Source organism: Bombus impatiens, unplaced genomic scaffold (genome assembly GCF_000188095.3).
Source record: "Bombus impatiens unplaced genomic scaffold, BIMP_2.2 scf_0565, whole genome shotgun sequence".
NCBI lineage: Eukaryota > Metazoa > Arthropoda > Insecta > Hymenoptera > Apidae > Bombus > Bombus impatiens.
Window position 1 is genome coordinate 346,957 of NT_176984.1, and position 72,089 is coordinate 419,045.

Consider the following 72,089-nt stretch of genomic DNA (forward strand, 5'->3'; position numbering starts at 1 on the left):
TTGATTAATTGTAAATACGTATGATTGCATCCTATGTGTTTCATGCAAACATATTTGATTAAATATTACCTAACACACTTGTTGCATATGTTTCTCTGTCTTTAGAGGCGCACAAGTTTCTGATTGTGGAAAATGGTTAATTGTTACACCTGTGAAAGATTGTAGAGATAATTTAGTTTACTTTACGGAATTGAAACCAGAGAAGAAAATAGCAGAAAAGTTACAATTAATCCAAGTAGTTGACAAACTTGAAGCTGATTATGAAGTTAGTGATAATAGTAGCATGAATATTTATTCTTTTAGTTTTAATATTTTTTTTACTACTTAACCTTTTCTTTCCTAATTAGTATGTAACAAATGATGATACCAAGGCAATATTTCGGACAAATAAAAACGCGCCGAATTACAAATTAATAGCTATAGATTTATTGGATTATAAGCAAGAAAAATGGGTTGATCTTTTACCAGAACATCCTGATAATGTATTAGATTGGGCATGTGCAGTTGACGGTGATAAATTTGTAGCTTGTTATATTGCAGATGTTAAGGTAACCATGAATTAATATTACTCAAAACAAATACAAAAAATTGTAACATTGTGATGGAAAAATTTAGTATTAAACAAAGTAAAAATGAAGTTATGATGTCATTAATCTTGTTTGTTTTTTGTAGAATATTTTACAATTACACAGTTTAACAAGTGGTGAAAAACTTAGAATATTTCCGCTTGATGTTGGTACAATAGTTAATTTTGCGGGACAAAAAAAATATTCCGAAATATTTTATCAATTCAAATCATTTCTAGTTCCTGGTATTATATACAGAGTTGATTTGAAAAATGAAGAAGAACCACAAGTTAGTATTAACTTCACAAATAATAATGATATTACTAGGAACGTAACTTTAAAGAAAATTAAAAAGAATTGTATGTGTATATATATAAATGTATTTATAGGTACTACGCGAAATTAAAGTAAAAAATTTTGATCCAAGTTTGTACAAGACTAGTCAAATATTTTATACAAGCAAAGATGGTACAAAGATTCCAATGTTTATAGTAATGAAACATGTAAGTATTGTTTAAATTCATTAAATTTATACTAAACAAAGTACAATAATGGATCTTTTATTTAGGATGCAGTTTTGGATGGTTCCATGCCAGCTTTATTATATGGCTACGGAGGCTTTAATGTTAGCATTCAACCGACGTTTAGCGTTACAAAGCTGGTGTTTGTTCAGCATTTAAATGGAGTACTTGCCGTGGCAAATATTCGTGGTGGCGGGTAAGTTGAGTAAGCAACGACGTTAGTCGAATGTGTTTCTGATATATAATATTTTATTATGTATTTTAGTGAATATGGAGAAAAATGGCATAATGGGGGACGATTTTTTAACAAACAAAATGTATTTGATGATTTCCAAGCCGCTGCTGAATATTTGGTTGAAAAAGGATATACCACTTCTTCGAAACTAAGTATTTTAGGTGCCAGTAATGGAGGTTTATTAGTTGCTGCATGCGTAAATCAAAGACCTGATCTGTTTGGTGCTGCAATTGCTCAAGTTGGGTAAGTCGATATGCTAATTTTATTAAAAAATGTTGATCTTCTATTTTATCTTATATTTTATGTTTTACATTTATCGTACAGGGTAATGGATATGTTACGTTTCCATAAATTTACCATTGGTGTTGCCTGGGTATCTGATTACGGTAGTTCGGATGACCCAAAACATTTTGAAAATCTTTTAAAATATTCCCCGTTGCATAATGTGAGAATCCCGGAGAATGGACAGTATCCCGCAACATTATTATTAACTGCCGATCACGATGATCGAGTAGTACCATTACACAGTCTAAAACTTATCGCCACTCTGCAGTGTACATTGGGAAAATTACCACAACAAACAAATCCTTTACTAATTAAAATAGAGACTAAAGCCGGACATGGTGGTGGAAAACCGACTATGAAAGTGGTTAGTATTAACATATAATAATTAACTGATCATGCATGCATAATTAACATTGTATTTTTCATTTCAGATCGAAGAGAGTACAGACATTTTAGCATTTATTGTGAAGTCATTGAACTTAGAATTTAAATTGTAACATATATCGAGAATATTAACATTCTTATATTTGATACTAAGTACAGGTCTTTTAACACAATTCTGTCTATGGATCAAATCCTTTGTATTTTATCCTTCTTTGATTGCTGTGTTACTAATGTGGATATAATATGTTAGTAGGGAGAAAAAAAAATGAAAAACTTACTTTCTTCCTAACAGTTAATTGGACAGAATTAATTTTAATACATTCGAAAACATTATTGCTATACAATGGGAAGTGTTTTTACATTATGAACGTTCATATTACGAAATAATATTTCGAAATATTCTAGAATGCTTTCAGCAAATTATTTTATAGTAAAAATCTTTTTTGTATCAAATAAAAAATTTATGTAATTTACTATAGCCTACCTCTCCCATTTAATGTAACAAAATACATTTTCTAATTCACGTTACTAACTTCTAGGATTAAGTGATAATATTGATCAAATTCTATATAATGTGATTTTTTATTTTTATTAAATATTGAATAACAAGAAAAGATTTTATTGATAAAATATATTATTGAACTTTTACGTTTTACGTACATTTAACATTAAAAAATTAGGAAAAATAATATAGGATATCTTATTTTTTTTACAATATTTGTTTATAAAGTTTATAACAGAAACTATATATAAAATTTAACAACATACATTAACAATATGTTTGTTTCTAACTGCTATAATAGTATCACAATTCATAATATGTAGTCCTTAAATGTGGATTTATGCGTTTTTAATATTATTAAATTTATTAATCAAATTTCAACATTAGCTCTTGGAAATAGAGTGTTAATATAACGAATATGTTTGTTTGTACTTTCCAGATTAATTTGTTCAGGAACTTTTATTTATTATAATCTTGTGCGAAATATTTATAATGAACGAAATAAATTATTGAATGATACATTACAAAACTATTTCAAACGACTTAAATTGTTTATATTCTTTAATTTGAAGCAAATTTGCCCGAATACAAAGCAAATATATAAAACTAAAGTGTCATTTATTTTGAAAATAAGATATGCATAACAAAAGTTCATATTAAACACTTAGTATATTAAAAATAAATATAACATTACTAGCAAAAACGAATATGTGCATTTTATTTTTATACATTGTTCTATGTGCTTGTAAAAAATTATATCTATATATATTATGTTATTAACTAATATTTCGTAGGTCGTTCATGAAAATCTTTTTAGTATAAAAGCGGAGGAAAGTCAATAGTTCTTAGTACTATTTACATCGCATGTGCAATACCCTGAATATGATTAATTATGGCACGTGATAGATTTAACGCAATGCCTGAACGCAAATATTAATGTTTAGATTTGAATGCATTGATATATAATTTGTAAGTTCATTTAATTTCCATATCACATTTGACAATCGAAACCAGTAGTGAACAGAGCGGTGAAGAATTGTGAAAACAGTTTACCCATGTATTGTTCTTCTTTTACTGGCCACATACCCTCCATGAAACCAATGTGACCGCCGCGGGATGTTACAACAACAGCTACATTTTTAGTTTCTGATATTTCTTTTACTGGTATGGCTAAACGAAAAAAAGATATTAAAAAAGGTTATTATCATAAATAAATTATCTTAAATAAATAATATAAAAAATAAGCACGACTAATGTAATCATTTGGTGACTTAAAATAATAATTTACCTTGAAATGGTTGAAATGGGTCGTCTGCAGCGCTGAGACACAATAACGGCACGTCAATCAAATGTAATTTGTCATGTATGGTTGCATTGGAATAGTATTCCTCTACATTTTTGTAACCGAATTGTTTCACCGTAAAATGTGAATCAAACTCTCTCAATGTTTGACTCTGATCACATAAAGAAAGAAAACACAGTTTAAAAATAATAACATTAATTTTAAATGAATTTTAAAAGTAAATATTTTATAGTAATTCCAGTAGACAAGCTTACTTTAAGAATAGTGTCAATGTCAACGTCGAACATTCCGGTTTCCGAAGAATAGTGTAAACGCCGTAAATTCTTACGAAGTGTGCTGGCCAAATACTTATTTAACATCAAATTAAAATAATTCTCTTCCGTACTTTTCGTTGCAGCGAATACGTTCCATGGCACGGATATCAAGAATCCCCCTTTTAGTTTTCCTTTTGCCATTACTCCTTGTCGTGCTAAATAATTACCTAAAATTAATCTGAAAAAATACATGCATAACAAAAGAAATTATTATTATATCGCTACTGATACTGTCATAATATATTAATTACATCTCTTATGTGCCTTCTATGTATAGATACGAGGACGATGAACAAACAAATGATTTACACACACACATATATATATGACACTTATACAACTGTTTTACATATAAGGAAAAGATTTTCTCATTACCCTCCCATCGAGATTCCTGTCGCTCCCAGGGGCACATGAGGGTGAATCTTCTTCACGTATTCGATAACCTCTGATAAATCGTCACTATTTGCAGCGCAATACATTCGTGGAGTCTGAAATTGTACAATTACTTGATTAAACTTCCATTCCAATTTCCAAGAAAGAAGGATAAGTAGACTGAACGTGTAGAATTGAAACAACTCGAGAACAATAAGATAAAATACCATTGACTTTGTTCTCAATGCATTTTCATTCATTCATCAATTTGATAGAGTTGTACATATACAGGGTGATCGGTAACTGGTGGTACAAGCGGAAAGGGGGTGATTCTACGCGAAAAAAGAAGTCGAAAATGTAGAATAAAAATTTTTCGTTTGAGGCTTTGTTTTCGAGAAAATCGACTTTGAATTTTCGCTCGGTACGCGTGCGGCACGTTACAACGGATCTCACTGTAGATCGTTGTCTCGATGGAAAATTAAAAAAAAAAGAAAAAAAAAAATTTTTATTCCATATTTTCGACTTCTTTTTTCGCGTAGATTCACCCCCTTTCCGCTTGCACCACCAGTTACCAACCACCCTGTATATATATATATAAATATATATATATATATATATATATTTAGTAATATGTACATGTATATAATAAATATTACTAAACATAAATTACTAAAACAGACACGTTAATAAAGGAATATGATAGAAAGATCGATACATATTTTTTATACAAAATTTATATATGTTCTTATACCTTTAATTCTACGCCTCCTAATCCCCTGTTGTTGAAGATTACGCATCGTATCCCAACTTTTTTTGCGGACGAGACAAGGCACTTGATATATTCTGCTTGACTTGCGCCGGTGAGTCCTGGCAGAATAATCACGATGGGCGAAGTAACGGAACATCCCTGTTCCGCCCAATCCAGAGCCACTTCACCCCCATCCGACAAGGTCAGAATCTCTCTGTGAGACAATTGATTAATTAGATCGAAAGCAAACGAGTCTGGTAATTAGCTTGTAATCGTGCACTTCAAGACAAGAGCGGTCATTAATCTTTGCTTGTACCATGCTACAATAAGTTCTTCTGACGTAAGAAAAAAAGTATACATTGCTTAGGATAATTAATATTCTGGTATAAAAATGCTAGTATTTGAATCAACAATTTAATACAAAGATAATTTGATTAACAATTAACATCTTTGATTTTTATATTTCAATTCCAGTCAGATAATTTTCCTTATTTTCAATTGTAAGCTTTCTTTATTGCACTATTTTTTTCTCTTCTCTTATGGGAATTAATTTTGTACAAAAATGGGAGTAACGTTAGACGTAAACCAACCTTTTATAGTGAATAGGTGGCAAGATTCGCGATCTAAGAAGGCTTGCTATAATGGTTTGTGCCCTGGATTCGAAACACCATAGGGTTGGCCAAAACTTGTTCCTCACTAGAGATACGTGCTCTTCTAGAAATGATCGGAATGGTCCATTCGCACATACCAGCATAGGCGTCTGAAAGTCATTTAAAAGGCTTGCTATTTTTTTCATCAACTTATTGGTCGCAATGAGCGGTCTGATCAACGAACATTAGAGCTGAGCAGCTGCAGGGGATTGAAGATAATTTATAGGTACCAAAGAAATTGAAAGAATATATTTATTCATGATAACTTTTTGTTGCTTGACTGCTGTAATCACCTTTCAATTATTATGTACTATTACGGGAAAATATTTTTTGATATATTAATTTAATAACGAATTACAAATTCTCTGTAGATATAAACTTAGGAAACATTCGATTATTATATGAAAATGGGGAGCCAAGTGTTGTAAATTATGAAGATAGAGAAACGATTCTATTTCTTGAAATTAAAATTTTAGATTTGCTAAATATAGAAATGGATAATGCGAGTGAAAGAGAAAGAGGGACTGAAGGTAGGGAACATTCGACAAATATTAAAGAGTCGCAACAAGCTGCAAACTTTAACTCAAAAAATTTTTATTTTTGATTTGTGGTTGATGAAACTTTTACCAACACATTTGTTACATGTTTCTGACTAAAATGACATCAGACACAATATAATTTAGCGTATATTTGCTTATTTAATAAACGATAACTAAATATATATCAGTAAGTAAATATGATTCAGATTATATCATGTTTGGTCTTATTTTCATCAGAAAGATTTCTTAAATACATTAGTAAAAGTTTCATTAAAAAAAAGTCAAAAATAAAAATGTTTTACTTTTGAATTAGTACCTAAATACATTGTCTCAACGATATCTGATACTGGATCATATAACATTACTCGATTGCGGCGGGCCATCGAGCCTCTGGCTAGGTTAGGGGGCTCAGGTCTCGCACCCCCCTCCCCCCATTTCTCCGCTCGTAGTAGGGATGACGACTGTGCAATTATGCACAGGGTCTGTTTGTACGATTATCGGATGTTTCCTGTAATTATTCATAAGTTTTTATGAACGAATAAAATGTTTATTTCACAAGTAGCGTTTCTTGCACTGTATGTACATGACTCATAAAAAAATTTAAAGAGAAGTAGATTAATTATCATCGGTATCATCATTCATAAAGAACTTTCTGTGATAGTGGATATAAAATAGATAAAGACTATAATTTGTATCAGTTTTTGGAAAAAAATATTTATATATTCTCAGATGATTTGATGTTACATATATGGTGATTTGATGTTACTTAAGCCATAAACATAATTTTCATTTCCATAAAAAGAAATCGATTAATATACATATATAACATAGACTTGAACTAGTACATAGTACATTTATGTAAGTTATTTAAATTCTATGTTTTGTTACATGTACAGGGTTATGCATTTAACTCGGAACCCGCGCTTGCAGTACATTGAGTATGTACTGTGAGAATGGCAACAGTGTAGCATGAGGCTTACTACTCCAATCAAATGTCGTGAACCAACTATGAGCTGTCGAATACTGATAATCTGTGATTTAAAGATACGTTCGTGTTCTTATTGTTCTAACATAAATAACTTTTGTCGTTCCCCGACTAGTTCGAACGCAGTTCACAACAATTGTGGCATTTGAATGCGATTTTGAATAAAAATTACATTGCAATTACATTTCAGATAAGCTAAATTCAAGATATCTGTTATTAAAAAATTGAGCTACATGTGCAAACAAAATCGCGTTCGCTTGCGTGTTTCGAAGTTTCGAGAGCTCGCAGGAACATGAAATCGTTGCTTATTCCTCTCCTTATTGCGATGTTAAATTGAAAGTCCTTCGGCGATAACCAAACTACTCTGTGTTCTCACTTAATTATACTTCTAATAACAGCTAATAAATGGCTTACGACATTTGATTGTAGTAGGAAGCGTATATGTTACATTGTGACCGCTTCAATATTCTCGCGAGCGCGGATCCTGAGTTAAATGAATAACCTACCCTGTACGTATAGAAAGTTTACGTTATTGAAGTACGATAACTTAAATTTACAAAAGTAAGATTTCTTCCATTGTTCTGTTTATATTGATACAAAATTGTACGTTAATGTATGGAAATACATTGTCCGTTTCCATTTACATTTTAACCACAAAAAAACCACATATGCTCCTTGCATGTGTTTGCAGCAAGTGTAACACAATCTCTCCACCAGGTTCTGTAAATACTTTAAGATCACTATATATTCCACGTCTTTAGATCGAATGAAAAAAGGAGAGAAAGGTAAAATCAACCAATATACTGTCCTGAGAAGATATTCTGCACATCGATTTTTTTCCCTGATGAACATTCTTTTTCATGATGAATAATTTTTTAAATTTCACTGTTTTTGTCTGCTTTCTTGCCACATTCAGATTTGTATTTTGTATTCTTTAGTTTTTGATCACGCTAGAAACTCACTACTAGATATATATTTACTGCTTTCAATAAATCGTAAAAACAGATTTAATGTTTATCTATGTATGTAGATAATAATTGAGCACGTGAATACAGAGATGTTTATGATTATCTAGTATTGTATTATTTTCAATTCGAGTAGTTGTTATTTAGCAAATACATACGATGTTACCTGTTCCGGTGTTGCGTGCGCTGCGCGCGCACACCGAATGCACATACAATATGTTCACTGCAAGTGCCTCGGAGTTTTTAAGGTCGAATTAATAGATGATACATCTCCTCGTGGCTCGTACGAACCATGAAGGGTGTGTGAGAGTTCGAAGTATTCGTAATCGAATCATATCGCGGAAGTCCTGATAATATATCGATATAAATTAATAAACTGATAAGAAAAAATTCTTTGACTTTGAAAATTTCTCGATAGATTAATCAAACGTGATTATCACGAAACTTTAATAACGTTGCAAAAAATCTATTTAGGTCGTACCATTAATAGATTAGACACGAAATATTAAATTAATATGAAATATATAGCAAATATCTTCTATTGTATATTGCAATTTTTAAGTAATTCATATCAAATAATATGATTTCTTCATCGTTATTTATAAACAAGTTGCTTATATATGATATTAGAGATATTAGACTTTCAGGGATGGATTATGTGTGGTTAAGGTTAATGTACTTTAAAATTATCAATGCGGTTATTGATGATTCAACTTTGTAGTTTTCCCTCATCATGAGCCACATCTCCGAGTAGCGATTATTTCTTCGTGAAAGTCTAAATAACTTTCGCTTACAATTAGCCTCAGAATGAATTTAATGTTTCAAGTTGTGTTGGCGAAGTTTATCTTTCTACAATAAATGGCGTTAATAGAATGAAGGCAGACACTATAGACGCGTGACTCTGGACTAAATGTGGTGCTGATTGAATTTAACGAAGGTTAAAAGTCTGCGGATAAATGCTATCCGCCGCGCCGTCGTGTATAATTCAATTGCAAATTTAGATTCAGTTCCAAAATATTCATACGTGGGAACCTGTTTATCTATTATTCAATTTTACTTTCAATCATGTACCAATTTCTGTATTATTCTTTTATATTATCGATATATATATCGATTTATATTAATAACATTAAAAGTTTATATTAAAGTTATTATTTTAAAATTTTCTGTTATCTATCTTCTTTTAGAAAAACGTTTAATTTATAAATATAGTATCTTCTCTATACTATCTTCTCTATAGTATCTTCTCCCATCATTTTTCTCTAAAATCCACAAGTACATTGGTATTACCGTCATAAAATCATATTAAGTGCCTGTACTCAATCGGTCAATTTATTAATGATTCATAATATGGTATACTTCATTTTTTTCCATTGTTCTATTCGCGCGATTCATAAATAATAATTAATTTCCGGAAAAAATAGTAACAAAATGAAACAGAAGGTGTATTTATCAAGTTACTCACTTTAACAACTTCAAAAAGATAATAAGCGCAGAATCCAACGCCCAGCAGCGCCCCGTAGTAGGTCGTCGGAATGTCGAGAAGTGGTCCGAATAAATTCAACATCGTGCACTTTATCGATATGTGCGACGTGCGACAGCTGCTGTCACTGGCGTGACGTGAACTCCAATGATTACCAAGACCGTTGACAATCTTTGCTCGCCGAATGCCGATAGCGAACAGCCGATTGCTAAGCATTAGGATGGACTCGGTTGACCACGCGCATGACGTTCGAATAATTGAACAGCCAACTACATATAGATGTATCTCACTAGACGACCAACCGGTACCGCTAGTCATACATCGACTATACAGAAACGTATACTCGAGATTCAGTCACGTGCACACCAGTGAATCTCACATTCATAGACTAACACTTATGTCATTCTATACGTATACGCATTCAGAGTATAGGAGTCGTGTGCAAGGTATACAATATACCTGCAACCGAGAATTATGTAATATGTACAATGATTTCAACTTTTATATTAGCACCGTCAATGCAACTATGCTTCGATCATTTTACACGTGTTGAACTGTATTTGATGAAGGTAAAATTGTTAGGTACAAGTTACTTATACACGAAGTACTCACATACGTGTGTCAGTGACATTGTATTGTTAACATATACAAAACATTGGTTTTCTTATTACATGGTATCGTGATATTATTTTAGTTCGTTACATATTTGTATGTAGATCTTTTTTAATGTATCTATGTCCGAGCAAATTATTGAATTTATGTTATGCTTTTGTACTGTTTTCACAATTTAGGTTATATTGTGGAGCTTCGTATACACGTAACGAACATGATTACGAGCCGACAAAATTTCGCTTACATAAGTGTTCATAAGTTCGTCCACATGTCGCTTAATGTGTGTCATACCGTTTATTTTCAATAAATCGCGCCTATTTTATACAGGGTTGTAATTTGGCGAAATCGTTCCCCTACTTAAACTTCAATTTCAGGCGGATACGGAAATGGTTTTATATATTAATACTTAATGTAAAAAATGGAATACACATTTTAAGCAAAATGGTTAGAATAGACAAACAGAAATATAGTTTACTATTTTCGTAGTGATAGGAGGAACTTTTTAATTTATTCAGTATAGTATTGCAAATTGTAAATATCACATTTCTGTTTCATACGACATGCATTCGCAGCATGCAAATGTTTGGATAAGATTGCGGATAGTGTCGATACAAATGTGGATTACGTGAATGAAATATAAATAACTGAAATATGAACTCAGTTCATAAGTTCGCGTTTTTATACATTTATTAAAAAATAACGCGTAAAAATAATTTTATCGGCAAATATGTGAATTGGAATAAATCTTAATATATATTTTTATAATTCTGACATAGCAAAATTACGTACTTATGGGATTATGAAGCTTATTATAACAAACAGACGTTAAGATAAAAAAGTATCGATAACCTTCAAATAATCTGTATTGTTACTTTGGGCGAATATCTATTATAATTATCAAATGCACAGAAGCACGTTTTTTATGAATCATGTTTTTTTATCTTCGGTAATAGCAGAAATAATTAAGTATTCAATATATACACTCTGTATATATAAATGTAATATCATAGCTGCCGAAAGCGAAACTTCCTTTCTGAAACATTATTCTTTTTTAAATTGCGCAATATTTCTCTCCCAATTATCATTACCCAGAAGGTTCTACGAAATTTACAGCAATAGCGAGTAATTTGTGAACATTAATATATGGTTATCTAATCGTTTGTCAACTTCAAATAAAATAATATTGTATATTATTTATTTATTTATTTATTATTGCTTAGTCCGTGCCTTTCAACTTTGTACGAACTTTCGGTTTTACATCTCTTATACTTATTTCGCTTTTCATATATCTACCTCCCCTTTTATCCACTCTATTATATTGCACTCTTTAATTATTCTATTTTTAAGAACTAAAACTAACAAAAACTAAAAACTAAAAACTAATGACTAAAAAACTATTGCAACTTTGGGCCTTTGTCTCCTTGTTGTGCTTTCTTCCTGTCGGTCCTCCCCGTCTTGTACTGCCCTTCTCTTCTCTATTATTGCTTTTAGTTCTGTTAGACCTTCTCCAGTTTCATTTAGTGTTTTTTCTATGTCCTTTTGTCCTCCCGTTACTTCACATTCTTCTATTACATGTCTCAGGTATTCTTTCCTTTTACATAGTCTGCATCTGTTTTCTCCCTCTTCTTTCCAGTATTCCCTTGCTTTGGTCTCGTTTTCACATCTGAATCTTGCTAATATTCTTCTGTCCTTCCAGTTCATCCTCCCTTCTACGTACTTTGGTAATTCTTCTTTGGCGATTAAAATAATATTATATAACTAATATAATAATATTTTATCTGTATAACTTGTCCCATAGTCTGTATTTATTCTAAGAAGCCGCTAATGATATTGAGCCACAAGGTAATAAAATTCTTATTACCATGAGTCGGTAAAAATTTGTCTTTTGAATCATCATAACGAAAACATTTCTGATAAAAGGTGACGAAGTTAGTTTCAAAATGTACAATATTATACCTACGGAACAGGATATGAAACTTTATAAAAGGAAAGGAAAAAAATGTTAAAATTAAAGAATATTTTTTTAATCTCTTATTATTAAATAAAATTGGCGAGAAAATCGATTTTGAAAATTCATCGAATATGTTAACACTTAACTCCGATATCGATAAACTAAAATCGATAGACAGATAAAATATTGAAAACGATAAAATATTCTATAATTTATCAGGATAAAAGGAAAGATACAACGCGTACCAAGAAAAATGACTCATTTATTAAATACAGTCTTATACATTTCATGAACATAGTGAAATCGTATCGGCACCTGAATTTACTCATGCTTGATTTAAGCGACAGCAAGATTGAAAACCTCGCTTACATACCTATTCTCTTATAGACCAATATACACATATATTTTATTCGATTTCGTACTAGGTATGCTAGCAATCTGCTTTTTCGACGAAATAGTCATTTTGGTATGTAAACTAGACTCAAATCGTCACTGTCTGATCTGAGGGAGAATGGCCCGGAAATGAGAGTACTCTAAGAGTATCTCATATTTGTTTATACATGGACACCGCCAGAGAATCAGAGAACACTGAGATTGTTGCACATTTTCATTGAAACGGGAAGATAGCGTTTGATTACGGAAAGCACAAGTATACATCCGTGCAAGCAAACATCAAAGTAATTTAACTTCAAAAGAAGCAAATGTCTCTTGGCGTGTGTCGTTAATCGGAAATTAGCAACAAGTGTGAAAAGTAACGTCACTTGCGACAATTATAGTCTAAAATAAATATGTTTAACGATTTAACTTAAATATACAAAGGATAACAAACGATAAATTTTATAACACCGATCGATCCTCGACTAGCAAAGCGAAGCAAAAATAATTTAGCATCATTAAACTGAAGCATGAATAATAAATTAACAATTGAAGAGACGCGGGAAAAAACGTAATAAGTTTATCTTTTTGAATAATTTCGTTGTCCATTGGTGGTAAAAGTAACAGAGGAGAAAGTAACATATTCAATTAAAAATCTCTTAAAAACAGATAATGTTTTGGTAACATGATATTGATTATTGAATTTTGAAATTACTGATTATGTTCTTTCTGTAGTCTCTAATTATAATTACCGAAGAGAATACGAACAGAAATAACAAAGTAAAAAATTGCTATAGATCTAATCTATGTTATATAGCTATAATTATTACAGATTGAACTCTGTTAACAATTCTCTGCGAACTGGATTGCACAAACTAATAAATGTCAAAAGAATACATAAAATCGCGTATAATCTCAACTGCACTGCGTTTCTAGTCGAGGGTCAATAATTCGAACAGTTAAGTTTGTTTCTAAACGGATCATATTACCTAGCGATGTCCACACTCGTACTTACGTAACACACGCTCGCGTATAATAATACGAAAACAACAGATATGTAAGAGTGTATGTACGAGCATGTAAGGGCCTGGTAATTGTTAACAATGACTTCACGTCGTTCATCAGCGTTTAAATAGAATCTATGTTCGGTTTCATATAGCTAAAAGCTCGGTTTCTTTGTAGAACTTTGTGATTTTATTATGGATACTTACTCTTGACTCAATCGATATTTTAGGTTCACGTTTCATTTGAATCTCTTGTTCTAGGCTCCGACACTTGTCAATTCAGTTCAACATTATTAACTTCTCGCAAGAAAAAGAGAGTAAAGGTTGGTTCGATCGTTGAGTGAGATTAATTAAAGACATGGCACCATTGTCATGGGAACAACGAACGGTCTTAGACTGGTTTTCGACCATTAATTCCCGGCATCAATGTGAAAAAAGTGTTGGTGAAACACAAAGGAGACTCGAGGCAAAAGGGTGATTGATAATTCGAGAACCTTCCGTTGTTCAGGCGATCGATAAATATTTCTTTTTTTACTTTATCACCCCTCGTTGCATTAATCATTCCAACTGACGCTAGACGGATTGCACCACTTTCCAATAAAATACGACTACCGTTTCAACGTATAAACATGTTTCCCTCGAACAGAGGAGGGTTGTTTGTCGGAGATGGTCATCGTTCCTACCTAAGAACGATCGATCACCATCTCCCGTATTATCGTGATTCCATGAAGATGGCGATGCCCATACAGGGTTGAATACAGATTCCATTTAAATGAAACGTACACGAGGTCATATTCTAAACTCCACGTAGAAAATTTTTCAACATCCTGACGTCTGGCACCCGCGTATTACTAACACTCCTTAATCCTATCTCGGCTGACGTTGTTAGCTTTCCTTGGAGTAAAATCTTGATAAATTACTTGACGATAGCACATCTTGTACATAGCTATACATATGTGCATGTGTATGTGCGTATACACCTCGCAGTTTCAAGATACGTTACAACTCGCTCTTCTGTTTGCCGTGTGTCTTGTCGTAATAGACATTCAGTATCGGATGTTGAAATTTGCTCGCTATATATCATGAACTACGACCGCAATTCGACTCGCGGACGTATTTCGCCCAGGTACGGGCGGGAGTTAGGTCACCCTTTCTAGGACGTCGCGGCTCGCTGCTGGTGCGCGCCTGTTCCATGATTTTGCGATAAGTCTCGTCGTCATAGGTACAAGATAAACTCTTTCTCAGTTTCACTCCACCAGTTTCGAAATTCGCCGGCTGACTGCCCACTAGCACGTGCAGATCGTTCTTCACCTGTACCGCCCAGTCCCACATCTCCGTGATGAAGCAATTGCACACGAATGGATTGCTCAGCAAATTGACCGACAACAGACGTGGATTCGACCTGAATATTCGTGGATAGATAGAGTTCAAACTGTTGTTGCTGAGATCTAGGTGTTCCAGCATTTCTAGCTTCTTCAGAGAAGCCAGATTCTCCGTGCCAGAAATACTGTTATTGGATAAGTTTAATTGGGTTAGACTTCTAGTTGTAGAAAAGAGGTTTTCATTCAAATGTTGTAAGCTGCAGTTACTTAAATCTAGCATTTCGAGATTGGATAATTGTGTTGGAAGCAGGGGACCATTCTGAGGTACTTCCAGAGCGTTTCCACTGAGCTTGAGTTCGATAATGTCGGTGCTGATTCGGTCGCCGAACACCTTGGGGTCGATGGGAGTCTTCAGGTCACAGTTGTTCAGTTCTAAACTCTCCAATCTCGTCAAGTTCGCGAACAATCCCTCTTCCAGGGTATGCAACTTGTTTCCGGATAATATTAATTTCTTTAGCGAAGTCATATGAGCGAATGTGTTATTTCCAAGATGACCAAGATTACAAAAAGACATATCTAAATATTCTAATGATTCCAGTGGATTTAATAAACTACCAAACGCATCTGACAAAGGATTATGCGAGATATCTAGTTCCTCCAGGTGTTCGAATACGTGAAACGTATTAGGCAGACGTTGCAGGCTACAATTACTTAACGAAAGCTTGTGAAGCTTTGGCAAATGACGCAACACGGCTGTCAATTCATTAGCGAACATTGGATTGTTGCTCAAGTTTAATACACGTAGTTTGCTAGCGTTTTTAAAAGCTTCTTCCGATAGACGATCTTGTAAATTGCAATTCGATAAATCTAACGATTGAAGGCTGTGGAGATTATGGCCCAGCGTGTTTCCAACATCCAAATGGCACAATTCGTTATTAGCAAGCACCAACTGCCTGAGGTACAAATTCTTTGCAAAAGCATCGCCTGGCAAATTGGTGATATTAGTCTTTTTGATGTTTAAGTATTCAAGACGAATCAGAGGTGCTAATACGTTTGTCCAGCTCAATGTATGTAGATCATTTTCCGCCATTTCGAGTTCTCGAAGGTTTTCCAAATGTGCAAACACATCTGGAGAGATGTGGGTTAAGTTGCAAGCGTTTAACTTCAGATATTCCAGATTAGTGAGGTGATCAAATGGGCCGGGCTTGATCTGTCCGAGTGAATTATGGGATAAGTCGAGTTTATTTAGGTTCGTAGTATTGTAAAAGAATTCCGTATTCAAGTGATGGATGCCACACGAGTTCAGATCGAGGTAGAGCAGAGTGCGACAATTTAAGAAGGGACCTTCCACCTCGCCCAAAGGATTGTTCTGAAGCTCCAGCGAAATTAGACCAGGACTGTCTCTGTAAAAATATTGAGTTTTTATTTATAATGTAATTAGAAGGGCTATGACATGAGCTTAGTTCTTGTAAGTACATAAAATAGCTATTTTTGTTAATTCTGCAAGGAAACTTTAAGGAACTGTAAGGAAAGGACTTGTAACTGAAAAAGCCAGAGCGTTCAAACGAAGCAGATTTTGAACGGCAAATTCGAATTAGTTTAGGAATAAAGTTTCATTACAGCGCTGAACATGAAAGAAAAAGCTATTTCAGAACCTTTAAACAAAGATGTAATGAAGCTAATGGAATAATAATTAATTGAAACATTAGATCGATATCTGTTTATTGAGTGAAAATGGCTTTTCTACTATATTACCGATCGCTTAATTAAACACATATGATGTCTATACTAGATTTTGTGATACTACTTGTTTCTAGCACAGCATTGTTAAAATAGCATGCACCGATTAGAATTGAATTATTTGAAAGATACTCAAGATAATATTATGAGATCAGATTTATTACAGTATGTAATATGTTCTATATTGTTTTGAAAATATTCGTATAACACAGAAGACTATATTTTTCTAAAGACTAAAAATTTCTAAAAAAGGTCAAGCATAATATTTTGAATTTAAGAAATTCAATTCAGGCACGTATTTATTATAGTGCTGCAATAAATATACGATAACATAAAAACGAGGAAAATCTATTTCTCTGTATTATAATAGGCAAATTAATTGATTACTAAATCAATTTAAAGTGCATATTTGATGACGTAGTTTACCAATTTTCCAACTTTCATTTCTCAAATATATTCTATGATTTACTGATCAGTAATACTTCAATATTTCCTTAGAAATACGTATAAAAATCAATGTGAATGCAGAGCAACAAGACAATTCATATGATCTCGTTATATATGTATAGTAATATCAAATATTACGAGAATAAATTATTCCTAGGCAATATTAAAAAATATAAGTAAGAATAATATAACTGTCTGGAAATTATTGAAATTTAATAATTTAATTGTATCATAAGGTCCTGTCATTTATACCTAAAATTAAACAAAATTAATTATCAATTAACCAACATTTTCTGTTTCAAAATTTCCTGATTTTTAAGTTTAAATATTTTACACAAATTTTCTTAAATTGATTTAATCGAATAATGCCAATTCGAAAAATTAAAAGTTCCTGCATTTTATATATAAATCACTACCTACTCGTTATGAATAAAAAGTTACAAATATTTTGTTATTACAGATTGTTTATGTACGTACGCGCGTGTAGCAGACGTTATACGCAGAAAACGAACCAAATAAAAAATCCAAAAGTGCTCTTACCTAAATGCCTCGGGATCGACATGAGAGATCGCGTTTGATGAAAAGTCCGCCTCCAGTAGATAATTTAATCCAGCAAAAGATTCATACTTGAGCTCAGTCAATCGATTATGTGCCATCTGAAGACGCCTTAGCTTGATCGAATGTGGAAATGGACCGACCTGTGCGATATTATTACCGTTCATATCTAGAACGTAAATGTTCGGGCTGAGCTCGTCAATCGGTATGCTAGTTAAATTGCTTTCGGAGCAGTCGGTCACCCAGTTGATGCGAAAATAATGACAATGACAGTCTACAGGACACTCTTGTTCCACCAGATCGCCATTATAGGCAAATGCCGATGTACCAAGAATGGCTACTAATAAAAGTAGTCTCAACATCTTGGTAAACACGGGATATCTGTAAATAAAAATAATTATAAGTAGATATAAATGCAGATTTTTATGAATTTATGAGAAATTTAAAGATGTAAAAATGCACAGTATGTAAATAACATATAAAAATATGTAAAATATTCAAAGTATAATGCTCGCTATGATATTTAGTAGCTGGAACAAACCTCCGTCTGGAACAAACCTACTCTTTTACCCGTATTTATAAAAATATGAATTTGCATAAGTATCCGCAAAGATCATTTGTATAAGTATTTTCGTAAGTTTCATAATTATAAGAATCTCAAGAGCTCAATTTATTTTGTACATGCAAAAGGAAGAAAATGTGTTCTTTAAAAGTTAATGTAATTATTAATTCAAACATAGCTGATATTTATTCGCAGAGAAATTGTCGTATAATACCAAGAAAAGAATTTTGAATTCAGATTTGCATTCTAATCTGATCGGTTGGTTCTTTTATTCCTTATATTTAATATACAAAGTAAGTTTGTAAGCTTATTTCCGCAGGCATTCTCGCGAAATTTCACCACGAGCAGGAACATCCTTCTCGACATTCTAAAAGAAACTTCCCCCTGTCTGCAAATACGGGATTTCGTCGTCTTCAAACAAAACGTTCGGCGTTTAAATTTGAATAAAGTTCGATAACTTACAGTTCGGTAACCTACTTCAATAGTTACTCTATATCTGTATAACCGTATCTCCAGCATGCGCGTATCTGTGATGCAACACGAGCATAGTCATATAATACTGAAATCTTAGTAAAATTACCAATTTCCTTATTTGATTAAGTATTCAGCTGTAAACATATTATATGATACCGGTATGTATTTAATGAATAAAGAAATCAACGAATAATGGTTTTTGTTATCTTATCACGTACCTATTATATACATGTATATACAAATTACAAATGAATGCATTGTTGGAGAAAGGGAGAGAAATCATCGCCACCGAGAGACGATGAGATTTACTTTAGCCAACTATGACGACGACGATGTTCATTGTAGTGTATTGCCAACAAGATAACTGGCGAGTACTAATGGTTTAAAGCAAGTGGAGCAATTGTCAGTTAGGAACGGACTTTGCAATTGGCGGTCGGTAATTCCGAGCAACAATGCACGGCGCTACAGGTCGTTGAGCCAGAATCGTTAATCGTTCCCGTAAAGCGCTCTTCACTGGTCTTTTCTGATGTTTTCAGATACCTGTTCCCTCTTTTTTTAACAATACAAAAGTATGCCATTGAAAAAGTCCTTGTTCGCTGGACAATTATTATCGTTTAAATTCGTTGGTAATTGTAGTTATCCGTTACGAGACTGGAGTTTAATTGCCGTGCCATTCTTCTATCGGTAACGATTATCGTCGAAAGAAAAAGTAAGATTTTCGAGGATAAAACATTTTTTATACGTAAATGTAAAATATAAGCCGTTGATTCGATGGGAATACAGTGAAAATATTATTATGGAAGACATCCCATTTACAGTACCATCAAACGTACGTTTCTATTCATTACTGTCGGTTCGCTGGTCAAACATACACGCTTGATAGAGGTAATTTTGTATGTATTAAATTCCGAGCACAATCATCTTGATTATGGCGATGAATAACATTTGAGTAAGTTTTCATGTTGGCTACGGAGAAGCGGCTACATACGTACAAAGAAAGGTGGCGACGCTTCTGGCCAGTAGTCAACTTCACAAACGAAGCCCAGAGGAAGGCTTTCCGCCAGAATGCTACGCGTTGCACGCTCTACTGCCCCTTCAGCTTTCTACGTATAGTTTGCCTTCGGCCTAGACCATTACTATCCTCCAAAGAGCCAAAGGGAGTCGAGGGTGTACGAGGAAGTGTATTTTCCCGTTTCGATTCCTCCTTGTGTTTCTCGCTATTGCCTCGCCTTTGGCGCCATAGATCTTTCGTTTTTAAATTCCATCCGAGCTAGGAGTTCATGTCTCACTGACGCGACGATAGAGACTATGCGTGAGGGGATCGAGTCATTTGCATTGAGTCTTCCGGCAAGAGCTTCAATTCAATTCATACTTTTTGCAAATATCATCTCCTTTATATATCTATTCTATCTTTCGCACTCGAGATTGTCAAATATTGGAGTGGAAGGGAATACTTCCAGCCGAATTCAAAGGAAATCCGAGTGCTTTCTTTGGCTAGAGTGATTCGGTTTTTCTCTTTCTTCAACAGTATATCAACCGGTTTCAGCAGTCGGTTTTTTCCGCTGAAACTTTCTTATCTATCTAAATCGGTAACGTATCGACGATATGTCTCATGACTATGATATTCAAATTGAAATTGCTACGAACCTTGTGCTTGCATTCTCTTAACTGTTTTGACGAGACAGACGATTATGCAACCTGTGATATACTTTATTTCCTGCAGCTTGCAATTTGAATTATTCTTTCGCCGTGTTTTATCTATTTGATCTCGTAGAATAATGTTTAATAATTGTCAAATAATAATGTTTGAGACATTTAATGATATAAAAAGTAAATTTTATACATTATAAAATATTAACTTCGTGGTACTGATGTATATTTATACATCAAAAGTATATTAATATATTTATATACAAAACATGCATCTTTTTGGAAATTTTATATGTGTATAAAAGTAGCACGCTACTTGTTTTTTAATATAAATTTTATTATTTTTACTTGTACTATTTTTATAAAAATTATAATACAAATTATTTTTACGTTCTTACTGAAATAATAGAGGCAATAGCAGTATTTAAACTAAAAAAACAAGTAGCGCTGCTTTTGATAAGAGAGTAAACTTCCGGTCATTATCAACTGAAACTAATGCACGTAGGCTACATACTTCACTATAGCAAATAAAAAGCAAACACTTTACGTTACTATCATTCTAAACGAGATATAAGTCGAGACTCTTTTTAAAATTATAACTTTATGAACATGAATTAAACGAAAAAAGAGTGCATTATCAGTACATCTTAACTTCGATGCCATCGTTGTTGAACCGAATAAAATAATTAATTAATCGTTGCTTACAATTGCACGAAAGCAAGAATATTTACATCGATTATCATTTTCATGAAAAAAAGCCAGTATCAAATGAATATTCATCGTGAAAACCTGGTACAATCCGGGTCATGATGCGAGATTCTAACGATTTACTAGAGAACGTTTCGTCGCGCACGAGTCAATCGGATTCGAAAATACTAATGACATCGTATCTAGAATTCGACATACAAACTGAAAACGCACTTTACATACCGGAAAAGTAGCGTATCCTTCCTTCCCATGGAAGAGTGAGGTTAAATCGCGAACGTCGTCAGGATTTGAACGTGCCACTGGACAAAGATAGATTGAACTGTGAGTTTGCAGGGATCCGGTTAAATTAAACCATGTCTGCCTGACCGAGGTCAGGGTAAAACGTACTGACGCGCACTCTCGTTCTTTCTGCGTCGTATAAGTTTCGCGACGCGCGTCTTTTCAGGGTGTTATGTTTCTCTCTCCCCTCTTTTCTCCTTCACATATGATCACATACACACATAGGCACTGTATTTCATCCTCTCTTGTTGAATACTAATTGAATTATTTAGCCGGTAAATAACAAACAAAAATCTTACGCTTTTGGGTTGTAAGGTATTCTAACCTCCTTAGTCATGAGAAGGCAAAGTTTACCTGTTGAGGAAAATTTGATATGTCGTACACTCTTGAACATATAATTCGTTCACTAGCTTTATGATTCGACGTTATTTTATGTGATTATGTTCTCGAATCACGGTTAATAATCTCTTGTTAAATGAGAGGGATTCGCAACATGAATCTCGAAATTGTATACACATGAAACGCATGCGCATTTCAGTTAACCCTTTTCGAAAACGTGTTTCATTCAATTTGTCAATTATCTTGAGGTTAGCATATAAGACGTGTACTTTCTCGTTTACGTAATATATTTATCACGAACATTAGTGAATTTCTTTCTGGACGTTTCATCATTAGGCAATTTTTAATATCTTCATGACATGACGCTATGATGATATTCTGTTGTGCAATCACATTTGACACGTGTTTATTGATTATTCATTATCTACATGAATTACAGTGTACATAAATTTTTTGTATACTGTAAAATAATTAACAATGTCTCATGTTCTGATTAGATGTGTTCAATGTATCATAAATACGATAATAAATGTGGAATAATAATTGAATCAATTGGTATTTATTTCACATTTGATGTATATTTGTCACATGAAGATAAATACCTACATGTTTTCTAGTAAAGGTAAAAATATATTTTTATTAAACTCATACCTTGTGTATAATTTCTGCTTCTCTATTGATATCTGTTATTTTACACTACTTATTTGTACAATAACAATTTTAATACTGAATGCTGGAGGGATAATGGTTAACACTGAAGTAGACACCGGTGACACACACGCGCATGCGTTCTCTATTACTCTCGATTGTCCTTAGTAATACATATTTAAATTGAAGATTAATGTCTTGGGTTTCATAACTATGCTAGATAAATAGCCTACATGATATTTTTAATCCACGAGCCTTGTTTGCGCATGTAAGATTCACTTACCAAATATTTTTTTTAACGAGATGAACATATACGCAACTTCCGAACAACAATGAGTATCACGTTTCTTTTTCGCATGTTTATACGAATTGTACATACAAGACATACATCCATATAGATATACACATTTTCAAGGTGTACAGTGTACAACTTAGGTTAGGGTCAAACCGAGAGATGGGGCAACCAATTGTCTTATTCGAATACCGACTAAAAAATATTTGAAAATTTTCTGTGATAATGATATGTATGTATAATACAAAATCATACTGTTTTTATCTCTATATCGAATAATATTAACCGAAATTGTTTTCTTTAATAGAAGAAGTTATTTTATCAATACAGTTACATATAAATTTCCTTTGTCAATAATATAATACATATATGATGCTAATTGCATTAGTGTAATATTTTTGCATCAATTGTCGTAACACAACAAAGGTGCGCATATATTGAATGTCTGTAGAGGACAATGGGAAATCGATATGGCTTGGATGTGGTACGTGTCACTCGTACGTCTGAAAGCGTTTGTTCACGTAGTCAATGCGTGATTGAGTGATGAGTGCAGCACGTCGAATTCTGAAGAATTGCATTCGGTAGAATTGGAAGCGGAGGTCAGGCATTACGCCAGCATTGCGAAATGTCGGGAATAGGGATCTCATGATCTTGACTAGGAACAACGACCTGCCAGTCCCACTCGTATTTCTACAGCAAATGAGAGAGAGAACATTGATTAACTTTGCAATTGACATTAGGTTTCTCGATAACGTGGCTTTGAATTATTGCCTAAGATTAATTTCGCCCTTACAACAAGCACGTCATGGTGTTGACTTCATTTTTCCAAGTTCCAAACGAAAGGATTATGAAAACATCGAATATATATTTAATGGCACGTAACATGTTTCTTTCTTTCGTAATTAATAACTGGAAATGTTACGTACAGCGTTCGAAGTCTAAACTTTTTTACTAGAACTAATAAGTGCTTCGTATGCATTTTATATATTCCAATCGTTTATGCTAGTATTTTATATAATTAGTTTTATTTTTATATATGTTTATTTATAGTAATAAATTTTATTGGGAAATTATTAAAAGTTTCAGTAAATATAACATATTGTTACAATGTCGAAAAATGTCGTATTTAAAATCTTTTATGGCTGTTTTATTTAGCTTTTATTTTATTTTATTCAATTTATTTTATTCAATTTATTCAATTTATTTTATAAAAAAAGAGAATGCCAGAAATATAGCTTACTTAAGAGAAATTTAAATATAACTTCGAACGCAGTATTGACGTATTCATGTACTCACACTAATGAATTAAAAATGTTTAAGCAGTAATATATATATTTGGTCAATAATTTTATCTCGTACTATTTGACTCTTCATAGTATATAGCCTGTCGTACGCGCTTAAAAACAGATCTTTGCGTATATTTCACTTGATATTATCATGTTTATTCATAATACACTAATATAATTATCAAAGCTTTAAGGTCATTACATTGACTTCGACTTTCATTTATATGTACTCAATAATTAAAAATTAGCATAAATATCTTTGCGGAGACCAACATTTATATTATACCTTTGACGTTTCCTTTCTTTATTTTGTCATTTTTTGTATATTTGTACATATTATGTACGTAACCATTTGACAATATAACACATTTCCGAATTGTGCATCGTATTCTGTTATTTCCCCTCTTATATAATTGAAAAATCTACTGTAATTAATATTATTTTTAATATTTTTGATTCATTATTGATGAATTTGAGATTTGCTGATCTCAAATACATATAAGTTAATTGCAACTCAAAGAGAAAATACGTATATAATGCATAATATGTACATATGTAATCATGAAAAAGAGACAAACGGTAACTTTATCGACGCAATGAAAATACATATTCATTTGATATGTCTGATCACCAGGTGGCGCTGACTATCTCGATCAGATGTATTCAAATCATTTTTTCATCGGCAGAAAGGAATAACTTCTTTTTAATTATTTTAATCACAGAGGAAAAGTGGACATTTACCAGTTTAGCATTAGATATAAGCGTTACGGTAGAAGAATAAACTATCATTTATCTCTTTTTTTCAAAACACATGTATTCTTTGCTATCATAGAGGATAATTAGCAAAAGTATGATTTCATATCATACGATCTGCAGCGAAACAAGAGTAAATGAGTAGGAGGTAACCTTTCGACGTGTACACGCCTCGGTGATCTCGGTGAATTAAAACGATAGCCGGTATCGCATGAATGTATCAAATTTAATTAAACCGAGTCACGTTAACGTTTTACTACTGCAAGAACCAGAATGGCGATTATTCTTCTGCTTATAGATTTATGCCAGAATTATAATCGTGAATTCCGTATATTTTTTGGCGCTTATATTCCCCTGAAATTATGTGAGAATGACTTTGGCAAACGGCCAACGTTCCGCGGACTGTGCGGAGACAACATGTACGGAGCAACGAACTTTAGGAAGCATCACTTCGAACAAGATTCTTTCTAGTCGTCCAGATTTTTAATCGTACAACTTATTGGCAGAATACGATGCTTTCTGTTTCCTCTTCCAATTTTAATTATCGTAGGTTATGTTAAGCAAATAGAGTAGATAATTTTCTTGCCTTCTTGCTTATTGCAGTAACAATAATTAATAATCAATTTCTTAAGAATTATACAGACATCACTAGATTACAAAGAAACAATCATGAAAATTGTTTTTGAGATTATCATGGTTTTCGATAAGAAACCAAAGATTTCGCTTAACCACCGGTTATTAGAGGCATTGTTCTTCCAACGGAAGCGAGAAACTGCCTCGGGTCATAATATTCCCGGTGTACACGTTACGAATGTGTGAAGAGATAAAGTATTCTCAGTAGTGTGCTCGGAAACATTCTTAACATGGCACGCGAGCAGCCGTAGCCATGAGTATTCAGTTAATTCCACGCAAGTGGTTGCTTTTGTGCCATCAGCGGTGTAACGGCATTGTTGCGATAAAATGAAATTACTCGTATGCGAGTATCATCAAGAGACGTTGAAACTCTTCAATGGAATGATCGTAAGGCGGCTGTGGCTGTAATTCAAGCCGCGACGTGCATCGTCCTTCAGGCAGGACCGATTGCATCGATTTCCCGCGACGCAGCGGTCGATTTTGAATTGTAATTACCGCATTCATCTCGCGTAGCACGTAGCACGCTTAAGCACGCTGCAACGGCAACATACATGCCGCATCCCGGTGCATCTACATAGATGTAATCCGAGGACTGGTAACTTTGTTGGAAGTAATTTTCGCCGAGTAAGAATAATTTCGCGTTCACACGTCGCTTGGAGCTTTCGTCAGTCGAAGTTAGGGCGCTGCCTAGGCTGGAGGTTAGGGTTGGCTGGAGTCGAGAGAGGAGCCATGGAGGTTTGGGGTTAACGGTATGGTGGTACTGGCGACGACGGTGGTGGTGGTGGTGATGGTGGTGGTGTGGTATGGTAGTGGTGGTGGAAATGGTGGTGGTGAGAGAGCAACTGCGCAGATCCCAAAGTCTTTCAGCCGCGAGTACGTAGGCAAACTCCGATTCAGTAAGGACTGACTGTTCCCGTTTGCAGTGCAGCTCGAAATCTCAGGGAGAAACCGCGGTCTTTCGTCCTCTCTTTTTCCTTCTCTTTCTCTTTCTGTCTCTGTCTTCCTATCTTCCTATCCACTCTGTCTTTGTTTTCCGTCTGTACCATCCTACTCTAGCCATCCACTCTCTTCTCTCGCGTCTTTTGTTGTTAGTTCCTCTCACCGCGGCAAAGTACGTGCTTAACTTTTTCCGTTTGACCGACTGTCTGTCTGTCTCTGACACGAAGTTCGTGGCACGAACTACTGTTTCGATTCTTTTTCGAAGCCATTCTGGTACACGCTAGATTGCTGTTCGCGGACCGATGTACTACACGAGCGAGCGGGGCTCGTGTCTCGCGCAAATTCCGACTGTTCCCCATGGTTAGTCACGTGGCTGGCCAGTGATTCGAGGAAATCTGGTTGGCTTCGTTTCGGGATACCGTACGAACGGTGCGTTCCGGATGAAAGGTGCGTGTGCCAGTTGATCAACGCTCGTTCGACCGTTCGACTCGGCTCTTGCAGCTCGGAATCGAAGTCCCGAGGACGTGTGTGCAAAATCGACGGTGGACCGCAGGTCGATGTGCACAACTCTGGAGAGACGTACTGAAACTCCACGTCTGTCGGTGTAAGTATACCTAACCACCCTTTTCTTTCACGCTGACAATGAGTCACGGACGTATCCGCCTCTGGCGGCGAGTCAGCTGTACGCCAAATGAAACGATTGTTTTTTTTTCTCACGTAATCATATAAAATAAATTTGTACGTGTTCTATTTAGTTAAATGTAATTGTAATTCTATTTCGTTGGCTTCTTTTGTTACTAAGAGTGTATTTATATGGTTCCAAAAGACCTCGAAGCAATTGTTTGCCAAAGAATAGTTCAAAGCTAAAGACTAATTTATAGAAAATTGAACTACGATATTTTTGTACATGTTGGAAACGATTGTTGAGTTGAATGTAATTATAAGTAACTATTTATTCCTCTCGTTGCAAAGGGCGTATTTATACGGCCTCAAAGGTAATCATCAATAACTATTTACTAAAGAACAGTTAGTATTTATTTGCCTCAAAGGAAAATCATTTGCCAAAAGCGTATATATACATTTTCTTTAGTATAGAATCATCTTTATTTACATTTACATCTATTATACTATAATTAATTATACGAATATATTTTTATTATATTAACCAAAATAATTTCAACTTGTATCAAATAGTACCGTAGTAAAAGAGTTAACAACGTATTATCACATTATAAATTATTCATTCTTTCCATTGAAGATTTGAATTAATTGTTATAAGAGATTAATTATACTTTATCTCGTTTACCGAGCGTATTTTAATGTATCGGCTACATACGTAGCTCTATCCGTTCGTAACGACCTTTCAGAGCCATTAACTTATTAAAAGATTAATAATCATGTAATATACATTATATGATGGCAGAATGATTTATAAAATTAATTTTCATATGATAGTGTCCACAAATAGGACGTTTCATCCCCTACATGATAACCAACGGCAAAATTCGATTCAGCAACACCTGCCGGTGCAGGACGTCGATATTTTATTCGAGCAACAAACCCTCGCTGCATCGACGACGCGATTAAGATCTCCTTAACCGGCGGCAATTTTCGATGAACGATCAAACAGGCGCGGGAACGAATATTATTACCAGGCAAAGGTTAATATGATTTCGCAAAAATCCGTGGTCACAAAAGCCGGCACGGTTCAATGGTTTATCGTTAAACGTGAATATAACTGCAGGCAACGGGTGAATCGAGCCAGCCAGTCACCGATTCCGTGGACTGTTAAATATATTACATCGCTTCTATCGCGAGAAAACATATAAGCTCGAACTTCATAATTATTATAATTTCCTAACCCGTTTGATATTGATACCCGAACTGATATTGTTAGCGAAATTCTGTAAGTTACAAGTTCTAATAAATACCATTACATAACGGTAACTACAAATAAAGTTCTGTAATAGTTAATTTTAGCAAGATAATTGATCAGTGATAATTGATAACGAAAGCGAATGAAAAATTATAAAAATTATTTATGCAGCATATGTCTATAATCTAAAACCTGACACTTGTCGACTCACTAAATTTACTAGTCAGTAAATTATTGTGCAAGAGAGCTCCGATATCGAGTGAGTGGAAGAAGGGATGGTCGACCGTACAGGGGGATGGAGATATACTTCTAATCCTGATAACTCTCTTTCACAAGGGTGGAACCCGTTAATGAAATGCACCCTTACCCCGTTCTCTGGATATTACTATTTTTCCATGGAAAAGCCGACCGAAAATATTCTTGGCGATTATTAACATCGGCTTATATCGCGCTGCCAGGTATTAAATACGCGACGGAATGCGCGTTTTCGACCTTCCCTTTCTTCCGTCCTTCGCGTTGTCTCTTCCCCTTTTTCATTAATCCCTCCATGAAATTAAATTGTTGCCCGTGTTACATGGTGGTTAACGGGAAAATCGGTGAAATTAAAGGACTTCGGCGCTGTGACTCCCTGAGACGATACTCCTCCAAGTAGTCTCAGCAAAGTTCATAAATCATGCGTGCGTCCACTTGTTCCTCATCGACAAATACTTGCACCCGTGCCACTTCTGGTTCGAATGTCTGATTAATAATGTCCGATGTGTACTCTATGCGAAGCAAATTGCCTTGGTCTCGCAGAATTGCGTTTAATATCGCGACGGGAAGGTTCTCCCCTTCCGGCCACCGATCTTCATCGTCGAACATGCTTGTCCTATTGTTTGCCTTTCTTGCTCACCGTCTATTTGGACCTCGTTCTTTACTTGAAAACAACGAGACGTAATGTTTAATTAAATAATAGTTTAGAAATGATTTCGTGTTTAATTGAACGTGCTGGTTTAGTACTATTATTAAATTAAATATCGAATATTATGTTGCCAATAACGGTACGGTATTGGAATAATAGTACGTTCAATTAAACCTCATTTGATGATAGTAATACTAAATGAAAGTATATTCTAAGTACGTTAATATGTAAAAAGATTATAGTGGAAATGCCAGATAAAAATAAAACATTTTGTTATAGTATCTTTAAAGGCTTCTATCTTTCCTATATTTTTCTAAGATTTTTACGGAAAATGAAACGATTTGTGGATACGTAAATATTTGATTTTTAATACACGGTCGCTACCGTACGACTAGACACATTTTTTTCTACGCGAAAAAAATAAATCCACAAGGTAGAATAAAATTTTGTCAGGTTCGATGATATCGCGAATTAATTTCTCTGTATATTTGTATTATTTTTTATATCTCCTACGTTTGATAATTGGCAAGGTATCAAGTGATTCACTTTTGCAATTCGTTTTATTAGTTCAACAGTGTAATCGTTTTAAGGAGATTTTGTTGGGATTTCTGGGTTTGATATCGTTCGATTTTTATTCATGGAATCGCATTAAATTCATCGTCCATTGCAATAACGACCGTCGAACAATTAAAAGGAAAAATATGAATTTGATACTTGAAAAAATAAAAAAACAGAAATGAAATACATAAAAATGCATTTATTGAGAACAGCTCTCGCGAAGCACTTCAACTTTCCTTTAAAATCGTTTTTTATATCATCGATAATTTTACATTCTACATCTTTATATCTGATGCTCGATTAATTTTCTTTATACTGCAAACATAAGGATAAAACTGATGCATTTATTTAAAAACACCCCCAACAAATTGTAAGAGATATTTTGAATTTTATCTCTTAATTTATTATCGTAGAAGAATAAGCTATGGTGAATAATCGCTTTTTTAAATTGAGAAACAACTTTGCTATCCACAATGTAAAACCAATGTAAAAACTTCACAAAGCTTAATCACCTTAAAAGTAATGAAAAATATACGAAAGTTATGGATCGTACCGATCAAACGAGATTTACAAAAAATGCACTAAATGTAAAAATATTCGAAAAAAAATATTACTAAATGTAAATGTAAAAAATATTCGATCGTAAACTTATGAAATCAAATAATTCTTCCAATCTGCAAATCTACCGGGAATCCATTCTGTCCAATTAAAAACAGTAAGCTCTCGTTGCAAACAAAGCCAGCAGATTTCACACAATTAAAGCGGAGGTTTGAATGCAGCGTCCGATACGATTGCTTTCGAATCGATCTCCGAGAATTGGAAGAGTCCAGAACGAGCTCTCTAGTCTTGCAGTAAGACTAAAGAAACGGATTCAAGGTATGATTATCTGGAATCTCGCGCTTGTTTCGTCGTTGATGTTTTTATCGTTAGAGGTAAAATACGATGAAAATACGGGAAAGGAGGAATGAGATAAAAATTGCGAAACAGGCAGGGTAAGAGCCCCCCGAGAAATTTTAATAACCGCCAGGGATATCGGCGCTGGCTACTTTTTCGAACCCGGAATGGTCGATCGACTTCCAACTCACTCGTGGTAAATCACACAACTCTAACACCTGGCCTCTGTGTGTTCTTCGCTCATGGATGAACGCATTCGCCTCGTGCACGCTATACACTCTGATTAGTTTCCTCCTGGTTGGAGAAAAGGTATTCCTGAGAGCGATCGCATTTAAAAACCGTGGCCTGTGAAAATGGGCCACAAATGCGCCGGGCAAAAAGGCCCGAAGGGGGCGAGATGAAAGTGCACCGAGACAGTTTATGTCCGTGTAGGAATTTTCGCAGCTTCCAACCGAGTTGCATCCGGCAGAGAGGGATGAAAGGAAGAAGCGTTTTCACTGTAGTTATAAACGTAGGACGGAATAGATGTATCGTGGCTTCTTCTTACGCCGTGTATTCAACGTTGTTCGTAAACAATGAGACGATTGTCAACATTCAATGACCACTCTATGATTTTCTTATGAACACTGCGTGTAGATTCATATACAGTTTTCGAAATTTATGAAAAAATATTTCATGTATCTACTATACAGTATTTACAAGAATTTTGGTGTAAACGCTTTAGGGGGCGAAAGTTCTCTTCCATTTTGTGAATCGATTAGAAATCGGCTTTGTTGAAAGGATTTTAGTTTGTCGAAAAGGTCGCAAGGTGAATGCTATTACTTGTTTTTTATTCAAGATATAAATCTTCTTTGTTTGCGCTGCTGGAAATGAAGGAGGTTTTGATGGATGTATTTAGCCGTTGTCTAGTATTACGAGAATGAAAACGAAAAAAGAGAATAGGATTTCAATGGTGTTTGATACAGGATCAGGAAGATTTGTTGGAAAGGTATCGGAAATTTGTAGTTGATTGTTCAAGATTTATTGGTAAATATAACGGTATAGGACGCCAAGGATATTTAAAGTGTCATAGGATTTGACATCTATGATACTCTTTTCTAGTACGTTCGACGACTTTTGTAAAAAATTCCGAGTGCGAAAAATAACATTGATTGAACTTATACTGTTCTCATAAAAAACTAGTTCAAGGTACTTATATACTGAAATACGGGCAACTTTTGACAGATAACAAAGATACGTAATTTTCTAACTCGTCTGTATCTTCAGGCGATACGCTATAAAAAAGCAGAATAGCAATAAAAAGGACCGGTCTTCAGAGAAAATCTGATTGCATCTTTTTTGCACGTGTCCGTTCGTAAACTCAATTATTCGTTCCTTTGTCGACTTGATCGAAGAACAAGAGGGGCGTGGAAAAAAGAAATACCGGCGGCGGCGGTAAGGGACGTAAGTAGCAAGGAAGTCCACCTGGTGTCCCTTGATGCATCCTCGTTGGAAGGCATTTGCTTGTGGCTATTGACGCCGCCTCGCCTCTCGACCGGAGAGGAGATTGTATTCTCGCGAGCGGTCGAATTAAGCGGTCGTAGGGCGCGAAGCACGGTGGAAAAGCCGGAGGGCTATAAATACAAGGATAGGGGAGGGTAGGTGAAACGGAGGTGGAGAGACAGTGTCCTCGGCACAATGCGTGCCGCACCAATCCTATTTTCAGAGATACACATCTCTCCCTCCATTCGAACGGAGAGAAAAAGCGCGAGACAGAAATGAGAGCGGGGAACTTGGAAAGAGAGAGAGAGAGAGTGCGAATAGAGGACACGAAGAAATAGAGGATGGATAGGGACATAACCGCTTTATCCCCGCGTCGAATCGTTTCTTCGAGGTGGCTGCAGCTGTCTCGACGCTTCTTTAAAGTCCATCTTTCTCTGACTTCAACATCCGATCCCCGGGAACATTAGAAATGTAGAGTACGCGATCAAGGATGCCGAAATCGTCGTTTCCGTCCCCGAGACACCCGTTCAATCGCTCTTAATGCCTTTCAGTGCACGCCACGCGATTCGTTTCCGTTTTTCATGGACGTGAGTATTTTCGTTCGTGCGTACGGGCATCGAATTCTTCGGAGCGAGCTACAAATCGACGCTCGTAACGTGAATTTTGTTAAAGCATACGAATTAACGACGAATTAATGACTAGAGGAGAAGCTTGTGATCATTTCATCAAATCATGCTTTGGTAAGCTTGCTTCTTTGCGTAATATTTTGAAGCAAATGAACATATATAGACACGTAAAAAGAGAAAACGATTTCTTAGCACCTAAAATACCGCACGATCTCGCAGAGTAGCGGCGCTACCTGTTGTTCATGGAATGTCTTCAAATAGCTGGTAGTCTCCTATATAGAAGGAAGTCTTTATCAACAGGGACAGAACGAACTACTTCATAATTGAAATTATTTCCACGTCGGTGTTGTGGGTGAGATCTCGTTCCGTAACAGATTTCGCTGTTTTCACTTGTCTTTACGTCCATGTTACACATGTACATACACACGTACACACACACACACATCTACACACACACATGTACACAAAGGTAGCTCGTTCATTCACGCGTGCACACAGGCACACGTAAATACACGTGAGAAGCTCGATAAGGGAAGATTTATTGGCGAACTTGCCGTATATAGAGAACGTACACATACGTTTTAACTGTTACGGCAGTTCGCAGCCACTTTTCGCGGCTGGTGTCCTACGATTTAAGTTTCAGGAGAACGGGAGAGGCGGACGAGGATAGGTTCTCCCGTTGGTGAACTTGTACCTTGCACTTCAACTTTATGCACGACACTTTGAAGGGCGGATATCGTGTTTGCCTTTGTTACCAACTTTGTTTGCCGACTGGCTTTGTTTACAGCCCTCTAGGTGGTAGGTCACGGCTCAGGAAATCCACTTGAGAAAGATTTCTTTTGTCTACGGCAACTGCGCCATTAATTGACTCGGGGGCCCACAACAAACGAGTCTCCGCGTATTCTACCCCCGTGGAACAATGCGATTACTTACCACACGACCAACAACATTGTGGAATCGAACAAAGGAATCGAAAAGAATCTCATGGGAACATACGCCCTGATAGCCAATAAAATAGCCGCGAGTAACGTACATCTTACGGTTTTGTAAATTAATCGTTCGCTCTAATACGATCTTTTTTGGAGAGAAGGGTGCTTTCTTCCCTTGTTTTCTTGGGGCTTCAAGATGGTGCATTGTGCATTGTAGACGATTGTTCGACCAGTACGTGAATCTTTAAAGGTATGTAGCTGATAAAATTCGTCATATTGAATGTTCGTACATTAGTGATGGAGAAATGGTGGGATTGAAGTATCGTTTCAGGGCGTAGTAGAATTGGTTGATCGTTGGAAGGTCGATAACCGAAATGCTGATTATACGAGTATCAATTGTTCAAAGTAAATAAGCAAGCTATGCATATTCTATGCGTAAACTATGCATTTCAGCATATCGTAGAAAATTGGTACTGTCGAAACTAGTACTTTGCGACTTTATGACACTGGGAATTTCTTCGTATTTAAATACAATTAGAGAGTTCTCAACAAAAATTTTCAGTAAACAATTTACATAAAAAACATTGAAACGTAAAATTCAGTTAAAAATCCCATTAAAATCCAGCGACTATATACGTAAAAGCAACATACATTGTATTCGCAAAGTCATAAATTCATATTTAACGCGATAGTAAAAACCGAAGCGGTAAAAAGCCCGCCGGTATTCCGGCTTTGGGCCGCAAAAAAACTAAGACGCACCACCGTTGTCAGATAACGGAAAATAGAAGTCGCTTGTTTCGCTCGTATTGCGAAACGTCAAACGCAACAATGGGGCATTAACGTTTAAAAGCGGGACAACAATGAAAGATAGTAATTATTTGATAATAATCGACGATATCCATCGACTATCTGTCTACGATGTGTCGTTTGCGCGACAGCATTAAAAGAGGAAGAAGCAACGTGTTTAATCTCCGGTTTCCCGTAACCGCAACAAACTAATCGAACAGCCCACAAAATACACCTGTAATTGGATCCACTGCATCCTGACTGACAGATGGAGGGTATTCCCTGTTTCGTATGAAAATAGGTAGCAAAAAAAGAAAGGGAAAAGAAGAGAAGAATGGAAGGTTCTGAAGGCGAGAGACAGGAAGTTCTCAGGAAGACAGGAAACAAAGTGCGGTGAAGATGGCAACAGAGGGAGAAAGTTTGTAGTTACACTTTTAAGACGAAGGCACACCAAGATTTTCTGCTGCTTCAGTCATGGAACTTGTCTTATTAGATGTTTAAGACTATTCACTTGGACGGGTTTAGTAATAGTATGAATAAAAGAAGGTTTAGAGTCATGATTTTTATATTTATAACTGGTATGATATGAATTTTATTCTAATGAAAGAAATTGTAATTAGCTAACTACTTTCTAATTTAGTTCTAACTTTTCATATTTTTATCCGAAATTACTGAGTTGAGTAAGGGGAGGAATATTTGTTTGGTAGTTAATTTGTTATGATTTTGATACTGTTATTCAATTTTAACAAATTAAATAAAGAAATGAAATTTATCCAACATGAATACCAAAGAGGAATTATATTTGCATCCTTAAAGTGATAATCAATTTGCTACGCTTTTTTACAGTTACAATCCCATTCTGAAATGCACATGAAACATGAAATGAAACATGAAATTTACATGGAAATGAATCTTAACTTTTCACATGACAGGTAATCTATTAAAGAAGAAATTCAGGAAAAATTTATTACGGTAATATATCAGGAAAACAACACGTCATATTAATTCGCAGAAAGAACCGGGCAGAAAAGCTGTTCGCCGAAAGGATTTACCATCACCCAATTGTACATAACTCAAACGTTATAGCTTCATTTTTATACATCGGCTTACATCGAAGCACGAAGTAACGACATTGTAACATTTACCGAATTAAACCGGCTCTCTAACACCCATAGCTTCCCTCATCGTAATTTTTTCGTCATACAAACGCTTCCGTTCCCCGCTGTAAATCACAGTGTGGAACGTCGTACGCGTGAACGTTCCTATATTTCATCGCCGATAAAAACTGGACTTATCGAGCGTAGAATAAAAACGAAGAAAGGGGAAAAAGGAAACGAGAGAAAATCACCCAGGGAATTAACATTCGGGTCGTAAAGTAAATCATACGGCGTAAAATTAGGGGCCGTTAAAAACTCCTCCCTTGAAACGTTCGGGCGATACATGGAAAAAATGGCTGGACGATGAAACACGATAAATCCGTGACTTCTAGACCACTCGGATTGCATACACCGTGGATCTAAATTCGTGGTACAAGTGAAATCAGACAGATTCTATATGTGAAAGTGAGACGAAAATAATTCCACATGTACGTGAATTTGTATAATTGCCAATTAGCCAAAAATAAACAATTGATAGAATGTTGTCCTATATGCAAAACAAGTTAAAAGTAAAATTGTTTCGTTTAAGGTGAAGAAAATAGAGTTTGAATATGTTTACACGTACTAAAAATTTTTTTAAAAATGAATTTTCTCGGGAACGAGTTTGAACGAATAAATTCTCTTCTACATCTCTGATTTACTTTTGCATACAGAATAACCTCCTATGGATCGTCTATTACTAGTTAAGTATAGTTAAGTATTAGACAAATTCACGCCATAAAATTTCCCTAATTTACACGATCAGTTGAGACCCATAATATAGTGTATACAGTATACATGTTGTCCAGAGGAGCAAATAAAGAAGTTTGAATGCACAACTAACGATATCATCGGCGATTAATGCAATGTTAATTAGCCGTGTCTCGGAATGGGGTGCGTACCGTACCAATTATATCGCCGTTGTATTAGTACTGTTTTTCGTTCAGGCTTCGTGGCCTGTTGCGATCGAAACGCTGCTAAATAATTCAACAATATAGTTGCAGCGTTACCGAGCTAGCGCACGCTGGCTGATAAAGAGTTGAAAATCACGGAACGGGTGGAAAAAGGTGATTTTTTCAGCGGGAAGCCGGCCGCGAGACTATCGATTGCGTCTTGAAACGCGCGTACGACGACACGCGGAGCGGATTACGCCGGAAAGACGCGTCGCGATCGCGTTACCATGCAAACCAACTTAGCACTCTGTCTGTGCGGTGGCATTTTCGATCTTTTAAGGCAGCAGGATGTCGTAAATATTTGTTGTTCGATGGAAAAAAGAGAAGAAGAATAAAAGAGCAACGATTCTTTCGTGGAATGGGGGTCGTGATTAATATTCATTAGAAATGGGGGAAAAAAGACAAAGGAGGGAAATACAATAAAAGGGAAAACAGGGGGTGGGCAAACGAGGAAAAGGATAGAGGCGACCACTGAAAGAGGCACTCGCGCGTCGACAATAAAAATGATATCGCGCACAGTATGAAAAGCAAAGGGTGTGACTGCTGGACGACGGAGGTGGTGGTCGTAGTACGAGCATGCAGCTGGCTCGAGAGAGGATGAACGAACCGGGAACTCGCGCGGATTCTCTACGGGTATCTTTAATATCTTTAATCCACACCCCTACGCGGGAACGCTGAAGGAGGAAGTATGCATGTGCACAGGGAGCACCCCGTGCTATACATCGTACAGAGAGCTCGTAGACATGCTCACGGGGGGTGAGCTCCTCTGTGTTTGAGCTACGCAGGCGCGGTTTATCGACTGCCGCATATATATACACGGAAGCAGAGAGAAAGAGAGAAAAGAGCGAGAAAAGCGTTTCGTTTCGTTTCGTTTCGTTTCGTTTCGCAGTAACCCGAACAATTTCTCTGGCCGTGCAGGATCCTCCTCTCTCTTCTCTTTGTTCGTCCACCGTTCGTCTCGGCTCCGGATATTTGTCCGGATTGCAATTGCACGGGGCTTTTTCCTACTCGTTTTCCACCCCCTCGTGGGACACCACGCTTCTCCGCCTTTGCTTTCTTCGGTCGTTCTTCTAATGCTCTCGCCTATTTCCCCTGTTCTTTTTCGGTGTCCTTCTTTGCTACCTCCAACACCACTCTCTCCTCGGTTTTACGCGACGTTTTCCTTCCTCTGGCATCGTCTCGATCTCCGCGTAAAGCAATATTTCACAGAGAATGGATGCAAAGTCCAACCAGGAGTTTACGATACTGCGGTAAAATCGTTTCGAGATGCTCGATGACCGATCAAGCGGCGGCATCCCTTCTTGAAATACGAACCGAATAGAGGTAGCTATCTGCTTGGTTTTTTGTCTGAGTCTACGTATATACAGGGTGTTCTGTAAACAGGAGAGGGGTGAATAATACGCTTATAAAATATATAATATCATGCGTTCTCTCTTATTTAATATAATAAACACATACGTAGATAAAGATACTAATCTACAAAGGAATCCCTTAATACTCAGACAAATATTCAAACTTAATTTTCTCTAAAACAAAATCACGTGTAAAGAAAAGACGTCTTCCACGTTTTCTGCTTATTTTTTAAATTACCTCTTCCATTTGTATCACTAGTTAAAAGACATTCTATATACATATAGATACAAGCGCGTGTTAGAGGGAATGAGTCGCGAACATTGCGCATCCAGTCCTTTTCTTTCGAGACCATTCGCATCCCCTGGCTCTATCAGGATACCAATTTCGCTCGAGTTGCACGCAGGGCTGATGTCGAGTCTCGTGATTTGCATAATTTTCTGGCAACCACTGGGAAGCATCTTCGAACGGGAGCGCGGATGACTTGGACGACGGGGCTGAATAACGTTTTCGACGGACCTCCTCGTTCTCCCTCAGCGCGCCTGTTGATCGTTTTATGAAAATTTCATGACACGGCCATCGTGACGGGATGGGTCGTTCGACCTCCTCGTAATACCTCTTCGCTCTGTACGCGTTATAATATTCGATCTGAGTTAGAGAGGGTTCATTACGAAAATCGCCGAGGGCGATTGCCGCAATCGTGCGCGCCTTTTCGATTATATCGATATAGGATGAGCCTGTGTAAGGTATAAATCGCGCGGGAAACATCTGTCCTCCGGCGTAGAAATTCCGTTCCCTCAAAAATATTGCCCTTCTCCCATGACCACTCGGTAGGACCGGTAAATTAATAGCCGTTCGGTTCGTTAAACGGCGTTAAATCCGAGGGTGTTCGCTGTCGAACCTCTTATTCGAACCTTGTAGCGAGTTATCGGGGCCCATTTCGAATCGAGCAGCTGTCTCTCGAAAATGTAAATGTGCCTGGTATTTATTGTTTCCACTCCCTTTTTCTTCTTCCCCGCCTTCTTCTTCTTCTTCTTCTTCTTCTTCTTCTTCTTCTTCTTCTTCTTCTTCTTTTTCGTTCGTGACCATCGAAGAGAGACCACATGCAGAAATTTTCCTTTTCTCTGAAAACTCTCTCCCTTCGTTATTTTTGTTCATTAAAAATAAGAACTGCCCCTGTCGAAAGGATATGCGTCGTAATTAAGACAACATTAGTAATTAATTATTTTCATTATTAGAATTCTCTCCCGTCTCTCAATTTCACGAAAAAAATATGAAAAATATTAAAAGCTTCAACTTAACTGGATCGAGTTTAATTCGATGGTCAGGAAGTGCATTCTATTCTCCAGCTGTCAAGTCGAAGAAGGAAAACCCCTTACGAACAGGTGATAGACCAGGGACCAACAGGTAGGAATCCGGGTCCATCGGTGCGGGTCAAGAAATGCATAAATTAAAGTAGGGGCGCGCGCTAAAGGATCCACTTCCCTGGCTGAGAACCTGTAATTTATTCTCGACGACTACGTCGTCGTTCAACGAGGCTAAGAGGACTATTCATTAAGACGAGCCAGCGTCTGCTTAAAGCGAGAACCGTTCTCATCTTGGTTTTACCGATTTCGCGGCTCTCGAATTGGGGGCTAGTTTTTTCTTTCCTTTTTTTGTTTTTTTTCCTTGGCTCCCTAAGTTTTTTAACTCTCGATAATTTCGTTTGACTTGGAAGTTACACGATTTCTGTGTCTGGATTGGGTTAGGCGAAATAAACTGTTGCTAAACTTTCAGAGATATATATATCATACTTACGAACCTGTTGGCTCATTCGATGGTCAGAAACTGCTTCAGCGCGGAATTAAAAATTTATGAAATGCGATTGATTTTAGTTAGCTCTTTTGATTTGACTTTAACAATTTTGATTTTAACAATTAAATTTAGAATTTATAGTCTACAATGAAAGAAGAAAGTGCTGTTTATTAACAGTATTTGCTACTAATCATTAATTGCCTATTAATTTTGATAAAATACATTTTGATAAAATCATATACCGTTACCATAAATTTACTGAAATTTGTACTAAACAATAGTTAAAAAACCATATATTATTCGAGATATTTAGATGGAACACTCATAATAGCTAGCTCCATATACCAATCGTATAATTCACTTCACATAGACTATCAGCAATGTATCTTAATTTAAAAATTAGTACGAAATAATTACATATTGGCCAGAAAGCATATGAATCAAATCGGCCTATGGGATTATAAGGGTTAATTCTAGTAAATGCAAAATCTGTTTCTGATACAAACGTAACAGTGTATTATAAAGCAAACAGGCTCTGAGAATTATTACGTCTAAAATATCGATAATAATCCATGTGACAAATTAATTCGTTTTTTTTTTCTTTTTTTTTACTTGATCAATTGAAATAAAGAAATACATATATATGTTTGATGAAATATGCGTGCGAAGACCATTTATCTTCAAGGTATAAGGCATTGTGGTCTATCTATGATTATTTATGGGTCTCTACAAAGAAAGAGGAATTCATCGTATCAATCATACGATGTATCTATCGGTGTCAGAACGATAAACAGAAAGGTTGTCTAAAGATGAAAGAATGCTATGAGATAATCTATGTAGCCTACCTTTAGAGATTAGGTCTAAGGAGATGAGTTCAGCTGTTTCTAAAAATGAACGGTGGATATTTCGAACATTTATTGTAGAACGAAGTTTTGTAATGTCCGACTAAATGGAACCTCTTGTTACTTTGGGACGAACAATTTTTATATTTAGTATTTTTATTAAGAATTATTCTTAATTAAGTATGTTGTTATTCAGTATTTTTATTTACCTTTTATTTACCTAAGTGTCTTTAGAACTTGGCTTGGTCGTTTTTAAAGCTATACCTTTTAACTTTTTAATACTTATTATTACCGCGTCGTAATATTTTACCATAATATGCCATTTTTGTACCAACAAGCAATCTATTTATAATAATTGCTCCTATTTATTTAGAGTGGGGGAAAAGGTGAAAAGAAAATATTAGAAAAATTGTGACAGACAGTTGGACCTAATTTTCGTTTTTTTCTTTTTTCTCGCAAAGAAAAGAAATTCCAATCACAAAGGCTTAACTAGGGAAGGGTGTAATAGAGCGAATATTTCAAATGGATGAAACGTGCGATCTGTTTAGCCAGGAAATATCAATAACGGATACCGATCCGTTGTTGGTTTTACACGAATAACAAACAATCCCGATTTCGTGCAAAGTGTCCAATGATATTAACGTTTAATCAGTTAGTGTATACGCTAGATCTAGGGTAATTGCTATACTGGAGCATTTATAACATCGCGTTCTTTCGGTTTCGTGTACACAACGTACGTGGCTCATGCATATTCGCGTTTTAGCGATAAGCAATAACGAGCACCTTTAATTTCGCTATGGATTCGAATAAAGCGAGATAGAAAGGTATTTTCAATTCATAACGACTGTGTTTTCATTTGCATCGTTCTGTTACGTTGTAAGAGTAATAATTAGTTTCTAAATTGCAATTATGTTACGAGTGCAGTACGAGTTGCTGCTCTCCCGATGGAGATCTCGTGAATTTAAAGGGAATTTAATTTCTTTCTTTCACGTTTTGTTCCACTTCATATTGTGATGTCATCGTGAGGTAACAGATTTTAAATTAAAGTGATTAAATGAATATCTAAAATCTTGCATAAATTATAAATTCAAATCAATAAATCTTGTATATCTGCTAAAACATTTATTAATCTTTAAATCGAAATAAAATACTTTTAACTTAATTCGTGCTCGCAATGCGCGACACACTTTATATAATTTAAATGGATTTCATAGTCCATTATAATTCATATCTCTAAATAATCTTCTATCTGTTCAAATGTGAAAAATCAAGAAACTCATAGCACATCACGCATCCATTATACCTACATCAAATTGTAATTTTCCAGTTTGAAATTTTCTGAAAATTTTGCATTTTGCTACAGCAATTCTGTACATGATTATCAACTCAAAACTTTACAACTTTTCTTTCTTTTAAATACAAAGAAATATGTTAGACAAATTACACTGTTCAACAAATTTTTATTTTTTTCCGATTTTGCAAACTTCGGAGACGCGCACTTTTTCCTACAATTTTTTGAACTATGCAGGATCCTGCAAACCGTTTTTTCTTCAATGTTACTCAATGCCGGCGTGTAATGATCGCGCGCATTTAGCGGTTTCGTTAGACCGAATGGCAGGCAAGGCAACCGCTAATGTTGAGTACCACTGCCACCGCAGCGTGTGTTGTCAAACTGTTTCGTTTTTTTATTGGAATCAGAACATAATTTTCTAATTTTTCTTGATGCTCTCCTTAGCAAAAATGCCTGTTCTATCGCGTGTTATAGCTAGATTTTGTGCTGAACCTTTAATTTTTGAAATAAACTGAAAAATGTAAGCAAGAAATGATGCATTTTATGTGTTATTTTCACTTTTATCATTATTTAAACATATTCAAATGTTTATAATGCAAAAGCACATAATGCTTGCAAAATTGAAAATTTGCAATCTTTTCTTTTCAATTGATTTTTTCGAAAGCTATAGGTTCTAAGAAAAAACGGTTTTGAGATTCGTATTTAACTTGCAAAAGCGTTCTAAGAAGTAAAATTTCTTTACATATAATAGAATAAATATTAAAAAAATATTAAAAAGTAAATATTACATATAGCAAAGATAAACCATCGAAATTTACGTAAAAATAGTTAAAAAAAGCAAATATAAAAATCTTTGAACAGAATCCGCCTCATCTTTGTAAATTTTGTCATATTAATTCGAAAGAAATTCAAAGACTATGTACACATGTGACAACAGAAGACGCTGAGAAAGCATAATCTTCGAGTAAATTAAATAACTCACGAGTGCCTCGCGTGTCGCATCAATTTGCATCCCGTTATTATTCCAACGGAACGATCAACTTCCGAACAACAATGTTACAAGTTCACGGACCATTAAGCGAGCAAATGAATTTTACGTACAAAGCGCGTCGTATCGCTTATACGTAGAATTTTACCCATCCCGACAACCTAGTTCGAAGTTAGTCGTCGCTTAATGACTTTTCTTTTGACGCGGCAAGAAAATGGAGCGTGTTGTGGATTATCACTCTCGTTCCGCCAAAAATTGCGCTTAATGACTTTTACCGCCGCCTCTGTGGCGACGGAGATGCCCGAATACGAGCCCAAAACGTCTATTACCTCCTTTATATTCGCTGCTGGTCAAAGATTTTCATTTTTACGATGTTATATACCAAAGAATAATTTTACATACAATACATATTTTTTATACTGCGAGACTTTATATACGTAAAACTCACGTAAAAAGCGTTATATACGTAAGAAACATCCTTCTTTTATAAGTATTAGGATTCCTGCTGATCTCATGCAATACATTTCTGATAAAGTACACCAAGTTTGCGATAATCTTTCGTAGGATTTTAGTTGACTAAAAATAACATTTTCATAGAGTATACAAAGATTTTTTGCAGTGAATGTATGTGACATACGCAGTGAACGTGTTAAAGAGCATTCGATGACACTCGAGACGTGTAGGATGAATAGGGATTTTGTATAAATTGAGATTGCTGTCTACAAAAATTAGAACCATTCATTGCTCACATAGACAGATGCTTATTTGTCACTAGAAGAGGCGTGAAATGCGGTCATGGAGCATAATGATTCCTCCAATTTGGTAAATTGAGCCGACTGCGTTTCTTTTATATTTGTGTAGCTGAAACTGGAAGTTTTTTTTAGGACGAGAGAGAAAGAAACTTATGAGGACAAAAAAAATGAAAAATTTTCGAGAACGTTACGATTGTACCGTGTGATTAATAAACTGCGAATATTTGTATAAATTAATATCTTTGCGAATTATAACAATGAAGGAGATGAAATCTAAATAGAACAGGATTTGTACACATGTTGCCAAACCAGATCTTGATTATTGTACGTTGCAAAATACTCTACGTTCTTATAATTTCATATCTGAACTAATTCTTCAATTTATGGAGATATTCTGTTTACATCGAGAGCTCATCGGGGCAATGCTTCCGCTTTGACAAAATGTTAAACATCGATTTCTTTACTTTAGATTGACATCGCAGTGATAGGTAAACGATACTGTATCTAGGACAAGTTAATAGAATAATCTGCTGGAAGGTGTCCAAATTTTCTTACAATTAAAAACAGAAACTTTTCACATTATCCAAAAAAATTTCATAAAATAAAGAAAATAAATTCTCCGTGTCTTAATCTCCATCCTTGTTACCTACATAATGAAAATGGCGTTATATTTTAGCTTCTATTCTTTGAACAAATTTGTTAATACATCGTATGATCATCGTGTCCCAGAAACTAATCCGAATAAAAAAATTCTTGTCGCTCGAACAAGGAACACGTCGATCTATTAATGAAACGTCGATAAAGCGAAAATAATATGCTCACAGAGATCCAAGGTGTATTAGAAGTAAAAAGTGAATTAACTCTAAAAGTTCTACAAAACGCTGAAAAATAATTTTTCTGACAATTTTTTCTTCCACTATTCACTTTATAAAAAATATTATTTACCATTTATTTTATCTTGAATCCACGTTTCTGATTGTATCTCGGGACCACCCTATCGTAAAAACCAAGCTCAACAGGACAGAAAACTTGTTATCGTTCCAACGAGAAGCCAGTCGGTCTCTTGAAATCGGTATCGAAATTGGTATATGCACCAACGATAAAGGAAAGTTGGATATAGTGTTCAGAGCGCGAAAAGCCTGTAGCTCGTGTAGCTCATAGCCATCGCTGCGGGGTGTAGCCTGCACCACCCTGCGGTTAGCCAAGAGCTGGTATGAGTTTGGCTCATCTTCAGTTCAGTTTCGGAGCCACCAAGGCTGGAACGAGATGAGTTGGAAACGGAAAAGAGTGGAGGGGATCCCTGTAAATTGAATGACTTGCCCCGTTATATGTTGCCCTCACCGGTTTTCTTTGCTTTATACCATTCTTAGAAATTGGCCAGAACCCGCGCTCAGATTCCATTATAGACAAGAAGTCAACGCACAACCTAGCCAGCTCGTTCGATGCCATTTCCGTATGTATTATGCATGGCCCAGACAAATTTCGTTATCCGCGGGCAGATAAGAAAACGCCGTCATTTATTATTTATTTCCCCTCTATCGGTAAACGGGAAAAATCCCCGATCCGGTCGCGACTACTGAATATTTTAAGGTGCTTTTCACGGGGAAAAATGGGTACTAAAGAGGACAACCATAACACGAAATGCAAATTATTAGACGTATCTGGAAGCTTTGATTATGTGAAAAGCCATTATCCGTTCGATCGTGGATCCGTTCTTAATGCGTCGATTGAATATTGAAAACGAAACCTTTTGTCCCGAGGGCTTATGACACTTTTAACCGGTTTCGTTATATCAGTTCGCTGAAATCAACCGCTCGAAATTGATCGCTCTTTAAGCGCGATTTAGACGAACGATTTCCCGGCAATTTTATTCGTTTTTAATTGAAATTTTAACGCCGAGAATTAAAAGGGGATGGAAAGTCGCTTTGATACGAAAAATGGCAAATTTTTGGTGTATTTAAAGATCACAAAGGGAAAGTACGATGAGCATTTTTTTTGTGTTTTATAGGAGAGAAATTTTTATATTCGATATATTGTCAATCAAACATGTATTATCAAAATCCATTTCCTGTTTGATTTTGAGGTTGAATGTACTCTTTCATTGCCCTTTTGATTTATAAAAGACAAAAATCCTTAAAAAGGATTTTTACCTTAAAAACGTTTTCATCGTCAACAAAGTTAATTGCTATCGCATGTCTATGGTATTAGTTTCGAATTAATAATAAAATCATCCAAATATATAACGCTAATAATATTTATCGTATTCGATATTGAAAGCATTAACGTACATAGAATGGAAATTTGATCTGTACTTTTCCAATAGAAAGATAGAAAATTTCTGATTAACAAGTTGAGTGCCGCGCTATTTTCATCCGATTTTTAGCTCAAGCTACCTGCACCGCTAATGGTAATCTATCACTCTATCACTTGGTTTACATGCGCTGAAAACATCGGTGGTTTGAATCGAAAGTTCAGCGTGGCCTATATATGTACACCTCACGCAATACTAAACGTATTGAAAACAAAACTTGGTCAAATCGAATTAAATAATATGAACCACTTTTTAAATTGTAAAATAGAGACTGGCAGTTGTGTTTTTAAATGTAGGAGGATTTTATTAAGATACAGTCTCAAGATGTAGTTAAACCACGTAAATGTGCCAAAACTATCGTACGTCTCCACGGCGGAGCCAAGTTTTATAAGCTATTCTAAGCAATCTGATGTTTGCCCGAAGTTACGAATTGTATCATGCGAACTCGACAACTGTAACAGCTAAGTTTCGCCACTCAGGTCTCGGTACAGTAACGGTCCAGTCTTTTTGCAAAACTTGCTCAAGAAAGGTCTTATCTTTGGCAAATAGAGCGCCCAGTAGAGTCGTTGTAATTAAACTTGTTATTAACGTACTCCTTTAGCAACATTAATGGAAAGAAATACTTCGCTTATTCCCCTAAAATAAGTGTGACGTTCGACTTGATATACATAGCTTGATTTACAAATAAGAAATTGAAATTCATAATGATGTAGCGTGATATAAGATAACGTTTTAAGTATATAAATTATATTCCTACTGTGGATGTTTATGTAATATATTTTTATGAACGTAACTAAATAAGCGTAACTTCAATAGGGATTTAGTGCACTCACTCGATATTATAACAACTTCTTTATTCTACACGTGTTATATATTTTTGCATGTTATGTACATTCGATGCATTCTCGTACTTTTCCATGAATTTTCCATAAATGCATAAACATCCTTAGTCTAGTAAATTAATCTAAACGCAGTAATTAGATCTCATAGAACACAACAGAACGCGTTTAAAGGTATCTCAGAGAGCAACAACTAAAATAAACTAATCGAACGAAGCAATAAAACGCTATAAGGAGGTACCTAGCCCGTCGTTGAAAGCCATGTAATACGGACCTAATTTCACGGAAGCGACCAACACAAATATTTTCCCCAGGCAAGGATCGTTTCGGCTAATACAGCAGCCCTTCACCCTTATCGTCCTCTGCTCGTAGACAAGTGTTGTTTATCAGACTGATGTCACTTATAGCGATGGCCAGAAAGCCCGAATTTCGAGGTAATCACGCTCCCCTTGATCCGGGCTTCGCGGGCACCCATCGGTTTCACCCTCGTCTTCACGACTTTCGTCGTCTTCCTCCATACCCTGCGAAGATATCCTCGCTTCGTGGAAAATCCGCTGTCTGGTCCAGCTACGACTCGATAGCTAGGACGAGAACGAAAAAGAGGAGAAAGAGAAAAAACCAGCGACTGATTTTCCGGAGAAAATAACGCTCGACCTGCCATACGGGATATTACATACTGCGGATGTTAACGTTCACCCCTGTTATATTTTTGTTCTCTCTTCTTTTTTCCCCATTCTTTTTTCTTTCTTTCTCTTTTGTTTTTTTCTTTCTTTTTTTTTTTGCTGCCGCGAGGTCGCGAGTGCTGGGAGAGGGAGCAGAAACAGAGAACGGGGGATATATAGCTCTGTCAGATAGCGGAATGCTGTAAATCTGTGCATTATACATGACAGCGAGATCAGCGCCATTTGTTATTCCGGGCTAGAGAGAAAGGGGGTGCAGGGCGCAGAAAAGGGGACGTGAAAAATTATTGGCACGGCCAGCACTTACCGAAACGAGACGTTTTCGGATTCGCCGGTTGAACCACTTGCCAGGGGACTAGTTACGGAATTGAAATTATCGACGATGGCCACGCGTTAATGTTTCATGGTGGTGGTCGCCGACGGTGATCTCGCGACCGCGTTCCTACGAAATGCTCCTTTTGTGAAACGCGATTCCTTTTGTCCGCGCCACCCTGCAACGCCGAGTGAATCAAAGTGTTTGAACGCCCGTGGTTAGATCTTTGTGTTGGCCTCTCTAGTCTTTTTTCTTTTCTTTTTTTATTTATTCAATGGGTCAATGCTGGGGGGGGCTGATCGTTTCGATGTAAACGTTGAATCAGATTCCGTAGGAATGGATTTCTTTGGTCCATTTTAAACGCCTCGATCAGCTTTCGAGGTTTTGGGATTCGATATTATGGTAATGATATTATAATTCGTAATTTTAATAACTTTAGTATCTAGACACTGTACTGACAACTTTTACTTTGTCGCGCTGTGATTCTGACGTATTCACGTATTATGATTTTGATACATTTTCATGATGATGAAAGAAAATGTTTAATCGCAAATTGCATTAATGCATATGGTCTACTTGGGAAGAGTATAATTTTATTTTACTGAAATCGTATTTTACTGAAATAAACGATAATGTTTCGAAACTGTAGATAAAATATACACAGAATTCGTTTGATGCATTAATAAGTTCAAAATATATTCATATATTTATGATGATAATTCAATATTTCACATACTCTACTAAACTTTGTTTTCAGAGTACTTGGTTCCATTATTCCGTCATTATTGTAGTTTATTATGCGACTCTACATTGTAGGTTAAAAATAACGGCAATTCTCTACTTCTGAAGAGTCGGTAGAAGACTAGTCAGAAAATATTCATCGAATCAATGAAATGGCTCTGGACTTGAAGTTGTAGGCTGGGTTGAAGTAACTTTCAAAGTTAGAAACCTTTGCGATATTACTAACAATAAGAAGATTTACAATGGATGCGAAACAACCAGTTTGTCTATATTTTCAAGTATCTTTAAAATAGACATCGTGGAAAAAAGATTAAGCATTTTCCTAGTTTAGAAGATTGATTTAAAAAGTTAAAAAATTTGTTATAATTATACGAACAATAAATATCTCATTCTATAAAAGAAAATTGATCGGAATAAATAAATATTTCTATTTATTTCGATTTACTGTTTAACCGCAAGTATAATAATAAAGATATAAATGTTCAAATAGACGTTCATTGATTTAATTAAACTCGCATAATTAGTTTTAGATCATCGTTGTTCCCCAGCATCCAGCGAATTCGGTCTTGGAAAGTAAATATTCAATAATTCTCGTGCAATTTCCGTAGTTATCTCGTTCCATAACTATTTATCACTCTCAAGCGTTCGTAATCAAATTAAAAGCGTTCTACCAGCAAAATTCAGATTAAAAGCTGCTCGTTGGCTCGATTAGGCGTCAGGCGTCCCTGACATCCGCTGATCGCCATTATTTCTCAACGCCGAACTTACATCGATAACTTCTCGAAATTCAAACACGTAACACATTACCACAAGGCTTCCACAATTTTGGTGCTTCTTTCGTTTTCCCATACACCACGCTTTTCATTTTTAATTTAATCCTCGACTTTCTAACTTCTCAGTCGCAAAGTGTTTTCTATAGTTTCCTCGGTTAAAGTACACATTAGAGCATGTTTATTCTAGCGTTAAAAATGTTTTCAACGTAAATGTAAATGCCGGTGACCGCAGGTTGACTTGATCAAAAGCGAATCGCGACTCGAGAAATATTTAGAGACACTGTCAGAAGAACCCGCTTAACCGCGCGTCCTCGAGGAAACTCAAACCGTTCTATCGCTAAAAGGCTACCTCTGAAAGAAAGAAAAAGAAAAAACTGGCCGAGCAATTCGAGCAAATTTCGCGTTCGGTTTTCCCAGTTATTCCCGATGATGAGTACTCGAACGAACAACTTTACAGCTCTGTATTCGCCATGTACACGCGCGCGTTCACACACCGTCGAGATAATAAAAACGACCGGTCGAATAAAGTTTTTATCGGCTTGTTAATTTTCGAAGCGGCCGCGGCAACGAGGCTCACGCGATTCGCTTTTGAAACTATTCCTCGCTGCTTATCATTGTTCCTTTCGCGCCGTATTCCCCACGAGGGACTAATGTTATTTATTCTGCAGTGCATGGAAAAAAGTTAACACACAAATGCTTCGCTATTCTGCGTAAATACCAACATACATATGTACATACATACACACACGTGTACGATGTATTATACACGACGGAGTAGCCGGACGCAACGCTGGACGGGCAAAATCTGAACACGAATTGAACATGCAGGTGTCCGTAAATAAACTCGTTGCATCGAGTTTGTTGCGGCGAACCGTTGGAACGTGAAGGGTGGTTACGCTTTCGCGGCTTGTTCGCCCGCTACAAAGCCTCGTCCGTGGACCGGGGCTTTTTATTTCGCGAAACTGTTTAGCCCGGTCCCAACGCCTCCGGTCGGGGAATATCGTTTACATAATTACAACGGCCAACCAGCGAGCGCGCCAACCGGAAGAGCCGCTCTTCCACAGCCTGCGTGTATGTATTATATTGCGGACCAGTATGCAATAACGAAAGGAGGAAAGGTTATTTTAAGTGCAACAACTTACGCGCAACCATTAAAGGTTATAGGTCTCTATTCAATATTAAAGCACTGGCTCTCGTGGTATGGTAGACAACGTTCCTATTACACAATAGCAAAGAACGACAATCACGTTGGAAGGTGGACGTTGCTGGGGATGGGACGGAAGTTAGCGAGTTGCGATTCAAACATAAGCAATCGTGGGAAAACGTCTTTATCCGAGGGAAAGTATAGGAAAACGGCGACTATGGCTATAGAAAGTTGAGTGGTCGCGTAACTCGAAACTTTCGCGGACTTAGGGTACGATTCTAAGGTTCTCTTAGTTCCCGTATGCGACTATGTATACGTGTGGTGAGCTGGCCTTCTGGCATTGGACCAATGACATGTTGTTGAATTCATTTTATAAAGGGAGAGACAGGCCAGCCAGTTTCTACGTGGACTGTTTCCAATAGGCGCGATTCGATCGTCGGTGGATAAAAAAAAAAAGGAAAATTGATTCGATGTTTAGCATATTGAGAATGCTCGACGTGCCTCGAATGGATAAAATGGCGGAGGCGTTGGTTATAACCGGCCTGTAGTACTCGTGCTATTTTTTTCCCTTTTTTTCATGTAGTTGGTCAAGCTGTTTAAGTGTCTCTGGACGCTATTATCTCGTTGATGGCAGCGCAGTGGGGGGAAATACACGGAATGGCAATGAGAATGAGAAATTTATGAGCAAAAGTCGAATGTGTACTTATATATAATTTAATAACTCTATAAACGTGCATACCATGATATTGATTTGCTGATGGTAATCAATATTAAGATACCGTTGTGCCGATCCCATTTTCCTTCGTTTACGTTACGGTACTACCTATTTTATTACAGTACCATGACTCCGTTTATACGCTCTCTCTCACACACACACACACATACACTCTCACTCCATCTCTCTTTCTCTCTGTATATACATAAGCTGGATTTCTATTACTTTTCTTAGAATTTGCGCCTGTAATTTGTGAACCGTATCTCGGGTAATTTGAATCAGCGCTGGAACGAAGCACGATCTCTTCATCTTACAAAGAGCATAATTTTCTCTCGCGCAGCATATCGCTGAAAGTAATGACAAAACAACGTTAGATGTATTTAAAACACCGATTTAAAATGATTAAAAATACAAGAAATTATTCAGTTCCTTTTTTATTTTCATTTATTTGTGTATTTTTTTCTGTATTAAACTCAGTTAGTTTTGTGTAAAATGTTCTCCGGCATCAAATCTGCAAAACTGTCGGCTACACGCGTTGTCAATCCCACGCAGTGCCATGAACTGTTTTCTATATATAAACACTCTGTTAATGTAGATGTTTTTAATAAAATGATATTATAAATAAAAGAAAAATTCACAAAGCTTTTAACACGATCTTTGGCAAGAATAACATTTTTTGCACTATTCTCTTTTCCTTTTTCATTTCACACCTATATAGATACATTATACGATAACATTCCCTAATTAAACCTTCATTGTTTCATAAATTGCAGGCGTTTATTTTGATATTACCATTTGTATGAGATTTTTTGCCATGTTTCTCTGAATATTCATTTCAAACGGGGTAGTTACGTTACAGTCTACAAGCTGCAACATAATATGTGAGACTCATTTGGAAATTGTATCTGGTACTTGAAAACTATCATTTTTGCTTTCCAGTAACTCGCGTTCGCTTATCTGTGGCAGCAGGTGTTCCAAATGACCACCATGTATTTTAACAAGTCTTATTCTTTTAACATATCCAGCTGTTACTAGAATTTGCTGGCAGCCTTGTTTAATTCGTTACAAGACTCTCTCCTGATTATTAATGAAAGCTGTTGCAGATAACGCGTCTAAAATAGGGTCAACGAATAAAATTCTGCTGAATTATTTCTTACAAAATAACTGAATAACAAAATTATAGAAATTTGTAAATGTTTAATATCTTTAATATTTAAAATTTGCTAATAATTTTCTATCAGTCATTCGCTTTATATCTCCTTTCAGGGGTCTTTGAAAAATATTTATATTCAGATTGATTTTATCTCATTAATTGGTTGAAAATATAGCCCTTTTTAGTAACTACTTAATGAAATTACGTGGAAATTATTGAATGGGAAAGTCCTTCGAGTTGGGTTGTTTCCCCGGCAACCATGAAAGAAAAATAATGACTCGTTTCGAATTTACGATGTCTACCGAGATTACAAGTTCAGCCGAGTTTTACGTCTCTGTGCTTTGCCAGCGGACAATGGCAGACTCGACAAACACTCGTTTCAATTACATACAAACATGTTAGAGCTTGATTGAGCCAGAGATATTTTAAAGTGAATTTTTTTTTTTTTTTTTTTTATTAGCAATCTGACGTTACCGCGACTATATAGAATTTATATTTTATACATTAATTAGCAGTTTAAATTTTAGGTTCGGTAGAAAACAGGGGGAATGTAAGATACAGAAGATAAGTGTAAAAACAAGGCCACTTTTTTTGCAAAAACGTCGAAATAAATTACTACTATGTAGTAGTAGAAACGACTTTACTTTTACTAAAAAATTTACTTTGAATTTATTACCTACGTCTACTTGAATTTTATTTTGTTGATTTATTTACTATATTATTGTTTTATTACAATGTTACAGGGCAGTTCCAGTCGAGGAGGAGTTCATATGGAATGGCATCACGTGGACCGTCGACGACGACGCTGCCAACCGCGATAGCGTTGGCCGTCGCGATGTCAGTGATGGCAAACGGTCTTTGTCCAACGCAATGCCACTGCGACGACGAGAGCTTGCACGCGTCCTGTGCTTACGCGAGCCTCGAGGTCGTTCCGATCCAATTGAACCCGGAGATCAGACACTTGGATCTGTCCAACAATCGTGTCGGCAATATTCACCTGTCGTTCGGTTTCTACGGTAACCTGGAAACGCTTGATCTCACGTCGAACGCTATCCACACGTTAGGCTCGGACAATTTCGTCTTCCAAAAGAATCTGGTCACATTGAACGTAAGCGGTAACGCCGTCAGAGCCTTGGCCAAGAATTCCTTGCAAGGTTTAGATTCTTTAAAGGAATTAAACTTAGCCAGCAACAATATCTCCGACATGGACGAGCAAGCGTTCAAAACCACTAGTGAACTAGAAATCTTGAATCTAAGCGACAACTCGATCACCAGTTTGCCAGAAGGATTATTAAAGAATCTGCACAAAATCCGCACGTTGATCTTGCACGGTAACTTTCTGTTAGAAATCCCCACCGACAATTTAGCTCTGGCTCCGAGCTTGGAGAACGTCGACCTATCCGACAATTTGATCCAGGAGCTTGACAGGGACTCGTTGCCGTCGTTGCCCTTATTAGTATTGTTAAACCTGGCGAACAACGTTATCAGGAATATCGCTGACGACGCGTTCGACCGACTACCTGACCTACTGCACCTAGATCTGTCCGGAAACAATCTGACATCCGTACCCACGTCCGCACTGGCTAGACTGAACGTTTTATCGAACCTGATTCTTAGTCGTAATCCACTAGGTACTTTAGAAGCCGGTGGATTTCGCAATCTATTTGAGCTAAGAAGTCTGGAGCTGAACGATTGCACGATCATTAGCGTGCACGCGCGAGCGTTCGCTGACAACGTGAACCTGGAACGAATCTCGTTGGATGGTAATCGAGGTTTGAAAGAGCTGCCAGCAAGGGTTCTCTATAGCGCCAGATATCTGAAATGGGTCTCTCTACGTCGATGCAGCCTGTCGACCCTGCAGCCCACGCAATTCCCTGTGGACGGCCTGTCGTCTCTTCGCGTCGGTGGCAATCCCCTGGTCTGCAATTGCTCTGTGCACTGGCTGTGGAACGTTATCAGAGCGGAAGAGCGGCGGAACGAGTCGAGGCTCGAGTTAGATACCCACGATATCGTCTGTACCGACGAGGAATTCGCCGGGAAAGCCCTAATCGCTCTGTCGGAGGGTTCGTTGCGGTGTCGGCTCAATCCTCTCTATCTGTCGTTGTCAGTAGTCGGTTGTGTAGCCGCGACAGCGACTATTATGGCGCTGATAGCGCATGTGACGCGGTCCAAGAGGAAGAAACGTTTGGCGTACGCGGCGCCCAATCGACCGGAATTCCTTGTCTACGTGGGCAGGAACAACGACGAACTGGACAAGAATGCGGAATCGTACAGTAGACGGCTGTTGGCTCGGAACGAGGATACCCCGTACGATACTCCACGCGGGAAGCCGGGACAAAGAAGCCCGCAACCGCAGGATACGAACATCTACGAGACGCCTAGGTACACCAGACCGACGACTAATCGTCGCGATACTGGCACCGATCCGACGTTTACCAGGCAGGCGGAAGAGGGTGTATACGCGGTGGCTGACGTTACCGATCTTCGCGACGAACCACCGGAAGTGCTGTCGCTTTATCGCATGCAGAGCCCCGCGGCTCCCAGATCGAACGTTCACCGACTGGACTATGGTTATGACTACGAGTACGATTACGATTACGAACCGCCGCTTCCTCAAAAACCTCACGTGGTGTTCGTTTGAGAGAACGGCAGCGTCTTAACGCTGCCCGATCTGTGAGAACAGAGATGGTTCTCAACCCTCTGGAGATTACCGAGATCCGTAACACGATGAAACCGAGCCGCTAGCTCTTCGTTCAGGGAGAAGATACTTTCCGAATCCCACGGAGAAGATTCATAGAGGAAATGGATTACCTAGTGACGCGTGCTAGTTTCGTCTTGTACTTCGGTCACGTCCGGGGATTACGGAAGAAATTCCAGTAGCGACAGTCTCGCGCGCTAGATCTATCGTTGTTGCGAGCTAGCAGAGAACAGAGGGAGGGAGGAGGGTACTTTGGACAAGACCTTAATAGGGCTGGATCTATTCTGACTGATTGGCCAAGATCAAACGTGATACGGTAATCCTTCCTTCACCGAAAGTATCGATTCTGTCGTCCGTAAGAGGTATACATGGAGTCGTGGCATACTCTCTCTTTCTCTCTCTCTCTTTCTCTCTATCTGATCCTTCTCTCTGTCCGATGAAATTTAACGCGTTGCTCGCGGATGGTAGATCGGTTGAAATCATTCGACTACGGATATACTATACCCACCATAGGATCTTCAGCATCATCAAGAGAATAGCATTCCATCGTCCATCGCGCAGAAACGGGGACAGATGGTGGACTAGACTCGTGGTGGACGAGCTGAAAATGAAATGTCTTCCGAGAGATAGTCGCGCCGCTGGAGAACAGCAGAATGCATTTTCGCTGGGGGAACGCAATCTGACTCGGAATGTAAATTGTACGGCGCATAAACGTGGCCACCGTTGTATTACACAGGGACTGGGAATAGGGAGGCTACGGGAACGTATTTATTTTCACGGATTGCGTCGGATTCCGTTGGTTCAGTGCAAATGCTGGGCGCCGTGTTCCGAGGCGGGCGTTCATTTCGCATTTAAACGTAGTGACAAATCAAATCAAAGCAGCGTCTCGTTAGTCCGTTTAAACCCTCCCTAGACTAGCATCCCAAGATTACTCTTCCTCTCTCACTCGCGTCTTCACCAAACGTGTATCTGTCTGTCCCTTTCTTAACCCTAATTTCGCTTTTCCCCTCTTTGTTCGTTCGTCATTCCTTTTACTGTCTGTCTATCTTCGTCCACGTTTCCCTTTGTCGATTCACCGTTCGAACAACTGTCCGCGTCCTTTAGAGGAACATTGACAAGATTTTTGCGAGACGGTCGGCTACCTCAAGCACAAGCGATTTACATAAGCAAGAAACGAGTTGAAAGAATGAAGGATCGCTGGGCGTCGTTAAATCCGCGTTCCTTCATCCTTTCGTTCGCTGTTTCTTTATCTTTCTCTTATCTGTCTTTATATCTTTGTATAAGGCGTATACACACACTTACAGATACGTGTATTAACGAACACACACGCGAAGCATAACCACACATTAAAACATACACCGAAGGGAGCAAAAGACACAATGTTAGAATTCGTAAAAACTGGACGGTTCCTTTTTCCTTTCCGCTTGAACCCGCTGAAGTCGAGTGAAGAGGGCCGTTTTCAGATGAACATTGTAAATTGAAGCAATAATAGACGCGACCTTTACCGTTAGGAAACACGTTACGATCGCACCGAGGTATATTTAGACACGAGAATTTCACGTTTATACAGACTTAAGCGTACTATATATATATATATATATATATATATATAGAATTTTATCTATTTTGTTAAAATCGAATGATTTTTCATTTTTCTCACAAGGCATCTTAAATTCTTAAGTAATTGAATTTATGTATGTATTATTAAAATAAAGTTATTCTTAAATAAAACTTAATTAACTCGAAACAATCGATTTAATCTACCATCCATTTAATCCTGATATTTAGATAGAAGATAAACATAATAAAAAATCGCCTAAGCCAATCGGACGTGACATTCTAAGAGAATAATACCGTTCGCTCTGACCTCGTTCCGCGAATCGAGGCGCTATTATTCCGATGGAATTGTTATTCCCGAAATCTTACAGCAATCCGAGGTTTTCGAGCGAGCGAACGAAGGCTCGGGCGAAGGTTTACCGTGGCGAATTGAATATTTAACTTTCAACCTTCTCCTTCGAGGAGCCATCGCGCTTGGAGACTTTAATCAGCAGGAATTCGATATTCCATTAAATTTCTAGACGCGTTGCGTTTCGAGGACGCGCACAACGACGGCAATACGCATACGGCCGAGTTATCCAGATCATCGTACTAACGGAGTCCGCGTAATAATCCTTGCGACACATTACGTGTCACGAATTACGATTTTCTGGGTGCACAATGTACATTTATGTAAATAAAAAATATATTTCCCTCCATAAGTCGCTGGACACTTAATAAGTTTAGGATAATTTCAATAGTTTAAACGAATTTACATTCCAAAATGGATTGCTTCTTAACTTAGATATCTTCTGCCAATTTCTTTTCTGTTTTACATATTTTATATTTTTTAGGTTTAAATTAAATATAGTAATTAACCTGTGATAATAAACGATGCAGGACGAATAAATAAAATCTATTACGATTATTATTATAGGTCCAGTTACTTACGATTGAAAGCATACTCGTACACATTGATACACGAATTCGAAAGTTCGATCGATGCTTCGTGATGGATACGTACGCATGTTCTTGTTGATGCATCAAGTATATTTTTTTTCTCGTATTCAAAACGTAACATCTTTTCCAAACTTAACATCATAAATTAATAAATAAATATATATATATCATTTATATATATCATCACTATATATATATATATATATATATATATATATAGTGATGATATATATAAATGATATATATATATTTATTTATTAATTTATGATGTTAAGTTTGGAAAAGATGTTACGTTTTGAATACGAGAAAAAAAATATACTTGATGCATCAACAAGAACATGCGTACGTATCCATCACGAAGCATCGATCGAACTTTCGAATTCGTGTATCAATGTGTACGAGTATGCTTTCAATCGTAAGTAACTGGACCTATAATAATAATCGTAATAGATTTTATTTATTCGTCCTGCATCGTTTATTATCACAGGTTAATTACTATATTTAATTTAAACCTAAAAAATATAAAATATGTAAAACAGAAAAGAAATTGGCAGAAGATATCTAAGTTAAGAAGCAATCCATTTTGGAATGTAAATTCGTTTAAACTATTGAAATTATCCTAAACTTATTAAGTGTCCAGCGACTTATGGAGGGAAATATATTTTTTATTTACATAAATGTACATTGTGCACCCAGAAAATCGTAATTCGTGACACGTAATGTGTCGCAAGGATTATTACGCGGACTCCGTTAGTACGATGATCTGGATAACTCGGCCGTATGCGTATTGCCGTCGTTGTGCGCGTCCTCGAAACGCAACGCGTCTAGAAATTTAATGGAATATCGAATTCCTGCTGATTAAAGTCTCCAAGCGCGATGGCTCCTCGAAGGAGAAGGTTGAAAGTTAAATATTCAATTCGCCACGGTAAACCTTCGCCCGAGCCTTCGTTCGCTCGCTCGAAAACCTCGGATTGCTGTAAGATTTCGGGAATAACAATTCCATCGGAATAATAGCGCCTCGATTCGCGGAACGAGGTCAGAGCGAACGGTATTATTCTCTTAGAATGTCACGTCCGATTGGCTTAGGCGATTTTTTATTATGTTTATCTTCTATCTAAATATCAGGATTAAATGGATGGTAGATTAAATCGATTGTTTCGAGTTAATTAAGTTTTATTTAAGAATAACTTTATTTTAATAATACATACATAAATTCAATTACTTAAGAATTTAAGATGCCTTGTGAGAAAAATGAAAAATCATTCGATTTTAACAAAATAGATAAAATTCGATTGTTGAAACTTAAAAGTTAATTCGTTTTATATTTAATTACACCTTCTTATCAAAACTATAACTTTACAATAATTTAGTGAAATAATCCAAGTATTAGTATGCAAACGTAAATATATGAATTTATTATTTAAAATCGCGTGTGTGTATCATTTCGTGGAAGGCTATAGCGGTTAAGCCATATTTACGTTTATAGGATCGATACAGAAGTTATTTTGGTAATAACAATTTACTATAGGCTTATTATTTTGTGAAAAATATCTACGATCGTCATTCTCCTTTTTCGCGATACATTTATCCTTAAACCTCTCAGGGCGCGATGTAAACCAATATCTTATGCTTTCCTTAAAACCTGATTTCAAGGGGTTCGTAAGTAGTAAAAACGATTTTTATCAGACCCGTATAGAGTCCATCGATCGAGAGTTAAATTCTCGATGGAATAACCTCCGTATGAAATAAACTCGCATAAAACTTGAAAGCCCTGACACACCAGGATACGAAACGGAATCCAAAAGCAAAAGAACTGCCAACGATAAATAATAACCGTATTCCATTGAAGTTCACTACAAAGCTTTGACTCTATACTATGTATTTATACCGTGTGTTCTAGGTTTCTCCCGTAAAATGGTATTAGTATATTCTGTGAGTAAAAGTAAGAAGAAATTTCAATGAAATTCTAATAAATAAATTTTCAAAATCTATAAATTCTAATCAAACTTGCCGATAAATGATTTATAAGGCCATTTGTACAACGATTTTTTTCTTATTTTCACTCGCAGTTATCTTCCGTATTAAATAGAAGTTTTAATAAAATTCCAATTGATAAATTTTAAGAATACAAAAATCCAAATGGAACGTTTATTACGAGAAGCTACGTTTATACAGAACTTTTTCTTATTTCTACTCACACAATGAATATCGGTTTGCAAAAAAAGAAAAAAAAACACACATACTGGGACATCCCACAATGTCAAAGATGCACAAATGAACGAAACGCAATCCGGAAAAGGGGCTCAAATAGAATTTACGGAGCGAATCCAACCGGGGCGGCCGAATTTGAACAGTTCCCCCGACGCTCGACCGCTTAATTTACGCCGCGATCGAATCGTCCCGATAGCTAGCAGGCTACATAAAGAATCGGAAATGGCTAAGCACAGCCAAATGAAATATTCGTGCCACCTGTAAGAACGCGATCCTGACGCGCTGGTGAAAGCGGTCAGAATACATCCGACGATCCCTTTCGCGTATTACTTCCGCGCCCCTCGGTGATCGGCAGACAGCTGTGAAAAATTAATTTTCCCCGAAGCAGCCGATCCCTCGGCAGTCGACTCGAATCGAGGGTGAAAACAGTGAAAACAGAAAACATCTACGGTCCCACTGACCCAGAAGCCGTGGTTCTCCCGTTCATGGACTATCGTCCGACCGTCCATCACTTTCAGAAAACTTTCCAAGTTTCGACAGCGAAGTTCGCAACCGATTGTCACGACCAGGCCGGAAACTTACTCGCAAGAATAGATCCGCCAGGTATAGAGACGATTTGATAACGCGGCGATTTTTCAATTCCCGTTTCATTTTCCGCCGATCAACGACAATAGAATCAAACTTCCCGAGCTGTCCGGAGTTCTATTAATCTGCATGTAAAATTATAGACGTCTGACATTGCCAAGTTCATCGTGTATGACCGTGTAAAAGTATTTCAGGGGAATTTAAGTTGGAAGTTGAACATACAGATTGGGTGATTTAAATATTTGCATTAAATTGTTGTTTTAACGAGGAAATTCGATCAATATCGTGCAGTTATAAACATAGTTAATTTACATTTTATCGAAATGTTATAAGAATAATGTAAGAAAAATGAGAATATTTAACAAAGATATCTAATATTGTAATATTCCCTAAATCAAACAATCCTGATACAAGTAATATTTCCACGTTCTTGATGACCTGAGAATAAATTTCATGCATACGCCTAAACCGATTACACCACGTGATACATAACTTAGTCCCATTTCGACCAGCCTGCTACACCCAGATTAATTCGATTCGGATTAAGCGAGCGTTCGAAGGCACGACTAAAGCAGGGCAAAGAAAATGAGCCCAGTAGAAGGGAAGTTTCGACCGAAGGAAACCTAGATTAAAGAGCAATCAGAGAAAAAAACGAAGAGAAGGGGAACTGAAAATGAAAAGAACGAACTGGGAGAAAAGAAAAAGCGAGTCACCGGACCACCCTCTGACAAGCCAAAATATTAGATTTGAGAGCATTTCATTGGACCCACTTTCCCGGTCGGTTAGCCAAGATTCCACGGTGGCATTTCGCCCGACTCGTTAGTCATGGTAGTTAGTCATGTTACACGGATTTCGCCCAAGGAACGAAGAAGAGAAAGATGAAAAAGAGGGAAGCTGTGCTCGAGCAGACGGAGAGCCGGTAGGTCGCGCGAGAAGAAACCAAAAAACGGCCTACCTCTGTTCCTTCTTCGTTCTTCACGGTGTTCCTTTCTCTGTTTTTTCCTTTCTCCCTCTCTCTCTCTCTCTCTCCCTCTCTTCTCTCTTACCTTTTTTCCTTTCCGGTTTCGTGTCACGGGGATCTCGATGCGTTCGAGGCGCGCCCCATCGACGGCTATTTTTGTATGTACATAGAGACAAGAGCTGCGCAACGTCGAATGCACATCACGTTCCTCAGACGCGTAAACGTCCGTCTTCAGTGTCCGTTGTTTTTTGCTGTTCATTACTCCCGGCTCCTTTTATCTTGTCTGTCTCTTGAACTTTGTCCATCTGTCTGTCTACGATAATATCTCCGCCGGTTTCATAACAACGATGCGAGAAAATACAGTTGTTAAACGATTTCGGGATTCTCTCGAACGCAGCTTCCGCTGCTTCGTAACGAACCAAAGCGCGACAGCGTGCCGCATATCACGATGAAGATGATGATGACCGGGCGTCGTCGCTCGATCGCTCGAGTGCTGGTCCCTCGTTCACTCGAGTCTTCATCGATGCTAATGCGGCGGTGTCGCCTGGGTTTCTTGCTGTGTTTGAGAAAAGTCTGTCGAATATATCAGTGACGTGCAATATTTTATACTTCGTTCAGAATATTGCCTATATTGCGATATTAACTTAATTATACAAATACGTACTTGGACTTGAAACATTGCCAGCTAGACGAATTATAGAAATTTTGAAAAATTTTATCTTTGGGAAATTGGCGATTATAGATATTGAAAATGAAGATCACCGCATTCTTCTATAAATATTATTGAAGTATGCTTGTATATTTGAAATTCTTTTCACTCGTTAACGTATTCAGCTTTCAAAAAAATAAGTAGATTGCCGCTCTACAAATGACGATATCGCATGCGATTAAATTTCCAACATTCCCCAGAGAATAAGTGTGAATTTGAGATAACTGTATCGTAATCTGCTGTCAGTTTATGAAGTACGAGATACCTCGCGATTCCGAGCAAATTAATGCTGATTTATTATATTAATCCCCGAATAACAATGCAAAAGCAATTTATCCCGATTACAACGATTCTCTATTTACACTCGAGATTCCAACAGTATATTCGAACGATACTTTCTCAAACACTAGGACACCTGTCTAGTTCAGCCGCGTATTCATGTATCTGACGTTTAATGGAGCTATAGTAACCTGTAGACTACTTAAGATTAGAGTTAAGACAATATCGACGCGGACGTTTCATTTTCCTCGAGCGTCTAAGACACTGTTCGTATATATAATTACTTCGTTACATGCAATTTGGGTATATTACGTACGTTTATGAAACCGGCTTACGACTGCGTCCACTGTTTGTGCCATTTTTACCTTTTCTTCGTCCCCTATCTGATCTGTTTCCTGGGCCTCCTTGCACAATTATTTACCAACTAATAATATTAATGAATTAACAAGTTACAAGTTGTAGGATATAGACGTTTGTTTTATAATTTTACCTGTTAAATGCTAAACTTACTTGCAGAATTTTATTTATTTCATTAGTAGACTGCGGATTTTTATGTGTATATGGGAAAATTAAAAGTGCAAAGAGACACGGAATGCGCATAATATGCGAAAGTAAATGAAATATTCAAGGTGCAACACTCGTTATCATATTTAGTAATTCTTTAGTTGTGTTAATAAAAATATGAATTTGCATAAATATCCGCGGCCCACATTTTTTCTCGCTCATTACTAAACTCGTTCCTATTACAGGGCAATTTATTAGTGCTGATAACTTATAATTTGCAACTTGTAAAATATCACGAATAATATTAATTTAATTGTGCACGAGGGCCGTGATCGTTTGTATCCTGATTGTGCTGCAAAAATCAAAAAGAAAACTAGCGTAACTTGTTTCGTCGTGAATGTACCGCCTGTACCTACGTGAATTTTTCCTGTAAATATTAGTATAATAGTTTCGTGTGTTCATAGAGTTCATAGCTGTTCTTTATGTACAGCCTCTAGCTTCGCGTTTTCTTCTCGCTTCCGTTATTCTTGTTCCCTTTCGTCTGTTATTCTGTTCTCTCCTTTTCTTTTCTTTCTCGTCAAACATAGAGACGAAAATTGAAAATATCGACACGAAGTCGGTGATTTTTGCATTTCGCTGATTCGCAGAATTTTTCCGTAAAATCGCTGAGCATGGAATTGGTCATTTCCGTGAGAATATCGCGTTGAACTATTATTCTTCCTTGACGCGGTAGATCTCCGAATTTAATAGTCCTTTCGAAAACTTTCTACCACGTTTTTCTTAGGTCGAGCGGTGTATAGCGAGAAATGGCAAATCTCGAACACAAACTAAATCGACCGACTGATTTTTTCCGACGTTTAATATAACTTAGACATACTGCATCGCATACGTGCACATTCGTATTTTCTACAAACGACCGTGCATAGGATTTTTTCAATTTTTGATTAACGACCAGTCAACTTTTATCACAAAGCTAACATTACTAGAACGAACCCTCGTCTTGTGTACCGTTTCAATACTCTCCGCGAAATTTCCATTAAATTTCGCGGTGGAGCTACGAATTTATACACTTAATAATTATATATAAATTAATTATAATATAAATTACAAAATATATACATACTACTACCATTATAGTAGTACGTATATACATGCATACTCACGGGTAAATATGTATGTACGATTTACTTACATACACGAAATATTTTAAGTAACCATATAGAAATTTCATACATTGCTAATAAAAATGTTTAAGATATCTAATAAAGTTATATTGTATATTCAGTAATATGTGTGCTATTTGTCGGGTATGTAGATGAAATGCCTGTTAACTCCCTTTTATTTTGCGTTGTTTTATTACGTATGTATACGTATGGAATATTACGTGTAGATATCTCAATCCTGTGTTTTATATATCTCTATGTGCTTATCTTGTAACGTTTAATTACGATATTTTTACGTTTTATCGAATGTTTACTTATTCTGATTTTATGTTGAACGTACTAAAATAAAAGCCAAGAATCAAAGATTTTTCAGAACTTATTTTCTCAAAGATCTAGAAGCTCGAATGTAAAGAACATCGAGTTGCACTCTGTTGAATAAACAAGGGTAGTCGCAAGGTTTTTATGCGCGGTACAAATAGATTTACTTTAGGGATAAAATCCTATTTAAAAATACCACGTCGTGTGGTCCATAAATTCTGCCACCCCTATCTTACTATTGGGTGTGCACAGGAAGTTCCCAAGTGTAAGTTCTTCTTTTTTCTCTCGATTTAAGTAGCATACCGGATGGTCTTTAGTCAGGCATTAATAAAAACATCTGAAATACATCAATAAAGGTAGATGTCTTTAAAATTTAAAAGAGCAAAATAACAAATACATAGAAAAAAGGTAAATAGGTTTCCACGATAGTTTTATTTATGCGATATGTATCAAGAATGGACAATTGTTATTATACAATTTAGCCATATGGAATGAATTATTACTCGGTATTATTCTAATAATACTCTTTTTTTTCAAATACAGAGAAACACAGTTTTTAAATTTGATATTTGTTATATTATAGTTTCAAAATGCCAGAGTATGTGTTCATCAAAGTTTGTAATTATACTGTACATATTGACAGGTAGTTAGCCTATATTTTATTACATGAAACATTGTTTCTCATTGTATTTATCATCAAAAAATTACAGTTACATACTAGTTCTTTTATCAAATAAGGTATCAAACAAGAACAAAACATCACAGATAAAGTTCAAAATCCACTCTTGCAGCATCATAAAATTGATTATTTTGTCCCGTTCTTCGCACCCAAGCTCCACTTTTAAAATAACCTTCCCTTGCCCATGCATTCATTTGCTCACTTGTATGAGGACCATAAACTTCTGCATTTTCATCTTGTGACCATTTTAATTCCCATGTTACTTCTTTAGCTTCTTCTGCTTCAGAATTATCAATTCCTTTATTATTACCTAAAAAAAAATAAACATAATATATAATATCAGAAAATTATATAGGAAAACATTCTCAGAAAAAATAATTACTTTCATTCTCATCCAATTTTGCTTTCTCTTTTACGTCAAAATCATCAGCATACATATCCAATTCTGCTTCCTGTTTTGACGGATGAGCATGTTTATCTCCTAGCTCGACCTTATGAAAATCATATTATAGTTAGGTTATTAAAAGTTTTTGATATCTATCATATTTTATCATATGCAATTACCTTCTTTTTGATTTGCTCGTAACTTTCTTGATATATATCCATATTTCCAGTACGAGTTAACAATTCATTTGCCAATTCTGTTAATTTTGTTATACTAATAGAATTTTGATCATCTTCTATCGGTTTCTTTTCCTGTTTTCTTTTCCATCTCTCTGCAGTAGTTAATCTTTTTTTTCCTTTTCCTTTAAATAATTGTAATGATGAACACATTCTTTCAAATGTAACTTAATCAACTAAAAATAGCTACCAAGCCTGCACAAAGCCTTAGAAACAGTTTCTCCAGGTTGTAAGTATTCCAATATTTGTTTATAAACCTGAGTTGGATTGAACATTATATCTGGATCTTCATCTTCACTATCGCTATGTGCCAGTCCAAGTGTTTTACTGCTTTGGCTTTCCTTCTTTACACTTGCTGTAGAACTCGCTTTGATCTATCAAGATTACGCCTTAGTAATGTTTTGCATTACTGAGTAAACAAGGCAGGTTTACAGATAATTTTATTTGTTTGCTGTATGGAAACATATTCTGATATTTCAATATGCAAAAGTCCAAGAGCAAGAAAAAAATTAGAAACATGAAAACAAATTTACATTTTATTTTAAACTACCAGGACTTCAATTCGTATTATACAATTATGCAAATTTAGTGGATTAGTTCTGTCACATATTCTAAGATTAAAATCATTTGACCAACTAGTTTTACAAACCTGCATCCAATCAATGTTGTCTAACCAATTATCTCTAATTTCTTTTTCTTTGTTCCAAAGATAATGGCCTTGTTTGTCAAAATGTCCTTCTTCTAATTCCTCTTTCATATTAAATGCTGTAAACCCCACATTTGTTTCTGGAGCACTTGGTCCATCTTCGGCACCTAATAATTATATACAGATATTTAACATCATGTTAAACAAATTTTTCATATTTTTACGTACCTTCAATTTCATCATCACTCATTATATTATAATTATCCTCGTTAGCATCATCATCTTCTTCATCCGAATCTAACGAGTTTTTTACTGGTGTTTTTCTAACATTATTATCTTCTAATTCATCAAATTTACGTTTATACATTTTCATATATTGCGAGTATCAAATCGATAATAAAAGATATCCGTCTTTCACTTTATCGTAATAACTTATTATTGACTCTTCCAGCACGTACAGTGAAATATAATCTTTTATTGGACGTTTCTTCACTATTTTCAAGAAAAATATTATTTAATTCTATATAATAATAATTACACTGTATTTCTAGAATGTCTAACAAACAAATTTCAGGAAAACATATTTAAATACGGTAACAGTACAATTTAAACAGTACTAATTATGTATAAAGTATTTAACTACGTTCAAGTTAGGTTAACTTTTGGGCAGAGTAGTAAGCTGGTAACCACGATCCACGGTCGTATACACAGATCTGGCAATTTCCGTGGTACGGGTAAAATTCTTGAGCACAATCAAATAAACAAGTTTGGACACACGCTAGGGAAAACTGTCCATTTTTTGAATTAAAAAATGTCAAGATGGAGGGTAAGAGAAGGTTTCGTTATACGAGACAGACAGAAATGAGCAGAATACCTCTGTCTCTGTCTGTCTCTGTCAAGCATGCGCAGAACAAAATCCTTCTTATTTTCCGCGTTTCGGACACAACATTTTTTACGACACAACTTTCGAACGAGTTTTTCTGTTTTCGGAACGAATATACAAGCAGAGGGGAAACGATAGTGTTAATGCCTATAAGGTCCAGTTGGCCCTCGAGAAGAAGTATTGCACCAAGCGGCTAAGTATTGTACTGATTGAACTCTAGTATAGACAAAAACCTATTTATTTCCACGCTAGTATGTAACGTATGTATAACAAAAACCTATTTAATTCTATGGTCGTACGTAAAAATTCATATTTTTCTATCCGAAATATACAAGTATAAGAATAACAGAATCACATAGTAATCAAAATGAGTTGGCCTAAGAAAGAGAAATTAATTTTTTAATCTATCGCAATTTTTTAATCTATATCGCATCGCGTCGATGTTTTTGTTATAATAAAACCTAATTTCATTTTAATAGTAATCTCACTAGGCCAGCGAATAATACATATTTCTGACGAATCTGTTTGCAGAACAAATTAACTGTAGAAAGATTTCACACGTAACAATTGATTTGTTATCCACGACTTTTACTCATGTTACTTATATTACTGAGTAAAATTTATTAATTCCATGAATTTTATATGAATTCAAATGTAACGGCACAAGGCAAAGAAAGAAGACGAGAAAAGACACTGTGTTAGTGTGCTATGGTGTATCATGTTCGTGTTTCTATACTCCTTACACCTAAGGTTTTGTCCTAACAGTTAGGATCTAACTGGCTCTATCGCATTAAGACAAGTTCGACCAACCGACCAGCAGTCAAAAGAGAAAGTTTAATAAGCCCATTCAATGCTTCATTTTAATCAGGAAAATTTTACCAATATGTTAATGAAATTTTTATTAGCAAAAAATTAAAAATAAAAATTTTTCGTCGTTGTATTAGTATTGCCTCACTGATGCGAAAGCGATCTTACTGTGCGACCTTCTTGAGTGGCTAGGATTTAGTCAATGTTTAGAGCACGCCATGAAGCTATCGACGATCCTAGCCCTGGAACGCAGGACGTGCGATGGCTGTCGAATAATATTTGCGACTGGTTTTCAAAATGTTTTTGTCTGTAGCATTTACATATTAATTAATTAGGTATATTAAATTTTGTGTCATTTAGTAGTACTTTCATATGACTATGGACTCATGTAAGAAAATACCAAAAGCGAATTCAAGGGAGTCACGTTTATAGCACGCTTTATAAATTCGGAAATGTCGAACTCGCGTGGTTTTATTTTGACGTTCGTCCACGTCGACGATTGTACGAAGGATACTCGAATATACCAGGCATCGCAGTTGCAAAATGTCGGGACCCTCTGGTTTACATTATCGTACGGGGAGGGCTTAATTTATGACACCCTCAAATGTTAATGCTTCTCTTTTCCCGAGAATGACGAAGGCCAGGTGCCCGTCCCAGGCGTTCGAATTTCACATTTTCTTACAGTCGTATATTTTAATAAATATAAGAATAGACAAATCCCCTTGTGGGCCTTTGTGGGCAAACGTAACTGCCGTACCGACTGAGAAACTCGACATTGATTTAAGCATCCTTTACTCATAAACGACCATTTGATAAAGTATTTACTAAAAAAGAATTAGTAGAGCCTAATAGCACACATGGCAAATGCGTGTGTCCAGTGGAGATGATAGACAATTGCTTAGGTACTTCAGTAATATGTATGTCATGTGTGTATTGAATTAGAGATATATACATATAAAGAAATAGATGAGTGAGCAAAGCTGCGGCGACGACATCTCGTAGGCGTATCAGTAATGAAAGTAAAAGGTAAAAGTCGTGGATCACAAATTAGTTATAACATTAAATCTTGTCTGCATAAAATCATACAAAATAAATAAATCACGTCAGAAATATTATTCGCAACCTATCAACTACTGAAATTACTATAAATATTGAATTAAATATTAAATTAATAAACTACATTGAAATAATATTTGAATTTTTTATAACAAAAATATCTCTACGAGGAAAGTAACTTTAATGTTAAATCTAAAAACTATTATGTATGGAAAATATATTAAAATTACTGCACCATTCCATTGATCCGTTACCGTTTCAGGGGAAAGATTTTCTTTTCTTCTCCAAAAAAATATAATAAGCTAAGTTAAGTTTATTATTGTGCAATTTTGTTATTCTCGTACTTGTCTATCTTGTATAGAATAGCATGAACTTTTCTGTAGAACCACACAGTGAAATAAGCTTTTGTAGTGTGGAACCACAGCGAGTATACCTCGTTTGTGGTGGAACTAAACAGGTTCTTGTATATGCTAGCGCGAAACCAAACAGTGCAAATCACTAACTTTATCGGTTCTTGTATATACTAACGTGGAACGCCTTCAGCACTTGGCCGCTTGGTGCAGCACTTGTATTGTGAAATAACTAAAATAATGGGCGCGAGCTATGGTCGTATACACAAGTCTGGACTCCAGTGGAGGAAGTAAGGCTCTAAATATCGGAAGCTACGCTGTACATATCGGCCATCATGGAACACTGCAATTGTGAAGTTATGATTTTGTATTCAATATCATCGTTATATAAACTAAAGAATATAAACTAAACCATCGAGCTTACTCAATGACTAAACTAAATTATTCTTCATAATTTTTCACAATTTATTTAAAATAAGTATGTATACAGGGTTTCATTTGGTACAGAAAACTGCTGTTTAAGTAAATATTAATTGTAAATCATTATCAAATATGTATTATTATCTTTAATAAAAAAAAGTTAACAAAATTGCGACCCCTAAATCAAGTATATACACATATATTTAATGTAATGTAATGTTGTTTCGTATAGTAATTCGGCTGGTGAGGCTCTAACATCTTCTTTGAATTTCTTCGTTCGTCTTTGTACGCGATTTGTATTCTAAGTAAAACGACTGGTAATCCCCACCCAATTTTCATTATTATGACATCCTAATGCGGTTTTCAATGAGCGACGCTACCGTTCGACCAATCCGTTTGACGCTAGGTGGTAGACAATGGTTGGTACCCGTTGACATCCGACGATGGAGGACTTTGTCCTTGAAAACCCTATCAGTTGTGATAGTTTCCGATAGTCCGATCCTTTATTTCTTGTGGGATAATAAAGGTAGTTGACTGTAGATAACACTGATATTAACAGGTTATTATATATTTGAATGCTCCAACAACTTCAGTGTGATACAAGAATGAGTATGTGATATGACAACTACGAACGAGTACGACCTGAGACTCCTTTCGTGATGACGATGATGATGTATGTGTTCAACTTGTAGTTTCTTGCTGGACTTCTGACTCTTGATGTTCCTTGCACCAGCCTTTAACTGGTTCTTGACTTAGACTGACTGAGATTTGACTGAATATAGATTAGAGCGCAAGGAGAAGAAGTAGAGTTGATCCTTCTGATGATATAAACTCGATCTAGACTGGATGTAAACTGGATGTGAAACTGGATGTGAAACTGGATGTGAAACTGGATGTAAAACTGGATGTGAAACTGGATGTGAAACTTGGTGTAAACTTGGTATAAAACTTGGTGTAAAACTGGATGTAAAACTAAGAACTAAAAATAAAAGCGACAAGTCAGTTTTACACCATGTTATTACGGAAGAAAACTCGGTGTGGGTGTGCCCCTTGCACGAAGAACGCGGATTCGTTGTTCACACTTTTCGTTAGGAAAAGTGAGGGTAATGATCCGCGATATCAATTGGTTATGACCTACTTTAATGCCTGAAGGTATGAGGAGGAAGCCTCCTACCAACGTGGCTCATGGGTGGCCTTATTCATGGAAAAAATCAGCCTTTTTGTTAGACAAATATTCGGTTTTTCCCAATAGATGACTACCCGTTTTCTCCGTGTTTGTAAGAGCGTGCAATAGACCTAAGGACTGTTTTAAATACCAGTTATAAACCGAAAATACTTGCATAATTAAAGGTTCCTGCAAGCTAATAAGATTCGGTTTGTGTTGGGGCCTTAGGTTTATTGAGGGTCTGTCTAAGGAGGTTTGAGCCTTGACGGTCATACAATCAAGGACGTCGCACGGACCATTTCACGTGACGTAACATGAGGATATCAATGATCCCAGCGATTTCGTCCGTTTGTTATGTTAGTCGTGACAAATCTTGAACATCACTGATTGCAAGAATCCCTCGATCGTTATTTGGAGGTTTTTGAAGGATAGAAGTCCTAAAAACGCTCTCATTACATAACCCATCCGCTAGATTTCTTAAGCGTTATAGAAAATGATTTTTCGTCTACAAGTTCATTATTGCGAAGAAGATCCCTCAACTTGAATTCGCTAAACTCATCAAACGAAGAAATAATACGCGCTTTCAGAGTCTCATATTTATCTCTAGTCAATGAGTTTCTAAAGATTTTCGTGACAAAGGACAAGAGGTGTGTTATCTTTTTGATTGCGAAGGCCGCCTCAATTTCTGTAAATCACAAAATTAAGGTTCTCTCTTCAAAAGAGAGATTGTTTAACCATCGACAATGCGTCAACTGCGTTTCAGACATTGTGTTTGTTAAAACTCTTTGAGGAAATGTTTTACATCTTGTCGGAGAATGGTGTAATGGCATTTCGAAGAGATCATGTCGAGGTCACCAATTTGTGGTGGTCTTGACAGTTAATTCTAATGATTCAATAACTCTTATAATGTAGTAAACTCTTTATTTTATAACTTAACTTATTTATTTAACACTTTAACGCTGAACTGAACTTACAATAAATTCCGATCAAATATTATTATGTTTGACACGTCTCGATACTTCAGATTCTCGTCGCTAACTGACTACTTACAAAAAGAATTACGTTAATAATAAAATAGAATAGTTAAAATACATGTACGATGTGATAAAATAACATATAGTAAAGTATAAATATAACAAGGTATTAATAATTTTGATAATTAAATTTTCTTTTTCGGCTGATAAAGTAGAGAGTTTCTTTAATTTGTTGGTACAGTTGGCAAAGTTGGTACAGCGTACCTTAATCCAAAGTTAGCGTAAAGTGGCTCTGAAGTCCGCTGCAATCATAATT

The 72,089-nt window shown here is 36.2% G+C and overlaps 5 protein-coding genes and 2 long non-coding RNA genes across 11 annotated transcripts in view; 3 read left to right on the forward strand and 4 right to left on the reverse strand.

Moving 5' to 3' along the window:
* Positions 1-2,477, forward strand: part of LOC100746464 (prolyl endopeptidase) — a 3,853-nt gene extending 1,376 nt beyond the window's left edge. The window contains exons 6-13 of the mRNA XM_003491472.4: positions 106-265; positions 348-548; positions 673-855; positions 956-1,069; positions 1,135-1,283; positions 1,353-1,565; positions 1,647-1,971; positions 2,039-2,477. Coding sequence (XP_003491520.1) covers positions 106-265; positions 348-548; positions 673-855; positions 956-1,069; positions 1,135-1,283; positions 1,353-1,565; positions 1,647-1,971; positions 2,039-2,104 — 1,411 coding nt within the window. The 3' untranslated portion in view covers positions 2,105-2,477. The remainder of the gene's footprint in view (positions 1-105; positions 266-347; positions 549-672; positions 856-955; positions 1,070-1,134; positions 1,284-1,352; positions 1,566-1,646; positions 1,972-2,038) is intronic.
* A 971-nt stretch (positions 2,478-3,448) lies between these two features.
* Positions 3,449-10,141, reverse strand: LOC100746581 (phospholipase ABHD3). The gene is made up of 7 exons (XM_003491473.4): positions 9,835-10,141; positions 5,821-5,990; positions 5,234-5,444; positions 4,486-4,598; positions 4,051-4,288; positions 3,782-3,947; positions 3,449-3,663 (listed from the first exon to the last, which is right to left on the reverse strand). The coding sequence occupies exons 1-7, from the start codon at positions 10,066-10,068 to the stop codon at positions 3,485-3,487; spliced, it is 1,311 nt and encodes a 436-aa protein (XP_003491521.3). The 5' UTR covers positions 10,069-10,141; the 3' UTR covers positions 3,449-3,484.
* Positions 10,142-12,657: 2,516 nt separating this feature from the next.
* LOC100746704 (protein artichoke) lies at positions 12,658-22,821 on the reverse strand. Of its 5 annotated transcripts, none has more exons than XM_033322130.1 (4): positions 22,522-22,665; positions 21,475-21,885; positions 17,844-18,239; positions 12,658-16,519 (listed from the first exon to the last, which is right to left on the reverse strand). In XM_033322130.1, exons 2-4 carry the CDS (start codon positions 21,501-21,503, stop codon positions 14,875-14,877), a joined length of 2,070 nt encoding a protein of 689 aa, XP_033178021.1. In that variant the 5' UTR covers positions 21,504-21,885; positions 22,522-22,665; the 3' UTR covers positions 12,658-14,874. The 5 variants fall into 5 exon arrangements, with proteins under 5 accessions (XP_033178021.1, XP_033178022.1, XP_024225163.1 ...); XM_033322131.1 differs by having other exon boundaries at positions 21,475-21,551; positions 22,522-22,658; XM_024369395.2 differs by lacking the exon at positions 22,522-22,665 and adding an exon at positions 21,886-22,228 and having other exon boundaries at positions 21,475-21,786.
* LOC117151973 lies at positions 18,665-19,880 on the reverse strand. The gene is made up of 2 exons (XR_004462160.1): positions 19,113-19,880; positions 18,665-19,028 (listed from the first exon to the last, which is right to left on the reverse strand). It is a non-coding gene; the product is annotated as an uncharacterized LOC117151973 (long non-coding RNA).
* Positions 22,822-25,935: 3,114 nt separating the features above from the next.
* Positions 25,936-56,429, forward strand: LOC100746825 (carboxypeptidase N subunit 2-like). The gene is made up of 2 exons (XM_003491475.4): positions 25,936-27,025; positions 52,992-56,429. The coding sequence occupies exon 2, from the start codon at positions 53,024-53,026 to the stop codon at positions 54,887-54,889; it is 1,866 nt and encodes a 621-aa protein (XP_003491523.1). The 5' UTR covers positions 25,936-27,025; positions 52,992-53,023; the 3' UTR covers positions 54,890-56,429.
* An 8,156-nt stretch (positions 56,430-64,585) lies between these two features.
* Positions 64,586-67,002, reverse strand: LOC100746939 (CD2 antigen cytoplasmic tail-binding protein 2 homolog). The gene is made up of 6 exons (XM_003491476.4): positions 66,347-67,002; positions 66,122-66,285; positions 65,663-65,846; positions 65,416-65,597; positions 65,234-65,342; positions 64,586-65,161 (listed from the first exon to the last, which is right to left on the reverse strand). The coding sequence occupies exons 1-6, from the start codon at positions 66,489-66,491 to the stop codon at positions 64,932-64,934; spliced, it is 1,014 nt and encodes a 337-aa protein (XP_003491524.1). The 5' UTR covers positions 66,492-67,002; the 3' UTR covers positions 64,586-64,931.
* Positions 67,003-71,730: 4,728 nt separating this feature from the next.
* LOC117151976 overlaps positions 71,731-72,089 on the forward strand; it is a 2,723-nt gene continuing 2,364 nt past the window's right edge. The window contains exon 1 of the long non-coding RNA XR_004462169.1: positions 71,731-72,089. This exon is cut by the window's right edge and continues 171 nt beyond it. This is a non-coding gene — a long non-coding RNA (uncharacterized LOC117151976).

Excerpts from the sequence above, each read along its gene's own strand:
- LOC100746704 (XM_033322130.1), bottom strand. The coding sequence starts at position 21,503 with ATGGGAAGGAAGGATACGCTACTTTTCCG. Across the intron at positions 18,240-21,474 it reads AAGGATACGCTACTTTTCCG|ATATCCCGTGTTTACCAAGA; the intron begins GTATGTAAAGTG and ends TTTTATTTACAG. Across the intron at positions 16,520-17,843 it reads GTCGATCCCGAGGCATTTAG|AGACAGTCCTGGTCTAATTT; the intron begins GTAAGAGCACTT and ends ATATTTTTACAG.
- LOC100746581 (XM_003491473.4), bottom strand. The coding sequence starts at position 10,068 with ATGCTTAGCAATCGGCTGTTCGCTATCGGCATTCGGCGAGCAAAGATT. Across the intron at positions 4,289-4,485 it reads ACAGGAATCTCGATGGGAGG|ATTAATTTTAGGTAATTATT; the intron begins GTAATGAGAAAA and ends GTATTTTTTCAG. Across the intron at positions 3,948-4,050 it reads ACATTGACACTATTCTTAAA|AGTCAAACATTGAGAGAGTT; the intron begins GTAAGCTTGTCT and ends TTATGTGATCAG.
- LOC100746939 (XM_003491476.4), bottom strand. The coding sequence starts at position 66,491 with ATGAAAATGTATAAACGTAAATTTGATGAATTAGAAGATAATAATGTT. Across the intron at positions 66,286-66,346 it reads GAGTGATGATGAAATTGAAG|GTGCCGAAGATGGACCAAGT; the intron begins GTACGTAAAAAT and ends TATAATTATTAG. Across the intron at positions 65,598-65,662 it reads TAAGGCTTTGTGCAGGCTTG|GAAAAGGAAAAAAAAGATTA; the intron begins GTAGCTATTTTT and ends AATTATTTAAAG.
- LOC100746825 (XM_003491475.4), top strand. The coding sequence starts at position 53,024 with ATGGCATCACGTGGACCGTCGACGACGACGCTGCCAACCGCGATAGCG.